Below are 72,089 nucleotides of genomic sequence, written 5' to 3'. Positions count from 1 at the left end.
CCCTGTTCACTGTCCATTGTGTTGATTTCAATGAAACCTAAGCGCATGCTTAGAATTAGGCTCTTCTTTGCTTGGTGCCCTCAGGAGAGAGAGTTTCCTCAAGTTGGGCCAAACATGTACTTTGTACAGGGCATCCCCTGACCCAGAAGGTCAATTGAATCTTCTGAGGGATTCTGAAGGGATATTTTTAATTGTTCTAAGTCTTGTTTTATTTTCAGGCTCTGCAAAATAATCTGAATATGTGTTTGTATAAAAGCATAAGGGAAAAGCTGGCAGAGAAAGAAGCTTGCTATTCATTGCGGTTCAAATCCTGTGACCGGGGTGTCAGACAGAGTTTTGCCATTGATTGCAGTGAGCACAGGGGCAACTCATCTGGCCCTTCAGAAGGAATAATTTTTTTCCCACATAGAGACAAAAGCAGCTAATGTAAAATTGAGAATTTTTTTGTTGATGAGATATATAACTTGTAAAATTATGGTGGGATTGCATAATGGTTTTAACCTCTGTGTGGAGAATAATTTCCGTGCTTCTAATTGAAATCCCATCTCAAGGAGGGAGGCACAGGTGAGACCCACCCAGATGCAGGATCACAGAAGCATCCTTAGTCTGGTAGGTTTGGCACTGCAGTTTTCACGTTAGCTATGTTCCACAACAAACTTCACGTTACTTGGTGCTTACTGTCCATGGGTAGGAATTACCCACTTCTGGTTGGTTAATTCTGCTCAGAAAAAAATCCACCACCTCACTGTGCTTACTTGCACTATTTGGGCTTCATAAATGTTCAGCGAGCATCAATGAATGTTAGTGGGTGCCAACGTAATAAAATAGGAGGCATTATTTTCAGAGCACCCTTCATTTTTTAACGTGATCAGATGTAGAGTTTTTGAAGAGGTGAAGTGTTGCTTCCTCACTTTACTCTTTTGCAGCAGCAGAAGTCCCATCCCAGCAGATTTCTAGGCTGATGCTCTGTAATTCTGTGTGTTTAAACCTAAGTGCATTAATGATGGTCTGGGGGCTGAAAATTCAGAGGATGTCTCTCTATTTCATTGCAGGAGGAAGTGTTTTTAGCCGCAGATCTAAGAAAGGACAGGCTGGCATGGAGGAAGAGGTAAGTGAAGGAAAAAAAAAAAAAAAACTGAAAAAAATAAAAAAAAAAAAAAAAAAAAAAGGAAAATTGAAAGGGCTATTCCTAACATTGCAATTTCATAATATTATTTGTAGTGTGATGGGAGGGAAGTCAGCAGACACGTAGGCTCCTTTATATCATTGACAAGTCAAGAGGATGATTAACGAGAGTACCAGACAATGTAATAGTAGGAGAAGGCCCACAGAAGTTAAACAAAAGTGCCTTCAGAATTTAGAGAATTCCCATGATCCATAGTAGGACCTCATTGTGCTTGTCTACTGTTTCTATTTTTGATTAGATTTATAAACACAGCACCACATATTTTCATGTGGCTCGTAGCCCCAGGGCAGAGCGAGATTGACTGCACTGAAACTGTGAGGCTTGTGAATTTCGGGCTGGGGATGGAGTGAAATAAGTAGTGTAATTGTTTTTGTGGAGTGACCGTGGGACCTCCTCTGTTCTGAATTACACATGGTTCAACCCTTTGACCTAACCAACCTCGGCAATGCCTGGTAGATCTCCTAAAGCTGTGCTGAAAGGTCCTATCAGTGACATGTTGGAACATTATCTGTCATGTGAGATGTGTGCCAACAACCATATTAAACTACATTAATTACTAGTGAGGCAATGTTTGTGACAATCTCAACTTCATTTAACCCATCATCGTGTTAGTTATTGTTTAAACAGGAAGTACAAGTGGGGACAATTTATGAAATCAAAATGCACCACCAGTGTTTTCTTTAATAAATTGTATGTTTTACTTTGTTTTATTTTCATCCTTTTTTTTTGTTCTTTTCGTCAGCTCCATAGACTGAGTTTTGGAGGGCTTTTCTATTTTAAGACTAACCAGGGAAATTACTGCTGCTTAATAGCTAAGCTCACGTGCCAATGTAATTGTTACTTCTTCCAGTGTAGTGGTAACTGATAGCACAGCTGACTGGGAACACAGGGCTTGGTTTTCTAGCAAGAAGCAAACATGCTGAGGTAGTTTTTATGTAAGACTGTAAGATCACATGTGGGTTATTTGCTTCATTTATACCTTCCCACCTTCACAGTCCAGCTAGTGCATCTCTGCACAGCAATGCTTGCGCACCTCTAGAACAGGAGCAAAGCACAGGCTTCAATGTTGCAATTCTTTGAGAGCACTTTTCTCATAGAGCTGAACCTCTGGGTACCTGAGCATGCTGTGGGTCCTCAAAAGGCAGCCTAGGATGTACAAACTCAGGACCTGTCATGCCTAGCTGTGTTCAGCATTATATTGGACCAGACACGGAAGGTTACATCTTCCAGCTCCACACCAAGCTGCTTTTCTTCAGCAGGCTTTTCCCTCCAGTCTCGTTTTCCAGCTAGCATGGACTGAAACGAAGCGGGTATTTATTTATTTCGTTTTTTAATTGCTGCAGAGTCAGCTAAAAAATATGTTTGACCCTACCAAGTGTCATCCTCATTAGCAATGAAGAGTTTGCTCTCTGCAAAATCTAATGTGGAGTGCTTAAAGCAGACAGGTGCAAATTACAAGCTGTTTCTCTTTGGCTGCCATCCCTTAAATAGACAAAAGTAATGGGCTGGGAGGAGGGAGAAGGTTCCAGCTCCAGCTGCATAAAGGAAAGCCTTAACAGGGACTTGCCAGCTGGTTTAAAGAATTAAATGCTGTAAATACCAACTCACGGGTTTGTGTGCTTGCAGAGGAATACATTTTTAGGAAGGCTCCATCCCTTTTTATGCAGGCACATTATTCTTTGAAAACTGCTCTGCATTATTTTAAGGCCAATGCTCTCACTGAAGTGAATAAGAACAGAAGCCAACATACCTGTTCCTGCTTACTGTCATTACACTCCTTAGAGCATTTCAGGCATTATTAGGTTCCTGGAGCCCTACCAGATTGACAGTATTTCCAGCTACTTCTTTGTTGGCTGTGTTCAAACAAGGCCCCAAAGGAAAAAAAAAAAACAGCAACCCACAACAAAAAACAACAAGAACAAAACCATGGATGAATCTGCTGAGCTAGTTTGCTGATGTTAGAAACAGTTGTTCATATTAAGAACACCTAATTTAATTTCATGAAAGAGACATAACATGCCAGTATGTGTATGAATCTAAGGTATGCATTTCCTAAAAGGAACTAAAACTCTGTCATTCCAAAGTTGCTCTTCTTTTTGACTTCCAGCTTGCATAGGGACTGCTGTCTGGAAGCAGTAACTTTAACTTTAACTCTAAGGCTGCTGATGAGGTCTGTCTGTGTGATCTTCGTAAGCAGATAAGGGTAGGGAGACAGCTCAGAGCAGAGCTTGTTTACAGCAGGACAGAAGAAAACAGCTAGACATAAATGAGGGCTGACGGTTTCATGAAGCACAATTGGTTGATCACAGATTCAATATGACTGCCCTGAACTGAGCGATGATCCGTACAGTATGCAAAATTCACTTTCTTGCTGGTCTGTGCCCACCAGCCTTCCAGCAGCTTTCCCAGAGCCCCTCAGCCACGGCTTTGAGTGGAACCAGAGCTGAACGCAGCATTGTTGTACCCAATTCCTTTTGACAACAATCACATTCTTTTAAAAACTTCATAGGTTTTAGTTGTCACTGGTTATAAATGAGGGTTTTTTTTTTTCTTTTTTTTTCTCTTTTTTTTTTTTTTTTCCCTTGCTGCTGCTGCTGTTGCGGTGCTCACTACTCTTGCACAGACCTGGGCTCCCCAGTTTCGGATACTCCTGTTTTTCTTTTGTTTAAATTGGTGTTGTTAAGCAGACTGCAGGCCTTAATGCCAACGGTGCAGGCGGTGGTGACTGCAAAAAGGCATACAAAGGTTCAGGTCTCTTTGAATTACATGCTGATTACTCTGTGTTGTGCTCAGCTACTTCCGTGTCCCCTCGCCTTTGTCACACTGCATGACACTCGAGTTAGAAAAAACTAATATACATTTTTAATAAAAAATAACAGGCATGACTTTGAATTCATCTTTGGACCCTGTTCTACAGCTAGAAGATGGTTTCTGGTCAGAAATGCATGCATGTGCATTCTTCTGGATATGGTCACACAACTGGATGTTGCCTGCAAGTTGTCACTGAGAGGGCTTTCTTCTGTTTGCTGCTGGAAATCTAAGTTTTGTAGATCCGTGAAATGATTAAAGGACAATCCCTTTAGACATGAATTTGCATAAATACATAAGTTAACGAGTAGTGACTAGCGATAAAATGAATATAGAATGCCACTGAGTAATTTTGTGCCTATTATCTGATAAGAAGACAAAGTATCTTAAGGAGGGGTGTTGGGGAAGGAAATAAAAAAAATAAAAGGATGTAATTTACAATACTTAGGGGTGCCCATATGTAAACAAGAAGGATGGAAGAATCAGGTGGAGATAGATATGAAAGGAGAACTCTCTTAATTTCCTCTGAAGCACAAAGTGACAAGAACATGTGTTGATTACACAAAGGCCACCAAACTGCTCTGTTATTTAGTTACTTGAAGAAGAATCCCTGGAAGGATTTCACCCTGCTGTAGAAAATCAGGTGTTGCTTTCATTCAAAAAATATGAACTCACTGAAAACGCCTTTTCAAAGCCTAATCAAGGGACAAGGGCATCGTTTCTCTCAAAGCTCTTTGTAAATAGGAGTCACAAGCATGCTGCATCAAAACTTAAAAAATATTCATCTGTGATTGTGTGAATGAAGTGCAGAAGAACATACATGGCTGTATCTCTGAAAAACAGTAATTGGTGCTAACTGTACTGAATATAAAGAAGCCAAATAACAGCAATAAAATCCTACAGTGTGTGTTTTGTAGGTCTGGAGGAAGAGAAATACTTTCTTCTTCCCATCCCCCCACCTCCCTCTCATTGTGAGGGAAGTGTCGTGTGTTTTACAGAATATAGCAATTCGAAGCTGACTGTGACAAATACAGCCTGCAATTGGTTTTGCAGGGAAATCTGACATGCAGAAAGAATACGTGTATGGATAGAAAGTAGTGCGGATCATCTTAATTCTGTCAAAGTTGCAGATGTATCTTGATGTATACCAGTTTAAAAATTTGTCCCAGAATTTTTGTCTGGGTGTTATTTTTTTTGCTGTTAACGTAAGGTTTAAAGCTTTGTTTGGTAATTATATACAATTTATTAAGAACAGTTAAGATACAGCATTTTTATAAATGCTGCTGGCATCTTTAAAACTAACTGAATTAAAATATTAGGAATGTAAGTAATGCATCAGTACATTAATTTTGAAAGAGTTATAGAATTCTAAAGGTGCTCAGTAAGCCAATGTGTATTTTAGAAAGATTTTTCAGTTGGGGAAAAAACATTGAAAGCAGTATGGTGACTTTCTGAACCTATTGAATTCTTGTCAAAATTATCATTAACTTCATTTGTGCTGCACACAGCTTGTAAGAATTAATTCTGTTGCTTTGGTACTTACTGTAGCTTCCAGAATGCATCTAGTTCATTTTTGCATGTTTACATTTTTGTAGGACAGTAGTCATCTTGATTTAGAAGAATTCTACTGTTGTCAGACTAACATTTACACATGTATGCATATATACATATATATTAAGTTATTAATATCTATATTAATCTGTCAGTACTATGGTTCTATTGTTTTTGACAGATTTATTGATCGTGTGCTGCAAGCATTGCTTTTTACTGGAAATTGGCACCCACAATCAAATGGGAAAGATGGATGCTCTAAAAATTGCAATTTTTCAATTATTCTTGTAATTAATCCTTTCGTATTGACAGTTTCCAGGAGCTATGTTGCCAGGAGTGGTCTTTGTCACTGGACAATTAAGCAACTGGCTTAAAAAAATTGTGCTCATTTCAGGAACTGCCATGCGAGATTTGAAAATAAATAGGTGTGAGCTGTTCTCTTGCTTTGATTTTGGCTTTGATTAATACTCCCAGATGTTCTTTGTTTTAGATAATCTTTGCCTGCTTTGATTCTTAGTGTCCATTACTGGGGTCTGTAGCTAGGCATGAGCTCATGTGAAGTTTTGCTAGTGTCGCACAAGGTTTTGTACCAATGTAGACTTCAGCACTTGGACCTTCCTGTTGGTACCAATATGGCCATGTTTATTCTGGACCTTGCATCTCCATAGGAATTAATTTGGGACTTGTCATGACCCAGTTCCTCCAGTAGCTATCATTATCTTGTTTTCACCGTAGCTGCTGTTGGTGCATACCTAATATTAAGTTAATTTTTCATTGTTGCAATGACTCCTCTCCCCTGGACCGTGATCTCTCTTTTGTAACCTCTCAATGTAAATTATTTGGGATTGTGTCCATTTCATCGTCTCATATGAAAGTGTGGAGCTCGTTCATTTCCAGCTGCCCTGTGATGAACAGCTACACTGGTTATGTAAGTGGACTTAGGAAATGCAGAAGGGGGGGGCGTCAGGGAAGCCTGTCTGTGGATAACATGAATGACCAAACTTTTCTAAACGAAGCACTGCTGTTCTGCAAGTGAAATAAAGCAGTCTTATTCTTTATTTGTTGAGGCTCCTTTGCATTAATTAAAATTGGTTAAGAAAAAAGACTAACAAAAAAAGAAAAAATCACAGTATTTTAATGTGACCTTCATTTGGCATTTGTTTTAACTTTTCTTCTCCTATTTTATTTAATTCTTCCACTGCTGTTGTTCAATTAGTGTTTGACCCCTTTAGCAGAGATGTAAATTAAATGACATTTCAATGCCATCCCATATTTAAAATACTGTGTTAGTTGTGGATCATAAAGGATGATCTTCGTTCTTTAGCTAATTTATTCATTTAACAATTTCCCTCCAGAAGTTCCAGCAGAAGGCTCTGAAGCAAACTAAGCAGAAGAAATCCAAGTCGGCTGAATTTCTGATGGGTGAGCCTTGCTTGATGAGTTATTGCTCATAATTTGTGTAAGGATTAATTAACTAATTACAGACAAATGGCTGTGGGCGAAATTTTGCTCTTGCTTGTCAGGGTGCAATTTGTAATTATTTTAATCATTTATTCTTTTTTTTTTTTTTTTTCCTGAGTTAATTTTAACCTAATTCTGTTTTGGCGACATTTGAGGACGATACACTTGAGTCTTTCAGCAAAGGAATTACTAGAAGGAATTTTCTGCTTGTCATTGAAATACACTTTGCTGTAATGTGCTCTTCTGACCTCCTTGTTTTCTGTAGTAAAAGAAGAGAGAGCAGCAACAGAAGGCATTGAAAATCCAGCTTTTAACATCAGCAGCGCAGATCTTTCAGCATATCAGACTTCAGAGGAGGACGTTATTAGACATGACAAGCTGCATAGCACCCTTGCAGCTCACCAACAAAAACTCAGGCTGCAAGCCCATGCTGAACCAAGAGGTGAGGCATCAAACCGGATTACCCTCAAACGGAGTGACAGCAGTTGCACTCCTCATCGAACCTGCACATTCCGCCGGGTGTTCCCATCCTGATGCATCCCAACATCCACCCCCAAAGCCCCAAACGCCTCTGAAAACATTGGGTGATTGCAGGTTTGGGGATCTGTGCTCCTTTTTTGTGTTCGACTTGCTCCCCTTACTGTGGATGCAGGTTGCATGGTGCTCCCCCCCGAGCAGATGGGAGTGCGGGGAGCCAGCTCTTCTTATGGTGAGTCCCCTTAATTTGTACCAGGTTGGATTTCGGAGGCACTGTAGCAGACAGATGCTGTTCCCTTGCTGGCTCCCGAGCATCGAGTGGCTTTAAACAGCTTACAGATCAGTGATTGATTGTTGTCCTCAGATCTCCCATATGCCCTCAGTCAATCGGCATCTTGCCTCTGCTTTATTATATTTTTTCAGCCACTTGTGCTCAGATATTTAGAGCAGAGACTCCTGTTTGCTTCGCTTTTCCAGGGAAGCGATCCTGTACAACCTGGTTTTTAAGCTCAGCTGTGGTGTGGCACCCAAAAAAGATCCTGTCTCATGAAGCAACGTTCATTATTTAGGGTAACGCAAACTATTAGGATCTTTGGTGACATCAGTTTTTTGTATTGCAGAGGTTTGGTATCTTTGAACCTATTGCTTAATTACTCCATTTTGAATTATTATTACCACTGAATGTTATGACTAATGGTTGTTTTTACTTAGTAATATAATGCGATTAAAGAATGGCTTGGATTGGAAGGGGACTTAAAGCCTATCCCATTCCAACCCTCTGCCATGGGCAGGATTGTTGCCCACCAGATCAGGCTGCCAGGGCTCCATCCAACCTGGGTTGGTGAGAAAATACAATGAGGAAAAAGGTGAGAAAAAGAATGTAGAGACATCTGATAGGTTATATGAGGAAAATCTTGGACTAAGTTCTAAAGTGAAAGCAATCGTTTCTGAAGTCAGACTAAAAATCTTCCATAAATATGTACTGAAAATATCATTGTATTGGAATGTGCAGTATCCTTATCTTCAAGTGGACTGTAATCAACCATGAATATGTGAATGTACGTACAAAGCCCAAAATCTCCCAAGGTACCAAAGCAAACAATACGACTTTAAGGTATCCAGCTCACCCAGTGCTTCCTATCAAACTCCCAGGCAGCGATGCCACTTGGCGAGCACCCTTGAGTACTCACAGACTTATTTAAATAAGTAAGTACAGGCTGTTGAGTCAAACTCCAGGTATTTGCTTTTAAAACCCTGGACCTTGTTGTGTTAATGTTTTATCCTCACAGGCCCAGAGAGCCCATGGCTCCTGATAGCCTCTCTCACAATTAGGTCTGGCTTTCCATTTAGCTTTCACGTGACTGCATAGTGCCACATGGAGCAGGAATTCTCTCTGCAGCCTGTCAGAACAGTGATTAAGCAGACAAAGAAATTGATTGTTTTTTAATGAAATAGACTATTTGGTAAAAATGAAGTTGAGCTCACTGGAGTCTGTCCATACTTTCAGTTGCTGCTTCAGAAATTTATGAATAGTCTCTTCAAGAAAAAAACACTTTTACAGACTAAAATGTGTTTTTAAACCCATTTTGGTGAATTCTTCATTCACAGTATCATTCAAAAAAACAACAAAAGCCAACAACAACCAACCAGACAAAATATAACACCAAAACCCTCTTTTTTTTTTTTTTTTTTTTTTTAAGCACGGAACAGAAACGAATTTTGCCTGGAATGAAACAGTTTGATTGACAAAGTGCTTTAATGGGAGATGAAGGCTTACTGAGAATTAAATATTTTGTTTCCCCAAACTCATTCTCCTTCACAATCTTTTGCCCATCTATTTAACCAGAAGACCAGTTATTCATATAGCTCTGCCTCTAATTCATGCAGCTGTTAAAAAAAAAAAAAAAAAATCATCCATTTATGCCATTATAAAAAAAAGAGTCTAGATTGGAAGAGGCCTTTAGAGATTACCTGGTCCAACCTTGCATTGAATTATTCTTAGTCTAACTTCTGTCAGGACTTGTTTGGCAGTCACAGAGGCCAGTTCAAACTGGCTGCTAACAAAACAACAGCTTCAAGCCTGACCAGAAACCTGGGAAAAATTGAACTACACCTTCTGGTACCTCCTGAGCTAATTTTCTCCACCCCCAAGTGTAATAGTACTTCATTAAAGAGGAAATGGAAAAAGCCAGCTACATAGAAAAGCATGGTATGGCATGATCGTAGTGAATGGTAGTATTTCATGGTCCTGTCCATGACCACGAGATTCTCTTCTAGCTCTCAGACCCCAGGCTGAATCTAGGTTACTTGATAGGGAGTAGCATTGGTCAACTCTAATTCTTGGTGTTAAACTACACAACCTAAAAGCAGTTATAACCTCAAGCACAATTATTTAATTGCAGTGTTTAGCAGATTACAGGTTTAGAACACTATGTAAATATCAGGCTGGATTTAATGCTATGCCCTTGGAGGCATGGTACTGAGATGGCATTGCCTTTCCATTGTCTTTCCACCTGTCACCTGTGTCCTCAATGGCAGCAAACAGTAGCTACAGGAGTGCTAGCATTTCCTCCATCCTACAGTAGTGTCACAGCCTGTTCCTCCTTCTGTGACTGCTGGAGGGAAGTATTCTCTAGAAAAACCTCCACCTGCTACTTTTGAGATGCCTTCTCACACACCTCTGTGCTGAGAATACTGAAAGGAGTGTATATAGTCAGCTTTGTGTTCAAGACAGCCTCAAAGTCTGTTCCTGGAATTTGACACACTGTGCAAAATACAGATTATTTAGGGACAAAATCGCCTGTGCAGAAGCCCATCACATTGCAGCTTGCTTTCAGCTGGCCCCTAACCACCTTAATTCGCAGGTATGATAGAGCTATATTGACTTTTCCATTCCCTTTCCTCAGATAACAGTACATCACCTGAAAATGAGTGTGTGAACTGAGTTTTGCCTTGAATAGCTGATGAAATATTTCCAGTTTAAACAATTCAAGTATTTTTTCAGAGAGGATTTAGTTCTGTGTAGAGCCAGGAGTTGCACTCGATGATCCTCGTGGGTCCCTTCCAGCTCAGGATATTCTATGATTCTATGCTCTCGTGACTCTGATACTCCATTTTTTCCATTTGTCAGGCCATTTTATTCCTTACACTGTCATATTTTCAGTGATGGACCATATTCCCAATGTTATCATCAACAGTAGACAATTATTCAGGAATAAGCTTTTGTGTAACTTTCTGCTGTCTGCTTCCATTACTGCCCTTATAGCAGTATAGCGACCTGGTGTTGCTGTTAAATGTTATAGTGATCCAAGGGAACTGGCTGTTTACTCAGATTTACCAATTATCAGGCACCTAAATGGTTACAGTGGGTTCTACCCTATTTTCTCTTCATGATACACTGACCTTTTGCTGATCGCTCCTAACCATCATGTTTGTTTCTTTCCCATATTTCTCATGAAATTAAGGTCATCTGGCAATTTTTGCAATTTATTTGTTCCTGAAAATTCTCAGTTTACTTGTGACTACATCCAACCAGCTCCTTCCTCCTTTCTTCACCTCAGCAAATATTCGATTTGCCAGAAATTTTCGCATTAGTCATCCCAGTGGGAGGTCAGATTGTCGATAAACAGACAATAGAAAAATATTTAGGGTCACATTACCCATAACTGGAGTAAAGGATGGACATTTCAGGTGCCCCTGAAATCAGGGTGAGCTCCCATTGCCTTTTTTCTTTTTTCCAGAGGTATTTAAATCCAAAACACTAGGGAGAGTTCCCAGGTGTTCAGGTGGGCTTGGTGAAGTCTGTGCCTAGCAAACTGCCTTGGCGGAAGCACCAAACCGCCAGGAAACTGCCTGCCCTCTTTGGCTGAAGGCAGAACACGAAGGCAGTTGCTCAACCTTGGATGAATGATGTATGTCACAAGAAATCCCTTAACAAAGGGCTATGTATTTAGTGTTTTATCATAGGCCTGCAAAGCAAACATTAATCTTTTCCAGCATTCAGATCCTCAGCTATTGTGAATAGTTAATTTGCTAGTGGCTTATAGCTGTTTGTACTGCTTGGTGCTCACCACAGCCACAGAACTATAAGGCTCTGGTCCAGCTAATCCTGAGAAGAGCTCTGTGGGATGGCACTGTTCACATTTCTACAAGATAGGTGAAATTTCTAGCCCAGGCATGCAGAGGGAATGTATGTCAGAACAAATTAGTCTGTGTTCTTTCTGGGATGCCAGTTACGCATGCAAGCTGCAGAATCCAGGCACAGGGCTATCCAAGCATCCTACCATTACATGATCCACCTTGCACCCGGCCTCTTCAGAGGCTGTGATAGTCTGTGGCTTTTGCATGAAAGATGAAAGGAAGGCTAATTGTCTTCTCCTGTATCATTCACAGTAGAACAAAGGCTAGAGGCAGTCTGACCCTAAATGTTGATGTTTCAGGTTGAATTGTCTCCAGATGATGAAGAGTGCTCATTTTTTTTTTCTATCATCCCCAATACACAAATCCTTTTTCAGAACTAGATTATCTCCTAAAATCAAAAGCCCTAATTAATTCTACCACTTCATCTGCAATAGGCTCTGTTAACATCTCATATCATGCTCCAATAAATTTGCCCACAGAGATTAACATTGTTTAAAAAGAAAAAGAGGGAAAAAAAGCTTCAATTGAAGACCAAATCTATTTTAATTAGCATTGGTATGGTATGGTATGGTATGGTATGGTATGGTATGGTATGGTATGGTATGGTATGGTATGGTATGGTATGGTATGGTATGGTATTAACATGGCTATACTGCTTCTGGCAGCAAATTAGCATCTCTATGTAGTCTCCTGCTGCACCACCTCCTAACTGCAGACTTGGGCTGGACATATCTAACATGGTGCTGCCTGCACCCTGTGAGGAGCATCCCACTGTGAAATAGAGCAATTCTGCCCCTCATCAAAAGCCAAAGTAAAGCCCTTAGCCTTTGCTAAGAGATGAGTTACTACTGAAGGTAGTTCAGCTGTGGCAGGACAAAATAGGCCTTTTTCTGCTCAAGCATGTAAGCGAACAAAAGCTTTGATCTGCAGTGTGCAGACAAAAAGGGCTTTGGGAAGGAGCCACCTGGGATAGCAACTTGATAATAAAAATACCAGCAAGAGCATCAGTAACACCAGTCTGTTAAGAGAGAACTGAGGATTTTTGAACAGTCTAGTTTCATTCTAAGGAGTTGTTAGATACCCACTGGAGAGACAGTAAGCATGGATGAAAAAAAAGCAGGCAACTGCTGGGAATTCATGTTTATGTTGCCTGCGAAGAAAATGGGGCCTGTGACATTGGCATTTGCATTGGACATAAAGATTTGCATAAAGTGTGGAGCTAGACATGTGAATCAAAATTGTATCTTTTTTTTCTTAAGCAACAAGAAAGTTTATATGTAATAACTCAAGTTGTGTGTCTGTGGTTCCATGCTTTCTGATTTCAACAGGGACTCGAAATGGAAATGCCAAACCCAGTATGCAGGGCATGATGGATCACCATGTATGCATAGGAATAAAAAGGGTTGTCATTGGAAGTAATTTTGCGTTGAATTACACAATGTGTAATCCAATTGAAATCAGCAGAACAGCACAAGGTGTAATGTAGTGTGCAAAACGTGTTCCATTGCATGCAATTTTGACAACAGGGATACCGTGCCACTCATCTAAGTAATGTGCTAAAATTGAGTCTGTGAAAGGTATGGGAAGAACTGTGAAGAATGGATGCTTTTAATAATTGGGAAATACCCTTTAAGAAGGGTATGTAAGATATGTTTTTAAGGCTAATTTATAGCACTTGGGAATTGTTTGCTTCATAGTAGTGCTGTTGAAAGTCTGAGCTTCTCACTGTTCCAGAAAGTTCCTTTGATGGGACTGCATTGCACAGGATCAGCTGAGCACACCAGCCTGGTAGCACTCAGTGTCCATTTTCCCCACTGACCTATGTGATGTTGTCTAACAGCGTTCCTAAATGAACTGCAACAACAGTAAATCTTTCTTCAAGTCTTCAGTCAGCAGCGTTTCCCCAGGAAAGCAGCAGGTCTCACACTGGTTTTCCTTAGCACAGGGCCCTCGGTTGCCTGTAGGAAAAGGAATTAATCCCATGCTGTACATCTGCACAGTGATAAACGTGGTGAGTCTTCCAGGAGTGGATTGGGGGAAAGGAAAGTGGGTGCAAAGAGTGTGGGCTAGGCACAGCATGCGCCATGCTGCTCAGGCACATGAGTGGCCCCTTCACCAGCATCTTGTCAAAGCTGACAAGTGAGTTTATTCAAGACTTGCAGTATAAACATCAGACACAGTTATGTGGTTTGCTCATTACCTATGGTCTCTGCTGAGGATAAGGAAAATGACATACGATACCTTTAGACTTTAAAAATCAAAAAGAAACTTGTTGATGGTAATATTTAACAAGCTGTGTTTTCAAGATAAAATCTGCTCTACCGGCTCTTGCTGCATGGCTCTAAGTTTGAAGATGCCATCAAAGCCTATTTTTTTCATTGAATTCTTCCTAGTCTTATTAAAATTTGAAGTTCCATGTGTAAAACAGCCCACTCCCTGATATATTTGATGATAGTCTGAAATAACTTCATGCTTCCCAGCAATCCTATTCTATGTCTGTATCTCGAACATATAAATAATATTTGTCTACACCTATATGTAACAATTTTAGATCTAAATCCAAAATAATAGTAATTTATCTTACTTAAAGCATTTAGCTTTTATATATAATGTAGATCAGCTTATATATATTACAGTGAAGGCATTTGTAATGGCCACAGTTGGAGGCAGATGTAACTGGTACTGTGCTTCAGTAATCATATCCAAAAATCCAGATTAAAATATAATTTCAGGTTAACTTGTAATAATTTTCTACTGATTTCTGGCAAAACAAGAACAGGAAATTACTGTTAATTTGTGGATTATATACCAAATCACTGTCTTATTTAGAATGAAAACTTTCTTTCTAACATTTTCATTAGATGTGTATATATCTAGCAACACAATTTTGGAATAAAAACTTAAAGCATTTGTTCTGAAAGTTTCTACCTTTCCTAAATTATTTTCCAGTTTTAAGTAATTTTTAAAAATCTCACCTGAAATCTCTTCTCTTCCCCTCGCAGTCCCAAGCCAAATTGAGATAGGCACCTCTCTTAGTGGATATTCAGGTTTGTCTCTGGGATGTTGCTTTGGTTCACGTGGTTGCATGTCATAATAAAGAAACCAGGAAAAAAACACAGAATCTTACAGTGGGCAGCCCAGAGAGCCATATCTGCAATGCTTCACTGCTGTGCTTCGAGAGCATTTTAGGTAAAATGCCATCTCAGACTAAAATCAGTCTTCCCTCTGGCTTATTCAGAAGACTTTCACGAGTTGCCTTATAAAGAACTCCAGCAATGTGATACTAAGTCATTGTTAGGAATACCTGCTGACCATGCTGCTACCTAAAATGGGAGGGCTCCTACTTACTAAGGGAAGCTGGCTCAGACCATGATCTGTGTATCCCATTTCATAACAAAAAATTTGCTTATTCAGCGATTTTTGCATTTGTCTCCAAGCATCATTTAAAAAAAAAAATGAATGCCTATTCAAGCAGCTAGTAATCAGCCACTTGGTTATTAGTAATTCCTTCATTTTTACACTGGTCAAGAGAAGCTCAACCCATCCAGTGAAGTTTTATTATTTAACTTTCATTAAACTCAAAACTTAAATCAGTAGTAAAATATAGGGGACAATGCAATAATTGCCTGTCATCACAAATTCTTGCTGTACCCATGACATGATATTGGTATGGGCTGTCTGATTTCTTTGTGGAGTAGATCTTGCAGAAATGCCCCCTACTTACACCATTTCTGTGGTATTCTCAGGACATGAACTGTATAATTGACTACAGACATCTTAACTTAAAAGCCATCTTAGAGTTTCATCCAGTCCTAGTAATGTGCATGGAATCCCATGGGCTGCGTTCAAGGATTATGCTAATTTTATTAGCAACTCCTCTTGATTTAATTAAACTATACAAATTCCCACCTGGTCACTATTGTGCCAACACCCTTCCTTCCATTTTTATTCGAACATATAGATAATTCTTGTTTTTGCTCTTCACTTCTGATATTCTGAATTATCCATTGTGTTTTCCACATGAAGTAGCACAATTTTGAAGGGAATGAATAGAGTTTCAAACTCAGTTGTTGGGTCTGAGTGATTCTCTGGTTCGAAGCAAATAGAACACGTTTCCAAAGTCAGTTAGCTCTTCACAGCAGCAGATATTCAAAATAACTTGCTTTTTGAAAGCACCAAGCTGTCTGCTGCTGTTTAAAATACCTGCGAGCAAGCTCTGTATTAACGTTTGCTTTACTGTGTTTATACCATGAAGCAGAGCAATGTGAATTCCTTAGTGGACTGTTAATTTACATGTTATACACTTTCAAATATTTCCAAAAGCAAACGTGAAATGATTAGTAATCCATTCACGTGCTCACAAAATGTTATTAGTAAAATGCCTTAGGCAGTAAGTTATGTTGACGAAAATTGATAATTTTTTATTTTAAATCTAAAGTAACCTTCCCTGCCTCCAACAAAACCAAGGACCAGAGTCCAGAGCTGCTGGTACTACCTGGAGCTGTGTTGTTCAATTCTCAGTGTACGTTGAACTGAAAGGAAAACATAAAAGTAAAATGAGATTAGAGCGAGCATCCGAGGTTTGCAGGGATTTCTTCTCTTCAGAAAGCCTCTCTGTAAGTTTTCTTATGTCCTGTACTTTAAAATAGCTCATTTTCTTTAAAGTCAGTGATTCTGACATTTAGCAGTCTTTCCATCTATATGGACTTTAAAGACTGAACATTGCTATGGAGAAATCAAGCCTTGTTCTGATTATTTCTGTATGACTTTGTGTCTGCAGTTGTGCGTTGTCCTGGCTGATCCAAAGCTCTTAATGAAATGCCTCATGCTCCACAGAAAATGGTTAGGGTTGTGCTTTTTCAAAGAGGACCAAAACCCAATTTCGTTAATAGTTTTGTGTGTGTATCTCTTTTTTGAATAATGGTTTCCATGCCTTGTAGACTCAAATACAACATGACACTTCCTCCTAAATGCCAATTATTCTGTCGTGAAGAGTTCTGCAAAAGTCTGCTCCTCAGAGCTTAGTCCCAAACCCAAGGGATAAAGAATATAGTGCATTAAAATTCAGTAGAATCTGTTGTGATATAAAGACCATGCAGAAACCCTATGCTATCTGACTATTGCTTGTATGTTTGCAACACATACTTTCCAGCCATTTGCATTTATGACTATGAAGTAACTGAATAGAGATGTATCGTCATTTTCTTCTTTAGCACATGGGTGAATTATTTTACTGACATGTGCAGGGGTGTTCATATAACATCGTGGTGCTTTGTGATAGAGAAAAACAATTACAGTGAATAAGGTAGAATGGCTCTGTTATTGCAGTACATAAGACTTTGATTACATACTGCCAAGATTCATACCAGTCTAGTAGTTGTTGACAGATAAAGTAACAAAAATGAAACTCATTTATTTTTTCTTTATTGCGACCTCAAGGTAAAGCAAATTTTCAGTTCTTGTACTTACTACACTGAAGGAACAGAGACTGACAGTCAAAATGTGCCGGTCTAGAAATATAAATTAAACCTAGTTTCATATCAAAGTTTCATTTAGTCTCTGAGAAGGAGTTGCTGTTTGGATTATTTTTGATCCTAAAACAAATATACTGCAGACTACTGTAGTGTATGTCGCATGAGTTAACACCCTCATGCATTTAGCTCTTACGTATTAGCCCTGTGCAAAGAATTTTACAATTTGTTATGGACTTCATTACTCTACATTTTTTCTCTATTTAGTCATAATTTACTGTTCTCGAAAACGAAGTGAATGTAAGGGTGATTTTAATAGAGCAACAATTTTCTTGAAGGAAAGACATATTTTAAGAGAAAGCTCATCCCTTTCCCTCTTGTGTAAAAAAGAATTGTTTTGGTTGATAGTACTGAGAGCTCCTCCAGGCAGCTAGATGCTGTGTTGGTCCTTGATAAGTCTAACAAATGACTTTTTTTGGTGTGTGAACTTGATTAGTTTCTAAAGGGCAGATACAACTAGCTGTTGAAATGGAAAGTGCTAAAATGAGTGTTTTTACCCCATCAAAACCTTGGATTAGCTACCTAGCCCAACTAAACATTATTGCTGTTCAGATTAATGAGGCAGTTTTCTAGTATCTCCTCTGTAATTAAACACTTCTGTGGTTGACTACAGTATTAAAGATGCACCAGACGTTGAAACCTCAGTGGTGAAATTTAAAACTGTTGAAATTGGAGGGGTCAGCTGTGAAACACAAATTCATCTGCAGTATGGGTAATTCACTTGCAAAATGAGTTTCAAGAATAATTTGGCTTACGTTGGAGATGTTGAATTTTTTTATCATTTTCTTATCATTCCATCATCTAAATTTGAGAATTTTTCTCATTAGTTCTCAAGTAAAAGTAACATAAAGTGCACTTGTTTCCAGAATTACCTTTTCTGACCTTTCACAAGATGATAATTGCAGTACTGGTAGACTTAGAAGACTTGTTAAAAAAATTAAGCTTATAAAGTAGCAAAAAATGCCCCTTTGCTTGCTGGTGTCGATTTCAAAATTAACATTTTGGTTCATGTGCTTCTAATAATCGCTGACCCTTACTTCGTGTGCTTTCCACAGGAAATGAGTACAGCAGAAATTACTTTGACCTACTGATGGATGAGGAAATAAACCCAAGGCAGTGTGGGATGGAGGTCAGTGAAGAAGGTGAGGCAGAATTAAGTATGTAATTTTGGTGTCAGAATATTCTTTTCCATTCATGAAAATGAGGTGACAAAGATCACGTATGCAGTTCCATTTAAATATTGAGGTTTACAATTTAATTTATAAGTCTTACCTGCTCTGAACATGATAGGCAGTATGCATAGTCTTTGATCAAGGACAGTGAGTTAATGGACAGGTAAAAGTGAGGCGGTGCTGTATTCACTCTCCCACCATAGCAATAATAATAAACACTCCAAGAAAACTGTCTACACCATGTTCTTTTTAATTAACATACTTAGTCTACAAGTGAATACTAAGCTGCAGGTTTTGCAACCCAAAGCCTTTGTTAGACAACAATTTTGTTAATAAGTTGAACATCTGTTTGCTTAACAGAAGAGAAACCCCAGTGTCCAGAGTTCCCAGCATAACAGGAGGCCTCTTTGGGTTTTCTTTTTACTAGTTTAGCCAAGATATTCACCTTTGTTGTCTGTTGGTGATAGCAAGGAGTGGGAGGGTGTGATTGCAGTGCTGGGAGAAGTTATGCATAGGTATGAGAGAGATTAACCAGGAGGTATTGTTTTTTTTTCCTGTGCACAGAGGAAATTCTCCTTCACTTTTAGATAAAAAAAGGGTGGGAACGGGCCTGCCTGAATTTGCGTGGGCTTAGGTAAGAACATCATCATGGTAATGAAGTGCTCAGCTGCAAACTGAATGCTTCGGCCCAGCTCCTGTAGTTAAGCCCAAACCTCCTAATAGCATGTGAGACTGATTTCTAAGTTTCTACCTCCCCAACTCTTCGTTTTGTCAAACTTTTTTTCTACTGCAGAAGCTCTCTAGAGACACAATTGTAGGCATATGTGGAAATAAATTGTGTAGGTATGAATATTTGTCTACTGCAGAGTCTCAAAATGAGTCACTTTGGAAATTTGTGGGAAAATTTTATTGGCATAGATACCAAGATTTAAATTTTCAGGCAACCACGTGTGACAGAAAAAAACCACACTGTAGTGCACATCAGTAACTTGGATTTCTGTGTACTGGTGAAAACAAGATGATTATTTTAGTTTTATTGAGGACAAATTACACCTAAACCTGTAATTTTCCTATCCTTTGTGTAGAACAGCAGTGATCTTTAGAAGTCAGCTTTTGGCTCAGAGTTGTCAAGTGAAAGATTTTTTTTGTCGATGCTGCCTTGGTTCATCTTATGAATAGGATTCATGAATCATGGTCTGCTTTGTACCCAGAGAATGAAAAGTGGATTAGATTTCTGTATCCTTGTGAATGTGCCTAAAAGCCAGCGCTGTAGAGTGCTGACACCAGGAATACGAGCTAGTACAGCTTTTGTTGGGAAAAAACTCTCTTTTGGCCATGTAAAAACTGCTGTACACATGTAATGTTTTTTTTTTTTTTTTTTTTTTTTTTTAATCTGTAAGAAAGCTTTAAGAAAGTCCAGACAAAAGTGTATCCTGCCAGACTTGAGATATATGTATGGCTGACCCTTGATGCTCTTCCTTTTTCTTCCCTGGCAAAAATCTCACTCAAATCTAGGGTAAGGCCTGCTTATTACAGACCTACTAGTGACAGTACTGGCCTCAAGTTGGTTGTGTTGGCATTTTCAGAGCAGTTAAAGTGCTCTATTGACCAAGCATCAATAGATGGCAGGTTGGATGTGGGTGCATTTATTTGAAATCAGTGATGCATAACTGCATGTCATGAATGCAAGCATTATAGAAATAAATAATTTTTTGCTCCTCTTCATCTCTAGTAAACTGTGGAGAAGAGAATTCCATTCTTTTATCTTACATTTTCTAGCTTACTTAGTTTTTTTTTTTTTTTATTTTTCATAGAGCCTTTTTGCTCTGCATGTTGAAGACAAAACACTGCAATTTTAGGTGAATTTTGAATTGCTTTCTTTTGTACAATCCACTGTGGAATCAGACAGAAAAACAAGAACAGCTCTTCAGTAACATAACAAAACTTCACGAAAATGTAACTACAGCCCCCAAATTCCTACTTATTTGAGTGGGACTGTAATATCTTTCTTTTCCTGGAATAATGTCATTTATAAAATGCTGGTTTTTCTACGTTATCCTCCTAAAATCTGTAGTATAATCAACTCAGAGCCAGTGAAATGTGACACGTGAATGCCATAATGTCAGTTTCACAGTCATTTGTACGTCTATGAATCTGTCCATCCCTTAGTTTGACAACAGACATCTCAACAACTCATTATCACACATACTCATGAAGAGGCTACTTCCTAGTTTCTTTTTTTCCTTGCAGAATAAAAGTTGTATAACTAGAACTGTATTTGTGTGTAGTAGATAGAATAAAAACGGGTCAGAACTGAAGTCTGGTCCAGGATGGTCATACTCATAACAGGAGATACATACAATTTCCTTCTCTTTCCATCCAGGAAAAAAGGAACATATGTGTCCAGGACCCTTGCTCTGTTTAAAAATCTGCAGATGTTACTGGGAATTTGAATGATTATCCTGTCCCAAGATGAAAATTCATAGTATATTGTAACATCTACTCGTGCTAGATAATGTGTTAGTATTATGGACAGTAAGGTAAAATTTTAATAAAGATCCAAAATCATATTACAGAAGAAATGAGGTGCTTTGATTTTTATTATGAGTAAAATAGAATTCACCTGGCAATTTGAATATATATAATCAGTTCAGCAAGTCTATTAGCAGAATTAGCCAGTTTCAGTGCGGACTAAGATATAACGTTGATCACCTTTGAAAAATGTGCAATTATGTATTTTTCATTTTAAAATGTCTTTCATAACTCAGAAGAAAATGACATCTCTGCTATGAAGCTCTACACTACAAAAAATAATGTGTTTCTTTTGTATTTCTTTAACTTTATACTTTAAAATAAAGTTATCTGAAATACTGCTGAAAGAAGCAAAGAAACATTAGATGTCTCACTGTTGTTTTGCTGTTGTTTGTTTTTGTTTTGAAAGATGCTGTGAAAATTGAGGAGCAAATCCTGTATGGTAAAATGATGAAGCTTCTGGATGAAGCAAGCAAGATAATGGACTCTCAAGGTAAATATATATATATATATGCATTAATATATATGCATAAGTGAAAACAAAATTCTCTTGAGACTGAATGAGAGGGGGAGAGTGGTAATCCATCCCTTTGAACTCAGAAGGAAAAAAAGGACAGTGAGACTGTAAGATCTCTTCCCCCAAATGCTGTTGTTTGAGTCCCATTTATGTGGTTTTAAGCATAACTTAGGTGGTGTGCTTTCTTTATGCTACTTCACTCTTGCTAAATTCCATAGGAATGAACACTGGAAAAGTCCTTGCTTACATCCTCAAAGCTAGAAATCTGAGTCTTTTTTTAAGCCCATAAATAAGCGAGCTGTTCTTTGGGCTGCATGGTACTTCCTGTAATATTTCTGTTATATCCAAAACATGCTTTGTCAGAGGAATAGAGCAGGCTGTTGCCTACAGCACTGGAGGTCCAGGAACTTGTTTCCTGACTAGATTGTGAGTCAGTTTATTCTAGAAGAGGCAAACTTTTCATTTGCCTGGGGTTGCAAAATCCCTTGATTTGCCATTAGTCAGATCAGTAATATATTTGAAACCCATTTTGTCTTATTTTAAATGTAAGGAAAATAAAATACAACCAGCATATTCATGCATGTAGCTTAAACTTTAATCTTTAACACATTATTAGGAAGTCCTGGACTGATGCATGTTAACTTCAAGTTCCACATTGCTGAGAAAGCTTATAGCAGTGCTGCAGGTTGTGTGTTGCTTTTGTCTTATAACAGCATGCATTAAAATAAAAAAAACATACTTGGCTGTGGTGAAGTCAATGTTAATTCTGTAGGAAAGATGGACACTGTCTTCTTCTACCAATATTTATGGCATTTCATCGTCTTCCATAGCCTTATCCTCCAAATATCCCTGTGTGATTTAGGAAAATGTCTTGATGTCATTTACAGGCCACCCCAGGTAAGGTCCAATACCCTTTCAATTAGCTTTCTGAAAGTTTGCTGCTGTGATTTCCCCTGAATTCATGGGAGAGGGTCAGAGAAGCTACTCTGGACAGCAGTTCATCTCACTTAACACGCGTGCTTCTCAATTGATCAGACTAATCACACCCTAGAAGCAATTCTTCCCTTGCATTTGCCTCTGGAAGGATCTTGGAACCACCTTCCCCTTGACCAAAGCCATCTGAATGTATGTGATGTGCACTGAGATGATGATCTCCCTGTAGGGCTCCTGTGAGGGTGGGTACATGGAGCTGCCAGTTTTAATTCCAGGGCAGGCAAATGCACTAACAGCAATGTCTTATGTTCCATGGGCATGCCAGAAACCTGTGCCTATGCAAGAACGGAGTGAATGTGGGAGCTGCAACAGCCTGCTGCCATCTTGTCTCAGCACTTCTATTTCATAAAAAGAACCATATAGACATCAGAAGTAGTGCTGTGGGAGAATGTTGCACCCTTTCCCACCTGAATTTATTAATGAGGCTCCTTATGGCTTTGGTGAATAAAATTCTGAGAAGAGCAGAATTTTCTTGAGTAAACGAGGCTTGTGCAGTCTCACCTCTGTGTATTTGTATGGAGATGTATTTATTTCTGCCTGTCTGTTTTTCACTTTAAATTTATCTGTTTTCCTCTTCCGAAACCTTTTTTTTTTTTTAACAGAGAACAAATCTCACAGGTCTGAGTTCCCTACCAGTTTTATGAAAATGGGCAGCTGAGCAAAACAGACAAATCTCCACTGAGGGAAAAGCTAATATGAGAATTTGACCCTAATTAGACATCTAAAAAATTGTAGAAAACTGGGTTTCATTTGATTCCACTTTTATAGAGAAGCTTCTTTTTTTCCATTTGACCACTGAACTGAAAAATCACGTAGTCATACAGTCCTAATTAATAGATGATCCCCAAAGGAAAAGAAAGAACATGGCTCTCAGAACTTATATCATTGCATATTTACAGCATTTTGTCTCTGTTGGTCAGTATTGTGGTACATGTTAAATCAAATTATAATCAACCTAAAATGTTGATTGTCTGCTTTTTAGAGAAGATGTGGACTGTACATTTTTTATCTAGGAATAAAATCTGTTAAACAGTATAAAATGGTGTTTCATGTATGTCTAAATGATGCCAGGTTCCACAGAATAGCAAACATTTTTATTACATTTTTCTTTGAAATCAACAGAAAAATCAAAGCAAAATGTTTTGTAGGAACTTAGATGTTTGATAAATGAGCCTTTGGTATGTTTTCTTTTTATTAAATAGTGTTCTGGAACCAAGCAGCCAAAATGAATTTTCCTTGTGGAGTTTATAGGTGCTTCATGCATTCAAACTTGCACTGAGTTGTAGTAAGCTGGTAAACCTGTCCTTTAAAGACCCAACTCAGAACACAAACCACTGCTATCCGATGAACAAATGTAGGAGTAAAGTAAGTTAAAAGCAGCCAAGCTAACACAGGATAGATTCTTTGAATTACATCATAGCATCGATAAATAAAGCCTTAATGAAAGAAGAGAAATGATTTACATTCTATTGAAGGTATGACTTGTGCCATTAAATACAATCAAGGCAATGAGAAGTTTGACACAGATGCTAACATCTCAAAGAATCCAGCTTTTAATTAGTTTATCGACCTATCAATGAACTTCATTTCAAATTTTCAGCCATTTCCTCCTGCACATATAAATCAGTAACATTTTTAGCAGTGGCTAATTCGGTCAGCAAGGAGGTGGAGACTTTCTTTTTTGTCAAGCTTTGGACAAAGGCAGCAGCTGGAGCCTTTATCAGCATGATGCTGGGTCAGTTCAGATCTGGAGCAACATATTGGTGACCAAGTTTCAGATGCTCTTTTGTAAAATAGCATAGAAGGAGCTACCAGCCACATTGTCTCCTTGTCTCCAGCTCAATTTTTCCAGTGGTGCTTAAATCATATGTGTCTTTCCATCAAGTAATTTTCAAATCTGAGCCATAATTTATGTTTGTATTTTTAGCAGTTATCTCTCTTGGAAAGGCTTTAGAAAATATTCTCTCTCTTCTTTAGTTCTTCTTCCACAAAACAGTCAATAATGAGCTCAGTGTCTTCCACCAAAGCCAAATCCACTTGATAGAGTTCCTCACAACAGTGATAAGCACCAAAAGAGGAAGGCTATGTTGATGAATCGCTGCATGGTTGCCTTTGCAGACTGAATGCTTTTCTTCCTTTTTTTGATATATAAAGACTTTCTCTATCTACACCCAGCAGATCTGAAATGGGAATGTATTGTCCTCCCAGGATGTAAACTTGCACTGCTCCTGTGAAAGCAGTAAGGCAACTGATTTATACCAGCTGAGCATATGGCCCGTTGTGTCAACACAGTATGGAACAGGCAATACTGCATCCTCTGCCGTTGGCAATGTTTTCATTTCCAGTGCTTCCTGGATTTTTTTCTGTGCTAGCCAAACCTTTAATGTTACAGTAAATTTAAATGTAAACATCATTTTGTTTTTGCAGTTAATAGTTGTAGGTCAAATCACTTTTCATTAGGCTTGTAAGATACTACATGAAGAGATTCTGTGTACCCTAAGGTAATGGTTTAGGTTGTTTATATCTACTGTACACTTCCCCCAACGTGATTTTGAATTTGTATCCTGTTGTAATTAAAAAAAAAAAAAAAAAAAACCCTACTTCCTGTGTGTTGGTGGCACTGAGGTGATTTAAGTGCTCAGAAGGCTCAACAATTAAAGTCATTAAACAATGAGTAGTGCACAAAACAGAAAATTTTAATAGCCTTAGTTTTATCTTTCCTTTTCTGGTCTTCATTAAAGAATGAGGGACATCAAAGCAGAGGGAGAAATAAGTCTTTTAACTGCTTTCATATCTTAGGGTAGGGAAAAAGGAAGGCAAATAACTAGATATGTCATTTTGTTGTCGAGAAAGGCAAGAAGAACTATAAAAACATGCACTTATACACAGAAATACGAAATCAGATGTGGACAACCTGATATCTGTCATATCTTAGTGATCCTGATATGGAGAAATGAGCAAAAATAATTGTCTTTATTATCTACGAGCCCAACTAATGTTTATACTGCAGCAGATATCAATGAGAAGATGTGCATTTTAAGTAGCATGTTGAATTGCAGTGAAAAAAAGGAAAGTTTGTCTCTAAGGTCAGCTTTCTGAATGAGATTTATTTTTTATGTACATGCAGCACTTACCCTTTGGTTCTGTATACGTCATAGCAGTGAAATCAATGGAATGATGTGGGTGAGAGGAGAACCGAACCCAATTAATTAGGTGGGAGCTGTGTGAACACACCTGGGGGAGGAATCTGATCCTTCAGAGTGAGTGGGAGGAAGATGAAATGCTTGGTGTGGTTCTGCTTAAGCCTCCCTTCCAATTGCAGTTATTCCTAATCTTCCCCAGGAATGAAAACCAAAGTCACTCCAAATCAAAATTCTTCTATGGGAGAGTGAAGTGACAGTGGATTTCCAGAGTATCCTTTTTGAGCTTCTTAAGGCACAAGCTGTGCCTTTATGCTGACTTTGCTCTTAAGGATAGTTTTCCTGGTAATGGTATTTGGAATCTGCCACCTGCTTTATATTTACTTATTTCTTTTAATTTTGTGGTATGAATTGTTGTCTTTCTATTTTGGCAGACCAAACATTGCAACCAAGAAGTACTAATTGATGTATGAAATCTCATTTGCTAAGAGAGATTCCACCACTTTTGTTTCAAGCAGCCCCTGTCACCAGTGAAGATTCTTCAGACTCCGTGGTGCCTGTCAGCTTCAGTAAGACACGTGACCTTCACAAGGAGCTTGAAGATGAAGTGATTCCTTCATATATCGAACAGTTTGAGAGAGATGTTCAGGATGACATAATTATGTTTGGCAGCTTTTCACTGGAACAGGTCAGACTTAAGAACTATGAGATAATTTTATCGCTGTCTTCATAGCCTGATGCTGGTTTGTTGACCTTGTACACCCCAATTCTATTTCACTGCCCAATGATACATATATTGAAAGAGAAAAAGATAACCCATTTTATCAGCTTGCTTCATGTCACTGGAACTCTGCTTAGCTAATAGCAGAGCCTTTGTCTTTGTCTCTATTTCAATGTGAATAAAACCAGATTGCTTTCATTGCTCCTTTACTTAATAGTAGGGTGTTCCTTACTGCTCTGTAGTAAGTATTGCAGTTGAGTTTCAATCAAGAGCCTAAGCTTAGGACATCTTTCTCTGACAAATTTAACAGAGGCTTATTCATCTATCAACAAGGAAGTTCAGATTGGAATCCAGGAAGGATTTATGTAGCAATATTTATTGTAGAGAGGCTACAATTATTCCCAGTTTATAAATCTGTTGTGTTTTTTCAGAGTGCCAAGGCTTCCTGTGGTTTTCTTTTTGTTATTTCATAGTTTGAAGAGACACGGTTGGGTTCATGTTGACAAAGACACAAGTTTTCAGGGCTGAAACGATACTTGTGGGCACCTAACTACCATTTGTCCCAATGAAAAATCTCATAGCAAGACTAGGGGACAGGAAGAGAGATTAATTGATGAATCTATCATTTTTAATTAGCAACATGAGAACAGCACACTGGCTCTGATGGGCTTAAAATAGGCTATCCAGTGACTAATGGTGATCTAAGCTTTCTTTTATTTTCAGAGAAAGTTTTTAGAATTTTTTCATTGCAGGACCAAGCCTCATCATTGCCTTGCTGATGTTTGTGGGGACAAACATCCTTCCCTCTAAACCCTAGTGTGTCTGTATTTCATTGTGGATTTCATTTTCATTGCATCATGCATGGAAGGTGATTTGGGAAAAGTTGTTCAGGAACATGAATAGGGAAAAAATATCACCTGCTTCATGGGGCTGATGTAGTGACAACCTGGGAACAGCTGAACTTTGTGTATAGCAATTTTCCAGAAGACTTTATATTATGTCACGAGTTTTCGTTTTGAGTTTGGGTTATTCAGATGCCCCCAAATATTTGTGAGTCTCTGTAGCATGTGAAAGAACAAAATAGATTTGTCAGTTCTGTATTTACCTTCCTTCTGAACATAGTTATTGGGAGGATCATTTAGACACACTTATTTCATTTTTACTTTATTTTGTTTGGAAAAAAAAAAAAAAAAAGGAAAATCCTCATTTAAAGTGATTGAGCTACTCTACCATCAGGATAAGTTCTGTAATTGCAGATGGGTACTCAGTGCTTTATACTGCATATAAAAGATTGTGAATGACTGTTTTCCATCCCTTATTCCCAAAAATCTCTGACTTCAGCTGTCTAAGTGCTATTCAGGAATTCAGTCATACTGGCGTGGTACAAGATGTCACATTCGCATTGCACAATGCTGAGTATTACAGGAGGATCACTATAAAATCTATATTGGCTTCTACCTCATTGGTTTATATACCCATCCTTATCTTGGAAGCACACAGAAATGGGACATTCAGTTGCTTTCAACAGGAAACACAAGATGACATTGGAAACTGAGGTTGCAAATATGCACGTCTTATATCATACTAGTATTCCAATGCACGTAACAAAAATGTGAGCACTCTCTGGTCTTTAATGTACCTTCTGTGCATGGTGTGTGGATCAACTTTTGTGGTATTGCAGCGCTGAGTACTTTCTCTAGCAGTTGCGAGATTGGTGTTGGAGTGCTGTCCTATTCTTTAGAATCTGCCACTGCTATCTTTGGGATAATTCCAATTTTTGCTGCTTGATTGTACATTTATTGGTTTGAAAAAGTATTTAATTCACCCTGTGGTATTTACTTTGTATTGAGGAAAAAAAAATCCTTCCCTTCCATCTGCAGGTTTAGTGAGTAACAGATGTACTTTAGCCAGCATAATTTATGATTAGTTAATTTAATCTGCCACAATGACATAAAGTGAGCCTGAAACAAGCTTCTATCAATTTTGCCGTTAGAGGTAACATAATATTTTCAAATGTCTACCAAACTGAGTAATTAACCCTCAGGCTGAGCGAAGGAGTCTAATAGACATCTCTCACATTCCTTTGCTTTGACAAAATGAAAACAAGAAGTGGGAGCCCAAGGGTTAAAAATAACGAATGATAGTTTACAGTGCATGAGAATGGTTTCATAACTGAGGTTCAGAAACACACCTGAGTTAACTCTGCTTCTTTTTAAGCTGCCAAAAATGTTCTCCAATAAGGCATTTAATTTGCACTTGAGCTTTGTCGGCAGCATTGGCACAAGAAGGACATCCAGGCATTAACTCTCTACCTTATGGTTCAGTACTCTTCTCCTCTGCTTTTAGCTTCATCATAAATGAGTGGCTTTTATTTAAATACATGCTCAGTGTGTGAGATCATCATGATTGAAAGTTTTTGAAACAGCTGATGCATTTTCTGTATGGGGATGAAAAAGGGCTTTGCAAGACTGTAGATCTGAAACTCTAAGCTGAATCTTTGTTTAATATTCTGTTTTGTGAATGTGAAAGCTGATAGCTGAGGTCAACAAGAAAAACATAAGGGGAGATCCAATAGTTTGTTGTAAAGAAACATTAAGCAGATATCAATATTTGATTAACAAACACATTGAAGTATAGTAAGTTTTGAATGCAGTTCTGTTTCCTGCGGCCTACACTGCAGCCTTAGAGATTTCAAGAAGTGATATTTGCTTTTAGTAAAGAAAAATGAACAGTATTAGAAGAAAATCGTAATTTTGGGACTGTGTTCCAGGTGCAACCAAAGCAGGCTATGCATTAACATGAGATAATGGAGAAATACATGCTTATGGGCAGAACTAGATTGTATGGAGTAGAATAATGTACAGAGGAGAGACCTGACATAATTCTGGCTTAATGTGTTTGATTAAAGTAAAGATGCTTTCAAAACATGTGAGACTGCTGAGAATGTAGCAAACACTGGAGACTGAGGTGAGACTGTACTTGGTGACAACACAATCTTGCCAATCCTTGGCTCAAATACCGTGGAAAAGTACCAGCTATAGGATTTTCAGCTGTTTCTGAGCAGAGACAATAAAAGTGACAACTCGAGCTTATGTGAGTTTTCTTAGAAGTTGAAGAGTGGTGCAATTTTAAGGACCAATACTTCCTCAGCCATCGAGGATATCTATTTCTGGTTGGCCATCATCTTCCTATGTCTTGCCCAGTGTCCTTGACTAAGTACGTTTTGTCCTCAACTTCTGTCTTTCTCTGTAGAATTCAGATGCTGCATTTAATCCTCTGTGCTGGCATAACGCCTTGCAGGACTTGACCATTACAGCCATATAATCACTTTTCATATATGTCTTCAATAGAAATTAATGAAGAATCTCTGGAAGCAAAGTACAAGTTTTACTCTTTGGTATCAGGAGCTGAATGGTAGGAAATGAGATATTTATTGCAGGTTGGATAATAGTGTGATGTTGCCTTTCATTGAGAGATTTACCTTTTGGTTAAACAGCAGTTAATGCCTCTGGGCCTTAGACCTAATATTCTTACAGGGCTAATGTCATCATCCTTGCCCTGTCAGAGAGATCAATTTATATGATGATGTGATTATTAGTTTTCCATTGATTAATGCTGGATAATGTGGGTAAATTTGGTACTGTGAAAGACAGCGATGTATCTTCCCTCTAACAAATTCAGTGGAATAAGGCCTCAGTCATATAAAATACAAACACACATCTACTTGCGTGTTCTACACCCTTGGATAATGCTGTCATTTTTATCCCAATGGTATCTACAGACCTCCCCCTCACTAAAGCTGTAGCCTGTTAAGTATTGTACCATCCTGTGTGATCATCTGTATGAATATGATGCATGTGTGAATATATGCACCTAAAAGCAATCTGACTTTTCTGCACTGAAACCCGGCTGCTCCTTTTTGACATTGCCAAGATTTTATTTGGCTATGATGTTCCAATTAGTTATTTATTTAGTTTTATTGAGAATTGTAGGTTAAAAATACAAAAGTTGATAATGTTTCTTTTACATCACACCTTAAAGGTGGGTTATTTTGCTGTAGCTAAGCTACTTATGTGCTACTGTCACCTGAATTTCAAAGCTTCTCCCTGGTCTGTTAAAATCATAGAATCATACAATGGCCTGGGCTGAAAAGGAACTCAAAGATTATCTCGTTTCAACCTCCTGCTATGTGTAGGGTCACCAACCATCAGACCAGGCTGCCCAGAGCCAATCCAGCCTGGCCTTGAATGCCTCCAGGGATGGGGCATCCACAACCTCCTTGGACAACCTGTTCCAGTGCATCACCACCCGCTGATGTAATGGTTTCCATTTCATTTATGTGAAGTAATAGGAAATATGTGCGTCTCCATTTTACTGAGGAAGAAGGGCACAGGTAGACTGAAATCTACACCCATCAGAAGTAGCACTTTGTCTTGGAGTGTATCATTAGGATACGCTCGTCAAGCTCATAATAGTCCTGCTAGGTAGACTGCTTTAGGACTGCAGGAATAGCACAGTGCTGAAATCCAAGCTTGAGGGGAAAAACACAAGGTGAACTTCTCAGAGCCTGGGATATCACGTTTATTACATTGGACTCTGTATTTTCTTACTGCCTTATGAGACTTTATGACCGTCAGGGAGTCTATGGCCACTCACAGGGCAGACTCAAAGCCAAACCATATATATAGCCATGGGACTTCTCCACAATGGCAATCTGACATTTCTAAATATCTTTTTTTCTGTCAGGCTTACTTCTGCTTCTTCAGTGGGAAGCCTGGGAGCATTCCAAAGTTCTAAGGCTCCTCTCTATTGCTTCTGAACACTCAGATTTTCAGATTTCTTCTTCTGGAGGCAGAGAAGAGAGAATGGAAGGGGAATGGTGGAAATGAATCTCAACAGAAGCAGAATTCCACAAAAGATGTTTTACGTGTTTGTCAAGGACCTGTCGCTGTGCTGTCAGGAAACCCGCAACATTGATATAGCTGCTCCTTTTAATTGCAATTCTCTTTTGATTGTTTTGTGCAGGAGTTATATGAAGTTTAAGTCAAGTAAATAATTACGTAGCAGTAATGAAAATATTTTATACTTCACTGAAAAGGGTTTCATTTATTTTTTACTGCTTTATTTCTTTTTTTTTTTTAAGATCAGAAGGGAAATTAAATAATTAAAACAATTCTTGATATTCTATTGAGCTGTAACAATGAACTGTACAGATACTGTAATTGATGATACTGCATTTGCTGCTGCTTAAGGTAATCTGACTGCTCAGCTCTCTGGCTCATTATCCTAATACAGACTCAAGTAAGGAAGTCCATTTCTATGGTTCAATAAACAGAGGCTACTGGACAGATTTGTCAAAGAGTATTGGTAACTGCCAAGTCCTACTGAAGTTACATCAAATGCCAACACCTGCTAAAAGAAGCAGAACTCACATTAATATGTAAAGGAATAAAATAGCGCTACTGATGCATAGAGGCATAAAGTGTGAAAAACTAAATATAATGAAAAAAAAATCACTTATGTATATTCAGATTCTTTTCCCAGAGAAGTTTTATTTATATTTTTAGAAAAAATAAATAACTAAAATTTTTTAAAAAATAAAATAATAAAAATATAAATCTGTATCCCCAGCTGTAGCTAAGAGAACTGTAGACTAGCTTTTATGCCCGGAGACTCCTTAGAAGAGCTGATAGACTATGCAAGTCTTACTGAACTGCAGATAATTAATTGGTCTAAATGTTGTACATTTTTCCTTTTATGGTCTTACATTAGAGTTGAATTTGCTGAAAGGAATATATTCTTATTTTAGAGTTGCATTCACTGAGAGAAATGTGTACTTTTGAGCTCTGCTTCATGGTATAGAATAATTTAGTAGTGGAAAGACCTATGTAGTAGACCCTTAGGATGGACATGGGTTTTGGAACTAACGATTAGAATGAGAACATATCGTTGAATGTATACATCTCAGTATGTTTCTTCATAGCATGACACTATGATATCATTGGTCATGTTAGTATTTGGGGAACAGGTCAGACCAACAAAGCCTACATTACAACTGGAAATTATGAGCTGACTGCACTTTTTACTTAAAGTAGAAAAGGAATGGAACAAGATAGGGGCTTGCAGGAACAGACCTGTTCTCTGTGGGGAAAAATTTCTAGACATTTCAACTAGTAATTTTCACTGTTGTATTTAAGTCACTTATACAGTAAAGTGTGCCTAAATTATCTCCCTTGCTGTACTTTTCATATACTAATGGTTGGTGAATGTTTCTTAATTACAAAGTGTTCAACTGTACTGGCATGCTTGAAATAGAAGATGACGTAAAAGCCAATATAAAAGGAAGTTATTGAGTAAAAATAAAGATTATTCTTATAGATTACAATTATGCAGACAAATTTGTGAGGCAGTGCTGTGTTGTCAGATGGAAAAAGGAACAGGACTGAGAAAGATGTGGACTGTAACCTCAGACCTAAACATCGGTTTTTATGGGGCTGTAACAAGCAAATTTGTTACTATGACTCAGTTTTGCCTATCTGCAAAACAGACCTAAAAATAGATACCAGCTTTAGGGAAAAATGAGAGAATTAAAGGAGTAAAATTTCATGAGGGACTTTGAAAAGTCTACAGAAATAATAAAAACATTCTGTGCTGAAATTAACAAACATTTTTAAATTAAGGAAGAATGGGGGGTGGGGGGAACCACAAAAAAGTCTCAGTATTTCCAATCAGTATTTCCTTTCAGTTTCTCCTTCAGTCATTCATGTCATAGTTTGCTGCTGGTATCCAGAAAATAGAGAAGTAGAACCTGGATTTGTTACTTAGATTATTTTCTTTCTTTCTTTTTTTTTTTTTTTTTTTTTTTCTTTCTTAACTTGAACTACCCATTTTAAATGTAAATTAATGAATTGACATAGTTCACTTGGTTTCCACTGTCTTTGCTTGTGCTAAATGAATTTGTACTGTAGAGTATATATTGCCTAACAGTGGTTATCATCTTCCACTATGTTATGATATTTTGACTAAGATCACCCAGATCTTCTTAGTAGCTGCTGATTTCTAGGCTCATCTGGACACATCTGAACTAGCAGAGCTTTCACAGGGTAGCACATTTATGCTTAAAGTCTCTTCGTCAATTGCAGGAGTCACTGCAGCACTGTACATTTTCAGTGCTCTGCTATGGTTGTCAGACACTCTGATAAATGGCCTTGCATACACTTGTGACACACTGTAGATTTTGATGAGGACATCAAAGCTTTATGACCTTGATGCTATGTCTTCTCAACTGTGAAATGAGAAGCATTTGAAGGAATATCTAGTGGTCATGGAGAAACTACAGGTGGCCTCTCTGTGTACGGCATGATAGAAATGAGAAGGGCAAGTCCTCCCTTGTGAGTCCAGAGAGGAAAAAATTTATTTTGCAGGAGCCAGGTAGCTCTGCAGCAGAGATCCCTCCAAGGTTTTCTTGGAGCATCTTAAGAGAAATAACTCAATTTTTTAAATTTCTTTGTATCGTTCCTCTTGGATCAAAAACCTGCATGAAAACATCTGAATTTTATGGAAATTCAGGAATTTGTTTAGCATATTTACTTTACAACCAGTGTTCAACTTTCTGTAGTTGTTCAAAATTAGTGTCTTGAATTTAATACTTATATTTTATAAGATGTCTAGCTCTGCAACCGTATACTGCCTTTCTGTGTTGATTGGTAGCTCAGTCTTCACTGCTGAAAGGTTATTAGAAATAATGCAGAGCTTTACAAATTTATTGAAAGGATCAGCCTATAATGTCACTAAATGTACCCATATTACTCAGCGTAAAAAGGCTGGAGCATGACTAAACTAAATCTCACTTTGTGTTCTGCAGGATCAATTCTGAAAGAGCACGAGGTTTTGTTTGTTTGTTTGTTTGTTTTTGTTTTCCCTAGCTGTTATAAATGTCACAGTTGTCTAAGTTTTAAATTTTATGCTCGTGAACAGTAAATTAGTTTAATTTTCTCTTTGGAGGGAAAGTCATGGCGAAGGGGATGCTTTTTCTTTTTCCTTTTTAGAAGCCTGACTGAGTGTTTCTGGCAAGTTTTTGGCAAAAAGCACCGTGAATAATGCTACCATGTACACAGGATTTTGACACAACTTTAAACGTGTTTTGTAGCCATCTCCCAAACAGGGTCAGTCAAATTCCAGTATGTGCAGCTCTCCAGGCAGGCATTATCCAGCTGCTAGACTCTGCTTTCAATGAAAAACAATTATGGCACTTATCTCTCAATACCTGTTTTCCTTGTGATCTCTTTGCTTTTTACATGGAGAAGATAAGTCTCTCAAAATCACACCTTGCACAAAAGTTAACATATTCTTTCTTGACCTCAAATGGTTCTGTGCTATGCAGTGCACTAGATCTTGAAAGTTCCTGTAAGTGAACTTCCTCACAGCAGTCAGAATGTGGAGGAGGAGGGCTGGGTGGCACTGGTGGGATGACTAGAGATGTGGTGTTTGTTTCTAGTCCTGACAGCTGTTTGCTAGGTGAGTGTGAACTTGCACCTCACTTCTTCCACATGTGAAAATGAGGAAGACAAGATTTCACTGCAAAATGTTTTGGGATGAGCAGATGAAAACCCTGAAAAACTTTTGTTTGGGTGTTTATGGGTGGAATGTCAGCCCTTTGGCCTTGTCTCTACCTGCGCTGTCGTACTGATAAGGGATTTCTGAAAGAGAGGAATGAAGGTGAAACACTGGGATTCCCTTTATGTGGAATACCTGTGGGCAGTGGGAGTTGCTGGAGATCCTACTTGGTAGTGTCGTCACACTTCCTCTGCTGTGCCCCTGTCTTGTGGGGAGGAAGGTGAACCCCCACAGCTCTTCTCACAAGGAATACTGTCTCATCAGGGCAAGGTTCCCACTGGCTGCTTCAAATTAAGACAAGGTAAATCGCTTAGCAGAAGCTTGCAATAGCAGTACTAAGTATGCACTGAAAAGGGAAGGGTGAATATTTTATGGCAAGACTTTGCTAAATGATAGAATACCAATCATGTTTTGCTTAAAAGTTTGTTGAATTTTGTGGAGTTTCTTTTCAGTGAAAAGGGTGTCTTTGGAAGGGATTTTTTGGATTTTTTTCCAAATTGAAAATTGCTACAGGAATCAAAATTTACTGTTTGTGAAATAGTTTCACAATGAAAATTGTCAGTCAGCACTGATTAATACCATTGAGTCAGGTTCTTGTTTTTGCCTACTGTAGGAACAATACTTACCATTGTTTGTCTCGATGCTGAGCCCGAACTGAAACACTTTGTTCTGTTACTGGTCTTGATCATGCTCTCTGAAATCAGTAGATGAGCCATTTACATAATTAAACCTCAAGATATCCAACGAGGAAACTGAGAAAGATGTATGAAGAAGGGGACTCCACAGCTAGACTGCTGCCTGGTATCAGGATGGGAAATAGGATAAAGCAGTGCTGTGATTGAGCCCTGCTGTCCTTGGGCAATGCCCCGCTTTCTCCATTACACCTCTTGTGAGCTCTGAAGGATATTCTTTGGTTCCCAGCTTTTAGCCACTTTCTGAAGGGGCCCCTTAATGTCTGCGTCGACATGAAGTGAAACCACATTTCATGCCTTCTCGTTGGGAACGCCCATTGCCAACAATGGGTCATTTTTACAGTCTAGACAATGCGGGTGTCATGATGAGAAACGGGCTTAGTTATGTGCGCGATGGTATACGCCATTGAGAAAAGGCTCTTGAGTTTATTCCTGTAAATCTCTGATTCAAGGGGTATTGCGGCAATGATTAAACCACATTAAAAAAAAAAAAAATACATGGGCTGCTCTGGTTTTGAAAACTTACACATTTTTTCCTCTATTAAATTGCTTCCTGGTGATGGAAATGTCTAGATTTTTTTTCTTCTACTGCATCTACTTTCCTTTAGCTTGCACACCCCTGAGGTAATTAGTGTAGGTTAAAATTTACATAACTGACTTTGGGGTTTAGGAATAGGAAAGATGTAAATTTATTCAAGGTGGTGAATAATTCATTTTAAAGCAAGTTTCCTGTTTTTTTTTTTTTTTTTTTTTTTTTTTAAAAAGCATGTTGAAGATGTATTACAGACTTTTAGAGGTTTTCTGAATAGGACCCTAAGCACTGAATTTTTGATATATTTTATTTCTTAGTGTAGGTAAAGAAATATTAACCATGACTCATTGCACTTTTCCTGTTCAATAAGATTTGAATAAACTTAACAAATTTATTAGGTAGATGATAGAGCTTTTTAGAAATTATCATGACACACTGTGACAAATATTTTACTAGGATCCAGAAGAAATAGTTTTAACTCATATTCCCACTGCCACTTCAGAGGCAGAGAGATGGAAAACAGTGTAGTTCATACAGAGAAACCCGATTAATATTTTCTTTTGAATATTCATTATTTAATTAAGATTAGAAAGATAAACAAGGGGATAGGATAGCTATGTGAATCTGTAATATAAGCATTTAAAAAAAAAAAAAGTCTATTCCTGCTCAGCATAAGCCGAGACTGGCATTGCCTGAAAGGTGTTGTACTCTTAGAGCTACTTGACATTTTAGGTTAAACAAGTTTTTTGTGTTTTCTTCTTTATCTAAATACCTACCTGATGAAAACATCTATCCCAGGCATTCCTAAGAGCTTTATCTAGGGGGTAAATTATGAATGAAACCTTTCTCTCATCTTCTTAACTTTTGTTTTAACTTCTTCAGTCCAAAACTTTAAACGCTCATCCCATCTGCCACCAAACTCTGATTGGAAACTTTTATCATTAACCATTCTTGAGGACATTGAGCGCTGTTGCTCGGTGCACTTTCAAATGCCCCAGCTGTGACAGCCCAGACTGCCCTTACCAGAAAGCTCCAAACTCTACCAAAGCAGAGATGGGACTGGAGCCAGCTCCCAGCCCTTCCTAAATGGCGTAGGTGGTGATTCACCAAGCTGCAGAAAAACTCAGTGCCAGCATTCGTGGGGGTGGGAGAAAACATGGGGCCTAGTCCCTGTTCTGGAGGCTTGTGATAAACTTCAGCCAGAAGTAGTCCAAGAGCTTCATGCCGGACAGCTGTAGTAGAAGTGCTGGGGGAGATGATGGCTTATCTAAGTTAGCCTCCCATTAGTTGCAACATCCAAAAATATCAGTCCCTCTTACCCAATAATGTAGTATATATATGAAAAAGTATATGAGAAAAAAAAAAAAAAAGAACATAATGGAATAAAGTAGTGATAGCTCAAATTCCTAACTGCTTCTGAAAAGCTTTGACCAGAAGACTTAATGCAAACCTTTGGAAAATTGTTTATTTATGGCTTTTACTTCCATGATTTTTCTTGGAAACAAACTGAATTATTGTTATTATTTGCTTGTAGGACTCAAAGCACAACAAAGAAGCCTCCCACCACAATAAAAAAAAATTGCAATCCAGGATTCACAAGCTCTTTCAAAGGTACGTTAGATAAGGGCTACTTTGTACTTCCATCCAATGTACCAAAGGTCTTTCAGTGCTTTATAGATATTAATGAATGGAACCTCTCCCATACAAAGGAACTCAGGCCTAGAAAAATTAAGCCTGATCTTCTGAAAGAAGCCTCTGTTTTGGTTACCTCCATTTTCAGATACCCTGCTTTGGTCTGCAATTATTAAGTGCTATATACAGTGCACTTCAAAAGGTGACCAAATGGCTTCTCCCGGTGCCCTTCATCCCTGCCTCTGAGTTACCCCCAGAGAGTGAAGGAAATATGAATTGGAGCAATGTTCTCAAGATCAAGCTATGCATGACCTTCAGATAAATACATGCGTCAAATTACCTGTAAAGAAGTGAATGGAGGAAATAAATAACCCTCATGGATATAGCTAAGTATAGCTAAGGAAGCTCTTTTTACTGTGACAGCTGATGAGCGTGCTGGAGAGCACAAAAGCAGTCTAACTTGACTAAATTATGCTCTTGAATCTAATACCCAGTGAAAAGGGAGAAAGGAGGAAAACGGTACAACCCAAAAAGAGATCAAATGCGGTTATTTAAATGTTTGATGTTCAGTAATGGAAACTGTTTACCTTCATAATTGTGTATTAGCAGCTAATAAAGGCAATAGATACAGTAGTTTAAAAGTAATAAAATCAACAACAAAGTGTATTTAATTTTAAATTGAATTGCAAGCAAATGGGCATCCTAATGAACCTCTGTGTCAATGCAGCTCTAACCAAATTAAATGAAATAATTTCCATCGTGAGAAGCTAAATAAGTACAAAGTTACAAACAGATGATTCTTCCTGAGGAGAAAAGTTAACTTCTCAGATATTTCAGCTCTAGGAATTAGCTAATCACATTCAAGGAGCATCTTCTGCTCCTTCCCTTAAGGAAAACTTAACCCAAGTCTACTTGAATGCAGCTCAAGAAGAAAACTTTTAAAGATGATTGACCATGCATTTCTTGTATTCAATCCTGAGCATCATGGTTTCTTGTCCTTTCTTTTCATCAGTCCTGGCTTAGCCAAAATTACCAGCTGTATTATTGGCACAAACGTCTATGCAGGCCTTCCAGCTAATTCAGCTGTTGCCTGTGCATTTACGTGATTCAGTTCTGGTAGGGAAATGTGGAAAGCAATTTAGCTTTTACTGATGAAAATGGATATCTATGTTTCTAAAATAATAATTTTTAAAAGGAGTAGAGAAAGTCTGAGTAGAAAATGGGTGGAAGCAATGGATCAAGAACTTAGAGAAAGAAGTATCAGCTTTGGAAGAGTGGAATTCAAACTAAGTCGCATATGTACACAAGACTGGGATGTTTAGCATGATTGCCAAATCACTGCAAATAGTTTTCTTAGTAAAGAACCATGTTAATCTTTCTTCTAACATCATCATCTAGCCTGCAAAAGTGGGAACAAGAATATAGATGCTGGAGTTGAATTTTCCAAAAGCCAGACAGAAAATACTGAATGGGAATAGTCCAGAAGTGCAGCCAGGCAAAATTTTGTTGTTTGTGATATTTTTTGCCTTCATGAACAGCAGCTTTCACCTTTTTCTTCTGATGGTGATTAGAAACTTAGATGATACATGGGTTGGCAGCCCGAAAGGGTTTGTCCCCTGGTTTTCTGTGTTGTCTGTATGTCCAAGCTAATCCTGAATTCCAGTTGTACCTACAGTGTACAGTGATTTCTCCCTGCCTTTGCAAGACTTCCCTTGCCATTTTGCAGGCAGCTCCTGTTACTGGCCCTGGGCCACAAATTGCCAGCTTCTGAGAGCTTAGGGCCATTCCTGTTTAGATACAAGTGCAGAGTAGGGACAGAGGAATTGCTCCTGGTTCTGTGTCTGTTGAGAAATTGAACGGGATTGCCAAATCACAAAGTTTTGTAGGGCTTATTGTAAATGACTCAGTTATGTGTTTGCTCCTGCTGTGCACTAGAAAACAGGGCTTTTCTCGTAGGTTACAATACCTTTCTTGCATGCTGTGCATTAAGTAATGTAGTGCTGGGGTGTCTGGTGTAGGTCTGTACTTATGCTATTTCCTGGAGTTCTGTATTGATACAGGAACAATTCCTAAACAAGAATTCTTTGTGGAGGTATAATTATCCCAAAAATTACTTTAACAAAATGTTAACACGTGAATGACAAGGAAGGTTTAATGGTTCACCTACAGCTGAAAACCTGTGCATGCATATGTATATATAATACACATACATATATGTATATATACACATATATTAGTTACATACATAATACTGATTTAAATTAGATTTTATTGGTTACATACATAATACTAATTTAAATTAGATTTATTAAAAATATAAGACAAATCTAAAAATACAAGACAGTGTCAGAACAAAAGTAATGTGTAAAATTGATGAAGGCAAGCCCTTTCCCAAAGCATTGATGATTCTCAAAAACATGTTCCAAAGATGTCCATCAGTCCTGAAAAGTGTCAACAGAGGTAATGGGTTCCCACTTCAACATAGTTAATTTAGAATCTGAGCCCAGAAGTTCCTTTATGTCAGCCTGTGGCACAGACTGACAAGTAATGTGCATAGTACTAAAGCTGTGACCGCTTTTCTCCTATGCTGCTTCTTGAAGCCTAGCCGTTTCTCCATGTAGCACACTGTTGTTTCCCCTGGGTGCCCTGCAGGGCTTGTGATACATTCAAGGAAAACATCAAACTGCAATATAGTTCCAATGGCAAGTGTTTCTCATGTCTGCATTGTAGCTGATTCCTTTTCAGTTCTTCTTCCCTCTTTCCTTTGTAACTGCTTCAGAGAGGGAAGCCAGCCGTTGGCAGCAGAGGTGAATGGATGTGGAGAAGTTCCAGGCAGCTCTGGTAACCTTGCAGGCATGAGTACTGGATTAAAAGGAGCAGCAGAACTTTGTGCAAAGGTGAGGTCCTCCATGAATACTCTTTCACTGATGCAAACTGCTAAAAGACTGGATTGATCGTATTGCATTTGTCTATACATTTTTTTTTCCTTTCATAGTTTAAGAGGATAGAATTTAGCAGGTTTGAAAATATGCTTTCCAGCAGTGGTAACTATACGCTTAAAGAGAATGTCTAAAGCTATTAATGATGAATCATTTGGGCATGGCAAGAGTTCTTCAAAACAGTTTGTCAGCGCTGGCCAAGCAAAGTCTTTCAGCAGGAGATGAGACAGCTATGCCACCATGCAAATGAGACAGGCTTGAAATATGATGAATCTTCTATCTCCTTTTCCTACTCGACTGACACTCGCTTTGAGGAAGGTTGTAAATGCAAGAGAGATTGTGGTATAATTCCTCAGACTGGCGTTTCTGCCCCCCAGTCACTATTCGATTATCTTCCAAATTGCTGTGTTTCAGAGAGATAAAGATTTTTTATGGCTTGCTGACTTGAAACAACCAGAAGAGCCAGAAAAGAGATGGCTAACCGGCCATGCATAGTAATTCCATTGGTAAATGACAAAATCTTTGTTTGTATGACATTTCCAAAATTACTACAGAAGATGAATCTAAAATACAAAATGTCACATTTGGCATGCAAGACTATCACAATATATTTCAGTATAAAATTCATAGAGGCGTTTAATTTAGAATGTGTTTAATAACGAAGTCTGCCTGCATCAGTAATCCTGCCTTGAGGTTTAAAAAGATTGTCTTATTTATTCACATAATGTTAATTTTTTTATATATGATTTAGAAACCAAAAATATTAAGGTTAAATCTTCATTGTTAATTAAGATTTTCTAATTAAGCTGAAAATAATTGTCATTCAGATTAGTGGTTAAGTATGGTTTGTGTTGAAAAACAAAAGAAGTTTAACAAATTCATCTGTTTATTTAACTGCTTCATTTAATTCCAGAAGCTTTCTATCTATATGGAAATATGGTATCTCTCCCAAAATAAATCCAAAGCAGGATTAAGGAAGAGATTATTATTTAAACTGTAGGTTTAAATTGCAAGACTACTAAACCCAGTAGTTAAGGTAGCCATTTGATTCTAAAATGTGGCACGGGTTCTTGTATCACATTACATAAGAAGGAGATGACTCTTGTACTAACATTTTCTCAAAATAATGAGAGGAATGGATATCTCACTGGGGAAAAATCACTGCTGATTTGAAGCACTAGATAGATAGTTACTGTAGAAGCCACTGAATTTGCTGAAGTCAACAAAGGAGCCAAAATGGAACTCCCTAATTACACTTGGCTTGACCCTGCAGCGCTGGGCAGCTGGGCAGCGCTGATGTGTCTTCTGTCATAGTGGGACGAACCCTACACCTTCACACGGGTGAACCATGCAGGCATTATACTGCTGTGCTTGCTTTCCTCTGTCAGCCTCCACACTACAAGCTGAGTGTACAAGAAAAGCACCAAAAAGTCATTTCAGATATGCAACACGTTTATTCCATACTAAATATTCTGTAACTTAGACAACATCTTGTCAATAGCAAGCAGCTGTTGGATTCTTTGTATGGTGTTGGATAAATGTACCTGTAGGGAGTGGTTATTACACTCTACATGCATTGCACTTTGATTATTATTTGTAAGAGAATCTGATTATATGATAATCAGAAGGCGAAAGGATACTCTGCTTATTGCACAGCACTAATAGCCTTGGCAATGCTAATAATTAGTGCAAGAACATGGCCTGCCTTGTCTCTCCATGCTTGCAGCCTGCTCATCGGATCATGTTTTGTGCTTGTCTTACAAGGCGTAATGTATATTTGAAGATGTTGTTTTCCAGTGAATTCTGCCTTACAGTTGTAGACTAATTGTTTCTGGTGCCATACTTTAACAGCTCCGCCTTCCCCTTAAGGACACTGCTCATTTTATTAGCAGTATTTCTATTATTTTTTTTAATCTGTCATCTCTGTGACTTTTGCCCTCACTAATTGCGAATCCTATGTTAGCAGTAGGTAATTGCAGGCTGAACAAGAAGCATACTTATGGTAGTTGTTTGCTTGAAGAAATTTGTTCTGGCTAATTGTACGGTTAACATCAACCCAACCCAGGTCAGTAACTCAGAGCTTTCTCCTTAGGTTGACTGCTCCAAGACACCGCAGCCGATAGAAGTTCACATCAAGTGCCTGAGGGGAGTCAAAGATAAGGTCCCCAAAGGCCATTATACCCTGAAACTTTCAGTTCTCACCTGCCTTGGTGGTGACTTGCTACAGTGGCCCAAGCAGCAGGAGGAGCCTTCGGCCAGATCCACTTTACCTGTTAGTCACGATGGAAACTTCTACAATGCTGAAATGTACTTTGGACAAAGTATCCAGGCGGTAAGCAATACTTCTTAAATATGCTGTCTTTGCTTTGAAAGTTAAAACACATCCTCTCATTCGTTCTCCTTCAGGCTCAGATATTTAATGCATTCCATCATGTTCATAATTTATTTAATAATTTAAGGTGCAATTTAGGAAGGTGCAATTTTTTTTCCCCTAGGTTAACCCTCATCACTCACTCTAAAAGTGCCAAATATACAGTACATCATGTAGTATTGTCAGCTAATTTTAAATTTTACTTTTATTCTCTCTTATCTATGCAGCTTGTCAGCTATGTAATTTGATTTCAGTAAAGTAGCTTTAGAATAATAAATGAACGAGTGGGTATATATAAACACATGAATGCCCAAATCCTTCTGCGAGTTTTTAGCTCCATTGACCCCTATTTGCCAAAAAAGCAGCATTTGGATTATTTTGGAAGGAACCCAAATACTTGAGGCTCTATTCTGTCTTTCGCGACTGAGGCACACATATTTTCCTGCCTAAGCATGCTGTGCATGGCAGGATTGTTGTGTGTCAGTTGCTCACTCTTGTAGCTAATGCCTAGTGCTGGTTGAAACATTGGTCTCAGTTAAACTCTCTGGCACAAAAAAGCTTCTTTACAATTTGGAAAACAACCCTGATTTCTCCCAATGTCTTTTTTTTTTTTTTTTGTTACGAGACATTGGTAGAATGGAAAGGACAGCTTTTCCATTTTCAATTACTGTTCATTTTACTGGACAACATGACTGGCAGATATCTTTCCTTCATACCTTCCATTCTGTTAAGCACTGTGTAGATACAGAATAGAAAGACAATCCCTATACCTTTCAGATAAGCAATTTTCATGTGCAGTGATGATGCTTTGAGTTATTTGTCGATATGTCATTTCATCTATTGGGTTTGTGATATATAAACTGCTACTAACTCACTATTTCTGCTTCTTAATTGTTGATCATTTGTAATAGAGAACGCTGCGTCTATAAATACAGCTGTTGACATGAAAATAATTACTTGTATAAAGAAAGAAATTGTGCATGTGACTCTTACGTGATGTTAAAACAAACACATATGTCTGTCAGGGAAATCAGTGATGCCAAGTTGAGATTCCTCTCTAATTGAGATATTCACAGCCTTGAACAAAAAGTGTCTTCTCAGATTTCACTGGAAAGAGAAGACTAAAGGCAGTACTACAAATTGACTAGGGCATGCCTCACCTTTTGCAATCAGCATTGTGCTTCTGCTGCTTTGCTCCCCTGTGAGAAATGTCCCTTATTCAAAACTACATGGCTCTGTTCTCACAACTAAGTGAGAGCTTTCGTCCAGCAACTCCTTAGTGCAAAAGAATGCCTTGACATGGTTTTTTGAAGAGTGTGTGCACAGTCTTCATACTTGGCTTTCTGTGAGTCTCTGATGGGTTTTGTGGACTCCTCACAAACTGCTTACAGGTGCGTACTTCAGCCAAAGGTCTGGGAGAAATGTTTGGTAGTTCTAGCAGTTTTTCCACAGTTTTTTCTTTGAATCTCACGCAGGACATTTAATTACATTCTTCAGCAAACTTCATTTTTAGGCTAGTAAATCAGGGTGCAGGTCTCAAGGAAGTCCAATTAAAATGCAGGACCAGTTGATCCGCTGTTGATTTCCTGTCTTCGTTACTGTATAACGGACAGGAAGAGATTAATGTACTTTTAGAGAACCTGTTTCATCTGCTTGTTCTGAAGGTGTGGGCACTGTATCCCGAACACTTCTACCTTTCTGCTTTTCTGCTATTGCCACACAATCCTGAGGTATGTTTCAAAAGAAACCTTTAAGATCTGTGCTGAGATGAGGGAAATTTCAGGCTGCAGACAATTAATATCTACTACAAAAACTTAGTGCAAGTAGTGAGGTCTCATTGGTGAAATCCAGCTGAGTATCTGGGCTTGATTGCAACCATGTATACAGCACTGCTTCCCTGGGACATATTAGGGGGGAAATGGGGAAATGCAGGAGCTCACACATGAAGAATAAGCTTTTGTTTTCATTCGCTGGAATAATGATAGGAGTTCAGTGTAAACATGGTGAAAAGGAAGACATGCATGCTTGATATTGAAGGAAAAGCACAGTTTTAACTAATATATTAGAGAAATTGTTCCAGAACACTACATCCTTCCAAAAATAATAACCCTGTCATGTCGGCAAAGTTGGTGTCAGCATGGGTTACCTGCTGCGTACAGAAAGTGCTGGTCATGTAAGTTAGATCTGCCTCAGGGCTAGTCTGACTTGCGCACCCGACCTTTCAAGAATGTTTTTTGTTCATTAATCAATGTTCTTTGCTCCAGCTTGCCAGCTCCCTTTCCTTCACTGTCCTCCTTTCTAGTTTGTCAACCTACCTCCCTCAATAACCTCTGCCTGCATACTAGACAGTGGCTCCTAATAGTTCCAGTTGAATTTTATTTGATTTTCAGTAAGGCCAGATGGTCACATGAGTTTTGTTTTTTGTTTTTTGTTTTTTTTCCTCCCAGTTAAATTATGCTATACGAAACGTATATGAACACTTTGGATGGGGATGAAGTGTTACTGCTGTTTCAAATGGCTCCACCATTTCAGGAATAGCAGCAAACAGCATGATCTGAAGGGGATTTGTTTTAGACCCATCATTTCAAAGACATTTTCACTTCTTTAATTTATGCAAAGCGACTGTAAACTTACTTTTTGTGAGTTAATGCTGACTGGTTTAGATGAAGCAGGAGAAGAGGAGACTCTGGCTAGACCTAATAGCAGCCTTTCAGTATCTAAAGGTAGCTATAAGAAGCGGACAGGCTCTTTAGCAGACTGTGTTGTGATAGGACAAAGGAAAATGGTTTTAAAGTAAAAGAGGGGAGATTTAGATTGAATATATGGAAAATGTTTTTTACAGTGGAGGTAGTGAGGCACTGGAACAGGCTGCCCAGAGAGGTGGTGGATGCCCTGTCCCTGGAGACATTCAAGGTCAGGCTGGACAGAGCACTGAGAAACCTGATGCAGCTGTAGCTGTGTCCCTGTTCATTGCAGGGGATTTGGACTAGATGACATTTAAGGGTAAGTTTCTCCTACTATGAGAAGTGAATTTTAAGGCAGGTGTCTCTACTTTAAATATTTGCGTATTTTTTAAACTAAATTATAAACGGTTCAGGAAGCCTTTCCCACGAAAATACTGCAAGTTAGAAAATCATTTTTTTGTGCAGGAGGGGAAGTTCAGGTAGGGACCTCTGGAGGGCATCTGGTTTGTTCCCAGCTCAAGCAGAGCCACGTAGAAGCATGTGCGTGTAGCAGCAAGGCCAGCTGAATTGGTGCTAGGCTCCCCAGCCTGCCTTTTGGCACCAGCTCCATTGCATCTGTGTGGCAGAGGCCCTTCTTTTGTGCCAACCTTCCAGATTTGGTTTGTCGACAAAAAAATGTGAGCTCCTGGAGTGTGTCAGTACTGGAGCAAAATGTTTTCCCCCATGTACCTGGAACTGAAGATGGCACTAAATCAGCTCATATACATATTGAACCAGAGTTTGTGACAGAACAATTCAGAGATCTGTAGATTTTTAAGTATATCAGCCAGTTAATATTTATGTACCAGTGTGGCAAGGTACTAGCAATATTATAACAGTAGCTGGGTACCATTTTGTTTTACTTGAGGGAAATTCAGTATGAATAAAACAGCAACTTTTCAGACATGACATTTAATCCACACATGTAAATCACACCAGGAGATCTATTATTCATTATTAAAAGGGCACCATATTTTTATTACGCTGAAAATGAAACACAAATGCTGTGAAAAATTTAGTGCCTTTTCCTGAAGTTTCAAGACACTTATCATGCAGTCATCTAGCAGGGGCTGACACTGATTTTAAAATATAGCTACAAAATTAATAAATTTGAACTCTTTGGCTTGGAAAAAGAGGATGTTCCATTTCACTAAACGAGGTGAATTTATTTTTTATTTAAGGCTTCTCAGATACTTAAGATGGCAAAGTACTTTGGTAATGTTCAGAATAATATATATAACAAGTAAAGTTCATATCTTTGTTGTTATAAGTCATTTCCAGCATTTTCTACCCTGAAGTGCATTTGAAAACTACATATATCAGAAACTGATTAACATGACCTAAGGTATTCATTCTTAAAATATGATGAAACAAACAGTTTCAAGGACCTTATTTTCTGTGTCAGCAGCTGTCTAAGGACTGTGATGCTTTTAGTAATTACAAATAAGGAATTATCATTAGGAAAAGTAGAGCACAAACTTTTTTTTTTTCTTCCTTATTTTGTTCCTGAGCTAAACACTGGCACAGATGAAGAACATTTAGCTCTAGGATACTTTATGGGACATAACATAAGAGTCTGATACAGTATGAGAAAAGATAGGAAGTAATAATGCACAATTATGCCAGAGGACTTTTGAAATGAGAGCCACTTAAATTTTCACTGGATGCAATTATTTGCAGTTGGAATGATAAGGTACTACATGAACCTTTTGGTAAATGCAAGAAGTAAGCTTAGACAGACACTCCTGTATTCAAAGACTGCAGTTCTGATGTTTTTTAATATAATAGGCACAGTTATTACCGTTTCTATTTTGTTTATCCAAGTTTGCTTGGGATTTTGATCCTTGGGTGCTATTTGCTAAACGTCTTTTTGTAAAAGCTCCTGAAGTGGTGTGCTTTTGGAGCAATTCTGCACAGGTTGTGTCAGCTCTCTGAGGACAGACCTTCATGGTGTGCTCCTTCCACATGAGGCTACCACTCCATGCTGCTCAGGCTGGTGCTCATCCTTCAGTGGTTCTCCACTCTAAAAACTGCTTGTGAGCCTTTCTCTCAGCAGAAAGTGCCATGGGATCCTTCTTTGCCCAGTGCTGTGTAGAGAACTAATTCTCTTCCAGACATGGGCTGCAGCTGGCTCATTTCCCAGCAAGGCGCTGGGGCCTTTTGCTGCCCATAGATGGACTTTCCCAACATGGAAAGCTCAATTTCCAGCACTATGTGAAGACTTGAAGGGATTCATTAAGTCTGGTGTGCTGGCATTATAAAGCCATTGCATAACAGAATCTATTGCATCTACTGTATTTAGTGTTATGCAATTGATTTACATATGGAAAAGGTTACTGCTTATACCAGTTTTTGTTTTCAGTAATTAATTGGACTTATGTTGTATGCTGTTGTCTAGTCATTGTGCTCCTGTGGGGTTCCTGGATTGTACTGTATGTGCTCTTACAGCTTAGGCCAAAGCACACTACCCAAACTCTTTAGAAATGTGGCCTACATTAAAATACATCATATCTAGTTTAGGATTAGATACAAGGTCAGTGTTGGAAATAGCTAGCAGGCACATGTTAAAAATCAAGAGTGTCTTGGGACAGGCTTTTACTTAGCACTGCTCTGTGGCCTCTTTCTTAACTAATGGGAAATTGTAAGAGAGCTTGATGTGAGCCATTGGGTGCAATATTTGAGTGCAATATATTACCTGAGACAGATCAGTTGAAACACAGAATGCAGCATCCCCTGCCTGTATCCTTACATCTGCGTGTACTGTGGACAACAGGGAACCAAGAGAAAAATAATATCTGCCACAACAAAAATTGTGCTGGGAATGGAATAATGGAGCAATTCCATGATTTGGCCAAGAAGGACAATGGCATCCTGGCTTGTATCAGAAATAGTGTAGCCAGCAGGAGCACGGAGGTGATCTTCCCACTGCACTTGTTTAGTTTGGAGAAGAGGAGGGTCAGGGGAGACCTTATTACTCTCTGTATCTACTCTCTACTCTCTGAAAGGAGATTGTGGTGAGGTAGGAGTTGACCTCCAAATCTTTTCCAGCCTTAATGATTCTGTGATTCTATGATCAGGAAAGAGATCAGAAAAAGAACAGTGGAACAAAAAGATGGGGAAAGCTGGCCATTACTGTGCTGGGGGCATAGGAAGTGTCAGGCAGAGTGAGCATGGTGAGTGTACTGACACTGTGTGCTGAATGGACCACGTCCTTGTTGGACTCTTGGCTCCCAGTGGGTTCAGAACAAGGAACATGTTCTCTTGAATTACAGAAGAACTAAACTGCTGTTTGATGAGAAAGCCTACCATATCATGGGAAATTGTTGCTCTGACTACACTGGAATGAATCTCAGGAATAAGTAAGTGATGCTGGAGTGGCAAAAGAAACACGAGTTCCTGTGTTTGGCTTACGAAGGCAGTTTCTCCTTTTACGTGGTGAGGTCAGGATCCACCCAAGACAGTGGTATGTCACCCAAAGCTCTCAGGGAAGCTAGTGCTGGCTGTACCATATATTACTACTCCCTGCTGGTCAAAGAACAGAGAAGAATTAGCAGCAGATGTGCCAGAACAATTAGCAACAGATGCAGAGGCTAAAGCTCACAGAGTGCAAACATTATTTCCTGGTATTTGGAAAGATAAAAGGCCACATTCTGGTCCTCTAGAGTAAGGGAATAGAGCTGCATGTGATGGTACCAGTGCTGGCTGTTCCCTGAGTTACCTCCTGAAAGATCAGATGGGGAACTGTCACTGTTGGATGGCACGGAAAGGGCAGATGCTGTTCCCATATAGGCAGTATGGCTCTGGGGAGGCATAGGGGTGCCTTGGCCAGAGAATGCACTTCTCCAGAATGTCAGGCAGTGCTGAAACTGCAGGCACTGTGACACAGCTACTTCTGACCCACACAGCCCTGTAGTCAGTGGATTTGGGTGCTGGATCACAGAGAATGTTGTGCACCAACAATGAAAGAGACCTACATGTGGCAGTAAGAGGAGTTATTTGATTGAGCTATGTCAGACTTCTAAGGTCTTTCTGAGAAAATACATTTTAAAAAATGCACGTATTGTATAGGGAAATGAATGATGGTGCATCTGCATAGAGCTTCTTTGATTTGTGTGCTATTCTGTATTCAGATACCTGTAATCAGGCAGGAAACAACGGCACGTTAGGTGAGTTTCCAGCTACTCTAGGACACTGCAATGATAAATGGGACTTTTGGAAAACCCTAATAACCTGATATTTTATTTTTACCTCAGTCCATGTTTCTATTCCCTCCCCTCTGGCCTTTTATAAATTACGAAGTTACATAAACACTTCCCAGGAATGTCCTCCCCTTTTTTCTGTGTGCTTGCCTTGCGTAAATAGTGTAAATAGTGCCTGATATTCTGGTTGTAAAAACTCCACCTTATTGTGACATTAACAGCCTCATCGCCAGCATTTTGCATTTTATGTAGTGAAATTTTTGTTTGTTTATCAATAGAATGGTTTGATTATGGGAACTGTCTCCTATTTAAAAGGTTTTCTACCCATGTTTTATTCCAGTAAAGTTCATTTGTCAGAGTTTTCATGATCAGAAATGATGAGCCATTAATTTATATGCTGTTTTGCAAGATGTTTTTATATAGTAAGTAAACACTGAATAGCCCCTGCGTCTCCTAATTTAACTTAATCCATTTGAGTACTGGATGTTTAGTGGCCAAATTTTTGTGTTAAGTGAATTAGGTAAAGGCATTTTTGTTCTTTTTCTTCTAAATTGAAAGCATTTGAAGGTGCAAGGAGGCTGGCGGACGTTTCTTTCTTCTCTGACAAGGTTAAAGCCCAAGAGAAAGTCAGACAAAAGCCCCAAATCCTTACCCTGGATCTGTTTATTGAAATATTCAAATAGAATCCATTCTCTCTCTAGAGTAAACGATTTCTTTCTTGAAATTATGGTGGCATATGGGGAAGTAAGATGTATTACAATAAAACCGATATAAAACAGTTGAATTCAGAAATAGTGGCAAGAGATAATTTTAGTTCACTATGATTTAATTCAATTAAATGCAACAGTGTTAACTGCAGACTATGAAGAATTACTTGTGTGTGTGCAGGCACACACAAGCATTATTTATTCTCTGCTGCATCGTGCTCTGCAGAAGAAATTATGCTATGGAATGTGGGCATAGGATGCTTTCATGTACCATGTAAAAGTCTACACGTCTCATGGATCAGAGTGGAAATTTTACCTAAGCCACACAATACCATGAGCAAACATATCAGAGATCAGATCCATGAAAACCCAGGAAACTAGATTTAAATATTATGCTCTTTTTGAATATCAAAAGTGATGGTACAAGCCTGTGAAGTAACTGACCAAATGGAGCCTCAAAAGAGTGCTACCTGCAGCAAAAATATAGCTACCCAGGTTCTTATTCAGGAGCAAAGTATTTCATTAAGACGTGGATTATATAATCATAGAATGGCTTGGATTGAAAACAACCTTAAAGATCATCCAGGAGGGCACAGTTGCTGCCCTCAAAATTAGGCTATCCAGAGCCCCATCCAACCTGGCCTTGAAAACCTCCAGGGATGGGGCATCCACAGCTTCTCTAGGCATTCTATACCAGTACTTCACTGCCCTCTGAGTAAAATATTTCCTTCTAATATCTAATCTAAATTTCCTCTCTTTTAGTTTAGTCCCCATAAACACTGGAAGGCTGCAGTGAGGTTTCCCTGGAGCCTCTTGTTCTCCAGACTGAACAAGCCCAGCTCCTTCAACCTTTCTTCATAGAGATACTCCAGCCCATTGATTGTCACTGTGGTTATCCTCTGGACCTGCTCCAACAGCTTGACATGCTTCTTGTTCTGAGGGCCCCAGACTTGGACACAATATTCTATATAGGGCCTCACAAGGGAGGGAGACTATCACCTCCCTCTCTCAGCTGGCCACCACTTTTTTGATGCAGCCTAGAATACTGTTGGCTCTCTGGGCTGCAAACACACACTGCTGGCTCATGTCTAGCTTTTCATCCACCAGAATCCCCAAGTCCTTTTCTGCAGAGTGGTTCTCAATGTGTTCTTCTTCCAGTTTGTACACATATGTAGGATAGCTGCAACTCAAATGCAACACCTCGCACTTGGCCTTGTTAAACCTCATTATCCCCCGTTATCAAGTCTGTCCAGGTCCCTTTGGATGGGGTCCCTCCCTTCTGTTTTATCAACTGTACCACTCAGCTTGGTGTCATCTGTAAACTTGCTGAATGTGCTCTCAACACCACTATCTAGGTCATTGATAAAGATATTGAAGGGCAGTGATCCCAGGACGGACTGGTGGGGAGCACCACTCATCACTGGTCTTCACCTGGACATACAGCTCTTGACCACAATCAATTCTTTATCCACTGATTAGTCTGCTCTTCAAATCTATCTCTCTCCAATTCAGAGATAAAGATGTGGTGTGGGACTATGTCAAAGGCTTTGCACAAGTTCAAGTAGACAACATCAGTTGCCCTTCTTTTGTCTACTGGTGCTATCATTCTATCATAGAAGGCCACCAGATTGGTCAGGCACAATCTGCCCTTGGCTGTCTTGGAGCACCTTCTCTTGCCTCACGTCTCTTCCAGGAGGATCTCTTTCTTCATCTTCCCAGTAGTGGACATGAGGGTCACCGGCCTGTAGTTTCCCAGGTCTTCATTTCTCCCTTTCTTAAAAATATGAGTGATATTTCCCTTTTTCCAGTCACTGTTGACTTCACCTGACAGCCATGACTTTTTGAATATGATAAAGAGTGACTTGACAACCACATCAGCCCATTCTTTCAGGACCTGGAGAGGCATACCACTTAGTCCCACATACTTGAACGCATTCAGTTTCATCATGTAGGAGGGTTTCTTACAGAGGGAAGAATTTTGCTGCCCCAACCGTCACTGAGTGGTTCAGAAATGCCCATCCCAGGCATTGCTCTGAGCCAAGCAGGGGTGTCTGCAGACGCATTTTTCCCCGTAGCTCCAAAAAGCATGCCTACTTCTTTCTTTCCAAGACTTTCGGTTTCGTAGGAGAGAGAACAATTTTCTGATTACCCTTCTCTTACCATCTGTATTGTACCCTGCTCTATACCTGCAAATGAGGACCCCCATCCTCAGCAGCTGTGGATATTCACAGACCATGGATGTTAATAGGAACTATGCATGCAAATGTATGCATGCCTTTGAGTCATGCTGGCCATGCCTTAATCCTGGATGCACTGCCTGAGAGGAGTCTGATGATGGGCAGGTAACAGAGCCCTGAGATCTGCAGGACTGTGGGCTGTGATGGAGATATGTGTTCAGAAAGGCAATGGGACTGAGATTTGCAAGGGGATGTTGAAGGGTCCCAACTCCTTGTCAAAACTCTCATTTCAACCTGGCTGTCATTTCCTAACCAGCAATTCCCCTGTATAAATCATGCTCCAGGTGGCCATCAGGATGGAGATGAAAGCCCCCAGGTGCCAAGTGAGTGCCAAGGATTTGTGTGGAGTAACTGCCAAGGATTTGACCGGGAATTTTGTATAGATTCAACAAGAAGAAATTGCTTATTTGCTAGATATGCTTCATTAGATTGTGTATGCTGAAAATTATGACACTGTCTTGCCTTGGACAAACACTTGGTGGTCAGGCACAAGGACTCCCAGAATGAATCTTACAGTCTTGTTTTGTAGCATGCAGGCGTGTGATCAAACTCCTACTTTTGTCATTCTATGGCTGGATGATGGAATGGCATAAACATCCATTTCCTGTAACTCTGAGGAAAAGGATGCTTTCCATTGCAAGGAGTAGGTTGCAGTCTAAGTTTAGGATGAGGTAGCTTAAAGAAAATTAAGAATAAGTGAGCAAGAAACAAAATAAATTAAATTTTAATGGTCAGTTTGATTACTCTTACACCAGCAGCCTGACCACTGTATGTGCAAGAAGCTGGCAGAATAAAGTGTATTGTTGAGTTGACCTTAAAAAAAAAAAGAAAAAGAAAAAAAGAAAAAATGAGTAAAAACTGAGGGAGAAACTGAAAGGGATGCTATGATATGGTAGCATTTGCAGCTGCTTGTGCTTTGGGATTGTTCAATAACACAGGTAATTGTCTTTGATCATAGCCTTGTAACCACCACCTTTAATTTGTAGCACAGAGGTTACTATCTAGCACCCAGCTAGCCAAATGAAATGTATGGCTTGATTAAGGATCTCTTTTGTCAGTAATTTGTGCCTAATGTTTTTAGCTTTCCCACGGGCTGTTATAGAAAATGGTAAATCTGGTTTAAATGAAACCTGATACTGTTAATGGTTTAATAGCAGCTGCCACAGGGTTATGGCATTTTTCAACAGATGCTTCTGTTTCGTTTTAAGCCTACACTAAGTCTTAGAATATATTTACATAATTAATATAAAATACACCTACATAATAATGACAATATTTATAGTTTTAAAAGATTTCCTTAAATGACTTCCTCTCTCTTGCCTTTATCTATTATCAATATTTAACTTGGAACAGGAAGGTATTTTGTAAATAATAATTTATATTCAACTCTTTGAAAATACACATGGAACACAGCACATCTATGAACACAGTAGCAGCATCTTCTAACATAGTAGTTATTGACATAGGTAAATCCCTTAATTGCTTCAGAAAAAGACAGAAGAAAACCTTGGTTGCACCTGATTTACCTGAGTTTAATTTTTATCTTGCCCAGAGCTGGAAAAATAAAAGTTTGGATTTAAAGATATCAGTCAAAGAGCATTATGAGAAAGTGCTGAGCATGCATCCTTCAAGACACTTAGAAGTTTAGTACCCAAATCAGCCTTGAATGTTGTGGTCGGTCCCAAGTACGTGATGATTCGAAGGGAGGAGAGAGGAGCAAAGATTCCCCTTTCCCTGCCTTCACTGTAAGGCAAGGTAAGGTTGAGTGGGAGTCACTGTAAGGAAAATATATCAAGGCAGAAACAGCTAAGTATTTTAAGGACCAAAATAGGAACAATAAAAGGTGGAAAAAGTTTAAACAGAACAACAAAGCCTCTCTTTGAGAAACATTCGAGATAGTTTGAGAGATTAGGCACAGCTCTAATTATCAGAAATGCAGAAGAATGTTCAGGAGCAGGGGAGAAGAGGTTTTATAAGTAAGTAAGCAAGCAGTAAGGACTTGGATCAGCCCCTGTGTTAATTAAAGAACACAGGTAAAATTGTGGCATAAGATCAGATTCCTTTGTTTTTGCCTGGCTTTCTCCTCTACTTTTTTCTTCATGACCATGAATTTATTCACATAGCAAACCTTACAGAGGGATTTACATAACGTCTTTACTTCAGGGCGTTTCTTCACTCCTGATTTTCAAGTCTTTGTCATGGGAATGAAATTGCTGCAGGGCCCCAAGGCATTGGTAACACTCTTCCACAGCTTCAAGCTGCAGAGAAAAGCTCTGGCTATCTTAGGAAAAGTGTAAACAGTATTTGCCTGTCTTTGTTATGTTGGGAGTTTTCCACCTCAAATCCTTTTTTGACCCCACCTTAACGTTTACATACTTTGTGAGAAGGACTTCCCTGCTTTAATTTGAAGGAGATGGCTATCGTGTACCCATACCATTCCCAGAATTGGGTGGAGAAGAATTTATGACCCAGTGGGGAGTTCTCATTGATTACCAGAGAAAAGACTGAGTGAATGAACTCTCCAAGGCTGCGGCAAGAACCCCAGTGTTGAATCTGAATGAGATCGCACAGGAAATCTCATATGCCAGTGTCGGATTCAGTGACACACTTTCGTTTTATTCACTCTTCCATTTTAGACTCAATTCTGTCAGACTGCCCCTCCGCTGCCATCTGTCACATGGCAACAAAATGTAATGGAATATTAGTGGAAATATTCAACCTCTACTGTCATCTCATCAACATCTGCCTCTCATGTCATAGGCCAACAAAATAAAACAGGAGGCATTACTTTCAGATCAGCCTTGTAGTTCAAAGATATGATGTTTATAGAGTGTTATGTGATGAAAGAAAGCTGGATCTCTCGTGATGTTTTTAAAGCAAATCTCATTTTCCTCCTTTGCCAGGTTCTACCACCTAGAAAGGCTGTGAAGCCAGGCATGGTGGTACTCTTTGAACTCTTCCTTCTTCGTGGCACGTGTACATGGATTGACCGAGAAGTGGGATGGGGAGCTTTTCCCTTATGTGACAACAATTTTAATACTTTGGAGGGAAAGTTTAAATGTCCTTTCCTCAGAGGCCATTACAATTCTAAAGTTGACCGATTCAAAAAAATAGAAAATTTAATTTCTCAAGATTTGGACCATTGGTTGTGCAATCTCTACTTTCAGGTTTGTACGGAAAAATTTGCCCTATTGGTTTAATAACTTCCACTGAATGGAATTCATGGTTTTTGTTTTGTTTTGTTTTGTTTTCTGTCATGCTTAAGGCTGTCTAAAAAACAGTTTATCAAAACACCTTCCAGGCATATAAAGAAAAGGAGCGTGGCATACATCTCCAACTCTCACCTGAAATTAGTGATTTTTGTAAAGTCAGATTTTAGTATTATTTGAAATGTTGCTGAGTAATTGGATCAAAGTGGGATCTAAAGTTGAAGTTCTAAGTCTGAGCCCATCACCAAGAGATACGAATTGCCACCACAGTTTTAGTGAATCTCAGAGGGGTTTTTGCATTTAGACATGGTACAAAATAAAAGTGTTCTTTATGATTTCATTGGTTTTGTATGCCAGGGATCCCTTAATAGCAAACAAAGCTCTGATATAATAGAAACCTTACTTTTAAATAGATTTTAGACATATCTCAGATGTGAATTTTTTTTTTTTTATGTCTTTGGTTAAAATGGACCTGAATTAAGTGTTCCTTTTCAGTGGACGCTTAATTTCTCATCTTGCAAATTAAGAGTGCTATTTGTAATTAAAATGCATTCCCACATTTAGAATTGTAATGATACTTCAAACATATACTTCTTTTATAGTTGTGCCTGGATGAGGAAAAAATTTGCCGAAAGAGATGAATTTTGAACACATTCTAACATATGGGTTACTTAAAATAAAGTGCAATTATTCATTTTTTAATTTCTTGTAATGGTGGCTTTTAGACAATCTTCATTTTTAGGTCTATTGAGAGTAAAAGGAAGTGAAAATATGTTCAGAATCGTGCAGAGAAATAAGAATTTAAACATATAGCATACCTCAGATAAGCTAGGAAGAGGCCATAGAAGAGTCAAGGTAGTGGAAATAGGGAAAAAGGACCCCAAAGCTGTGAGAAATAATCTTTCAACCCAATGCACAAACATCATAGCTGGGATGATTTACAGATCCAGAGAATCTATACTTTCGCAGATGATTCAGAGTTTAGATCATGAGTCATTTACTGGGGTGTCCACTTTAGCCTGTAAGCATGGGGAGGATGCAAGTGAGAAAATGATAGGGGAAAAAAGTGCAGTAAATTGAGTATGGAGAAGCAAGAAAGTCCTAAAATGCTTATGACCAGCTTCTTGGACTTTTAAAGTTCAGAAATAGTGTATGTTTTGGTTTGTGGAGTGCTGAACTGCTGATGTTAATGTATTTTTTTTTTTCTTAGTAGATAATTAAACTGCCACCAGATTCAGATAATCAAAATGAGCGTGATATGCATCTTCATCTCCTACCAGAATTTCTCATGTATTCAAGCACTGCTGAAAAGAATGGAGCTTCAGAGAAGGTTAAACATCCTGGACCACGAGGTGATGATTTCAAACTTTCATGTCTATATTCAGGCTTTTATTGGAGCAACACATGGCTTCATTTCAGTGCTAGCTAGTCATTACTGTTCTTGTCAAGCCAGATTTTCCTCATTTGCATATTGGTCCAGCATGCATTATAGCAGGAATACAGTGATTCTTTTTTATTAAGATTGCTTAACTTTATTTTCTGTTGTGAGCAATTTAAACCAACCTCATTGCTGAAGATGAAACTTTCCATGCTGGCGTCTGCTTGAGGCTGAATAATGCTTGGAAAGTCACAGTAGTAACAGTTGATATTTTTTGTCTAATTAATTTTGGAAGAACTCTAGCACCTCCCTAGGCTAGAACAGGGACTTCAAATTTGGCAAGGAGATAGTTCTGGCATCAGAGTCATGCCTTATGCTACTCCTATGAAATTCCATTAAGATTCAATCAAGTGGTAACCCATAGGAAAGACAAATTATCATTTGCTTATGCGCAGCAGACCTCCCTGGAAGCTTTCTTACAAAATTGCTGAATGTTCCATTTAGACTGAGCATCCTCTCTGGCCTCTATGAGTCTTCTGAGGTAGCTAAATAGAAGACATAATTGATCATATTGCAACGGTCCCTCCCAAATTAGTTATCCCCTTCCCTTAGAAATACAGAACTGGGAAGAATGACAGGCAGGACATTATTATTGGATTTTCACTTTCAGTATGTGGAATCTGACTGCAAGGGACAATAATCACTCTTTTCTGGGTTGTAGACATGCCTGTACTCCCACTTGCTTAATGAACTGAAGGTTGCAGCCAGCCCACTGGTTGTAGGTTGTCTGTGAATATTATGTGCAGATCTGAAAGAGAATTTAGTTCTTAAGGATAGAGAGATTCCCCTGAGAACTCTCTCAGACTTCTGATATCATCAGCAGTAATGCATGATAGAAGACATGGGAAGAGAAAGTGGAGGACGTTGGAAGAAAAGGAGGAGATCAGGTAAGCAATAATCATTCAGTTTGGTAAATGAGCAACTCAGGTTGGAGGTATGACATGAAAAAGGCCAGCAGGTGTATATTCAGAGAGTGAGTGATGATTTTAGGAGAGAAAGATAATGAGGTTTGTCCTGAAACACTTCTAAGCTAAGCAGCAACTACACTGTAATCAAAAGGGTTTTATGTACCTGGTAGGAGAACAACAGAGATGTAAATACACATTGTCCTGAGGAGTAGGGACCTTTCTGCCACCATGTATCTTCTACATGTTTGTTAAGGAGCTTCTTTCTCTAGTTTCAGGACTAACTCATGAGCATCAGATCCAAAAGATGGAGTTACAGCCAATTTTTCTCAACAGTGAAAAAAGCTATGGACAAGCTTTTAACATATCAAACTCATCCTTATAATTTTATCCTACCGTCAGTCTTTATACACACGTAGGCATGCACAGGGAGGCTGCAACAAAATAGGTCACAGTTTTGGAAATAACTAAAAATGTGGGATACTCAGGTTGATACTCAAGTCCAAGAAGATGCATTTCTAAGAACTGAAGAACATTAGTATGTGTTCTATTTGACATTCAGACCTCTGAAGTGCACTGATAAGCTGATTGTGGAAGATCTGCAATTTCCATGCCACAGATTTACAATAACAAAGTTTCTCAGCGTAATTTCTGGTATTGTTTGTATTTATTTATTTTTCTTGGAGCCTTCTTTAAAGATATTATTAGCTGCTAATATCCCCCATGGGTTTGTTTTTTAATGTATCTGTGCGGTGCTACAGTATGCTGTTTCTGCTGGTGATATGTTGCTAAGAGATTTAATAATGGGTAAACAAACACAACATGTGGTAATCCATTTCAAATTAAAAGTTTATTAAACGCTAGCTTGATGACTTTCTGGCTATTTACAATTAAAGGAACAAACCTTAGGGAACTGGGGATCACGTGGTGAAAAATCACGACTTCAACATTTCCAACAGAAAAATGTGTTTATGATCTGTGGCAAGCTGTCGCACATTGATATGCACTATAAATACTGTATTATATCTGTTAAGCCACCAAATGCAGGGGAAAAAAAGAGCTCTGTTAAAGTGACATTGAAATTGAGACAAAAACCAGAAGAAGTAAGAACAGTCTAAATGAAGACTGGTGCTCTCTAACTCACCCTACTGCAGTAGTCTAAATAGTGAGTAATCTTACATATCAATACCATATGTGGTGTTGCAACATATAAGCAAAATAAAGCAGGTTAGGATATGGTTTTAACCTTTACTGCAAATTTGTCTTGGTTTTGAAGTTTAAGACAGGACCTTCATATTATTTCCATTAACTCCTGGCTACATTATTCTTTTCAACTGTAGACCCATGTTGAGTGAAGTATGGCTCTTCCTTGATGTTTAGGATCTCTTTTCCAATGTACTATGCAGGGGAAGGCCACCTAATGCTTTCTGCATCTCCCACTGTACCTTCTTTGTCGGTTAGAAATGCACATTATGAGACCTAGTGTATCTCTTAATCCAAACCATACCTATTGTCCATACTTAGGAATCATTATTCTATGTGAGATTCATGGATGAGGTTGGCTTCCGTTGCCATGACCAGCCTCCTCTTCGTTTTTTTAAGAAAAGTTTGTGTTGTTGTTGGACTGTTGCCTCATTACAGGATCATCAGGCTCTGTCAATAACTTTATGACTGTTTGTCACTGGAATCCTTTATTGTGTGTTTGGAAGATGGTAACAACTCCAGTAGATAGAAAAATTTGATGCAGGTGCCAGAAACATTGCCTTCATAGGCACATTGATTTAAGTAACCCAGTCTTCTAAATTCTTCTAAACGAAATCTTATTTAGAATTTATAGTCGATCTCCATATGAAACATTAAACATGCAAATACTTCAAGAAACTGCTCTTTATCAATGTGAAATCAACGGCGAGATCCCTATGGACTTTAGCACCTGTAGAAGAAGGGATTCACATGTGCAAAGGGACAGTGTAGCTCAACACTGTAAGTCACATTTGGAAGAGTGCTAGCTCTTCCAATCTCAGCAGGTAGCTGGACAGAACTCTCATACTTGTTCTCTAGTTCAAATCCATTTAGAAACTTTTACTCTATGCCTGTTGAGAACATGCTTCCAAATGCTTGCTTTTCATTTGTGCTCTTCCTCTGGCTTGGGATAAAAGCACCCATTTGTGCCCATCAGAATTGGTGATAATGACAACTGTTGCATTTGCTTTACAAGCAGTCTGTGCATCTCTCATTCCTGCCTGCTCTACTACACTATGGGAGACTAAAGAAAAAAGGAACTCGTCTTCAAGAATGGTTATAAGAAAACATATTTTCTGTAGTTTATAATGAACAAGCAGCTCATTTTTTTCATTAAGTTTATTTTTCCTCCCCTTACAAAGATTGCTGTCTTGCTGCTGGCTCATGTGCCACTTGGATCAAGCAGAAGAAAAATAAAAGCAGCTGATTTTATATGTTTTTTCCCCAATTCTCAAACAACGACCTTATAATGGAAATAAACATTATATAAAAGAATCATTTTCATGTACAATTTATCCATTTAAAATAGAAGTTAGAGCATTTTTTCTCTCTTCCTTCTGTCTGCCTTCCTGGCTGTTAAAATAGCATTGGTTTGTACCGCTTGGTTTCAGCAGTCCCTGAAACTCGATGGAGTTGCAAAGCTTTAAACAGTTGCACAGGTCTTTTATTGTAAATTAGTCTTGACAGAGCTGCTAGGCAGAGGCCTGGCCCATCCCGTCATGATGCTAGCCGACAGCCCCTTACTGCTCCTGGAGCAAGAAAACATGTGGAAGGAATTGTTCTTTTACATTTCGCAGCTTGTCATTTCCTCTGCAGGGCAACCTCTGACCTCCACGAAAGATCCTGACACCCATAAGGGAAGTATTCCCACTGTTGTAAAGGAAGTGGAAAAACAGTTTAATACTGCAAAAGGAGGAGCTGAGTGTGTGCCAGAAGAAGCTGGGAGGAAAAGAGAAGAGCTTAAAATGCTTCCAGCAGGTTAGGACTTTTATTGCATCATTTAATTTACTCAAAGTTTGCGAATAGATCTGCTTGGCATGTGTGTAAATGCCCTCGTTTCCCTTCCCCCTTGGCCTGCGATATCATCTCGTAATTATTTCACTAGGCAAAGGAAGCAGTGGAAGAGTTTAAATCAATTGTGAGGGATCAAAAGCAGCTTAGGTGAGAAGGTACAGAAGTGGTGGGCTCCTCTGTCTAAAATGTATTAGTAGGCCAAATGTGTTAGCAATTACAAGGTGTGTGTGGAGTGCACTGACAACATTAGATTAGGGCTGGTGTTTCTGTGACGTTTTTACATCCTTTCATTTTATTTGGTCATTTATATCCACAGATCACAACGTGTTGTTAGACACTTGGGAAGTATTTTTTTCTTCCTGCACCGTATTAATAGCACTATCGTTTATTAATTGTGCGGAAGTGAATTAAGTAAGAGTGCCTGTCTGTATTAATATCAGATAACATTTGTTTCTGGGATGTGGGATTACTTTTAAAAAGGAAAGACCTTCCAAGTCACACTGTTATTTATTTTTTTTATCCCAGGTAAAATGTGTATTTTAGAATAGGGTGGTACAACCCCTCCACCCTATGCTGAACTCAGATGCTAGCGTGATGGCCAGATTCACCAGGTGGGCCCCCACAACTGAGGGCTGCAGTTGTACCCACCTCTCACTGCTCTGCCACCCACTACAGACAAGGCAAGGGGCACTTTTCATTTTAGGGAAAGGATGATCCTCACACTCTTGGAATGTAAAGAGCTGAAATTGCAGTAATTCTTAGTCTTTTTCAAATCTTTAGTCTCCCTGCAATTAGGTAGCAGAATTTTGGATGCTGATGTTGAGGCAACTGACATGGCAGCTTTCTTGTTAGAGCAACCCATGAAACATAGTTCAAAAATAATTTCTTTGGAGGTATTTGTTGACTGCCCAAGAATTTTAGGACTACGTGTTTGCTATTATAAGTACATGCATTGAATAGTTCATTTTAAGTGAGTACAAGCAGTGGTAGGAAATAGTATGGTATTACTTAGTAGGGATTTATAAACATTGAATATTGATGTAGACTATCGTAGATGCATAACAAGGAGAATACAGAGCTGGTGACAATTTATATTAAATGGTGACAACAGGTTAACCAAGTTACAGAAAAACACAGCAAACATTTCAGTACACTTTCTAATAAGAGCAACAGTTTGTTAGCATGTCTTTAACTAGCATGTCTTTTCTAGATGTTGATTCTTCCAAGAATGTGGATAGCTTACATATTTTGTAGCTTATGTAGCTTATACATATTTTTCCATTTTTTACTATAGTCAGTTATATAATTGACTTCGAAGTTCATTTTGTTCATTTGCACATTAGTTGTACAAAGCTGCTTAGAATATTCATTTTTTAAATGAGAGTAACCTGCATGTACAGAATTGTATTAAATAATATCTAATTGTATTTTGACATTTGTTTTCTGGTTCCTTTCAGTTTTTTTTTTGTCCTTGCCAGCATTTGGATGATTCCACATTTAGAGTGGATGTGTCAAAAAGCATATTAGCTGTGCAAATAGACAGCTATTCCTACTGCTATCTTCCTCCTATTCCCATGGCCAATGTTTATCTAGGTCAAAAATCACCATGTTGAAATTTTATTTAAATTAGTTGTATGGAATTTAGCTAAATAAAGCATTTTTGGGACCACATTTTCAATTCAAGAGGGTCTCTCACAAATACCCTGAAGCAATGTAGTTAAAGAACTGGTCTGATTATGAAAGGTAATAAATTGCTACAACTTTGATTGAAGTAAGGTTAGATACAAAGGAAATTATTTTGCATAATCAAAGGATCTGGTCCAGTACTTTATGAGAAGAAATAGTGCTGTTACTTACTGAGAATTTTAAGAGCCGGTCTGGTATAATTGGAAGTCTACCTGAACTATTAGTAGTCCTCCAAAAGCATCCCTGAATTTGAATTAGGCAAAAAAATTTTTTTGCTTATTTTTATTCACAAGTCAACACTTGATGAGTTCGATTTCTGATATTCGCTGTATCTGTTACATCTTCATTTAATGCAAAACTTTGGTTTCAAAAGGTAGCTTTTTATGGTGGAGGATTGTCAGTAATATAACTACCAGACTCTGACTCTGTACTCAGAACTAGAGAGGAGGAAATACTTCATTTTGAAATCCCCAGATAATTTCTGCGGAACCACATATAAACTACTTTATGCTCTAACTTACATTTAATTTGGAGTGTCAACAGTGTCAACATTTTCCTTCCCACCAACACTGCCATTCGTAACTCCCCTGCCTTCCTCTCATATGAAGCCTGATCTCTTTTTTCAAAACCCCCAGTTAACACATGTACCACAGTACAAACCCTGGAAACATGTAAAATATTTTTCATACATACTGTTAGTCAACTTGTTACAAAAAGGTTGCATTCTGTAAATTTCTGGACGTTGACTTCAAATCTGTTGTTCCTTCATAGAATCACAGAATGGCTTGGGCTGGAAGGAACCTCAAAGTCCACACAATTTCAACCTTCTTCCCAGGGCTCCATCCAGCTTGGCCTTGAATGCCTTCAGAGATGGGGCATCCACGGCTTCTCTGGGCAGTCTTTGCCGGGGTCTATTCAGTCACTGGGTTAAGAATTTCTTCCCATATGCCTCATAAATCTTCGCTGCTTTAGTTTAAAACTGTTCTCCCTTTTCCTATCACTATTGGTCTATTTAAAAAGAATCTCATTCAACCCCATACTCTACCACCTTTCTGTAGTATACCCAGGACAAGTTTTAGATTTCCAGACCTTCCAGTTCAGAAGAATTATTCTGGTTAATGTGCAAGTTAACCAAATATTGTCTGAGCATATTTATAAACTTTAATTTGGAACTATCTCCACATCTGTGGAAAAACATTGCAAGTGGACTGTGTCCTTTCATGACATCAAAAAAGTTTGTCTGAACGAAGCTTTAGAATAACACCTAATAAAGAGTGCATTCAAAGTAAACTAGGAGTCAGTACACTTGCAGGTAATGTTCAGGGTATTCAGAACATATTATGATGTCCCCTCCATAGAAAAATAGACAACAACATCAGCAAAACAAACAATCAGGCAGAGACAGCTTCATTCTACTTATATTGCGTTGTTTGGAAAGAGTTTATTTGTTAAAACATACTTGTGTAGTTGAGAAATGATTCTGTTGAGAGGATTGTATTTATGCTTACAGCCACTTCTAAGACAATTTTGTGAAATCCAGTGAGTCTTCCTTGTAATATTTCTCATTATACTGCAGTGTTTCTTGTCCTTTTAACATGCTGTTTGCTTATACATAAGCATTGTATGCAGATGCAAAGTAATTGCTTAAAACAAAAACCCCAAAACTTATTTTCATTGGTAGTTCCTCATGGGTGGCACTTTAAAGGGAAAAAAAATGTGTTTTAAAATCAGAGTTACTTATGTTTCATTTTTTTTTGTGCAAGAAGAGTCTCAAACGTCTGAACCTTCTCTTTCTCTACTGGGCTTATTCTCCTCTGAGCTGGACTGTGTAAAAGATTGGGGTGATTCTTGCAGATAGGATCAAATTCAGCTCCTCTCATGGTTGTGCAATCCATGTAATCCACATTCTTCCCTTTTTCCAACGCTAACCACATCGTTTGATTTCCCACAGGACAGGGTGTAACTGGGGAGAGAGTCCAGATTGGATTTTCATGTTATTTTCTATTTCCCTCTGTAATTTAACCAAGCTGGAGTTTTCTGTGTCTACTATCCCACTTCTGGATGGCACCACTGTAAAATTCTTTCCCCCTGACTGAAGCAGCTGTAGCTCTCAGACAGAAGTGTCCTTCATCCTTGTCTATATTGCCTCAGAATAAGTAAAAAATATTTTGAATCAGACCAATATAAGATAACTTCCTAGTTTGTGAATGTCCTGTTTCTTTTCATTCGCTTTTTGTCCCCCAAAACTGAGATGCTCCATTTCATGGTGATAATAATTTCAGGAAAAAAAGAACTGAATATCTAACCTTTCTGTACCAATGTTCAAACAGAATAGGGAGACTAAAATACAAATTTCTGACGTGGTTACTTCAGCTTTGACTACTGCAGGTCCCTTCCCACCCCTGGAATATATCAAAGTTTCACAGTAAATTCTATGTATGCAGCCTCTACTTTCACAGCACAGATAACCTGTTTCCCACTCTACTGAAATTCCTGTTTGCATTGACTATACCTACACTTACACTTAAGTTTTTAGAGCATTTTTGAAGCAAATAGGCTTCCATGCTTGCTGCTCTTTGGTTCACATCGCAGAGTGATCTCAGGATCACAAGAACTGGACTCCATAGTGTGAAGCTAAGCAACAAGGTACTCTTTGGTTGTGCTCATTGGGAACTATTGCTCCATCATTTCCTAGGACCAGATGGGAGCAAGCCTGAGAGTAACTCTTCAACACATTCTGGGATCCCCAATGCTTATTAGAGTGCTCTAAATTTCTGGAGTTTTACTCCACAGACTCACTCTATTACATCACAGTACTTTTTACAGAAGACATAATAAAAAAAGATAACTTACACCTTTTACACCTGATATGTAGCAACTAAACTCTCTTGGAGACTTTGTACTACCAAGAAATAAGGCTGCCTTTAGCACTGTCAAGGTCTGGAAACAAAATTCATCTCACCAGTCCTTATCAAATCCAGGTGTTATACTGTGCCCATTCCACCATGATGGATAAAAATGACATCTAATTTTTCCTGTTTGTTTTATACAAATGTGTAGTATTAAGCATTATGGTTGTATTAAGGTTTTTATTGTCTTTGCCAGGCCCTGGTATAATCACACTGTTTGATTCTTATGCATACGTTTATTGACTTCCAAATAAACCTATTATCCTGCTCTTGGACCTTCATCATAGGTATGGTATCTATCCTTGATCATTCTTAGTTAGTGCTATTTTCTTTTCTTCTGATTGTTCATAGCATTATGTTCTCTTGTCAGAGAACAAAATGTGTTTTAAGTCAATTTACTAAAATGGTCACTGCTAAGTGCTATATCTGGACAAAGTTGACACCTTTGACATTTTCTCAAACGGCAAAAAAAGTGTATTTAAGGTATGATTTATGGGTACTGCATGTCAAAGGAATTCCTATGTTAGTACAGTTCCTGATGCAGCCACTGTGACTGCTTCAATGAACGAATTGCTGATAGCATAGCTAGTTAATGATTTATTAGTTTTCTGTGGTCAATTATAACAAGTTATTAAAAAAAAAAAAAAGGAAAATGCAATTTAATAATGAAGAATTGTGTGAATCTTGTTTCTTTCTCAGGACTGCTTCATTTTGTGAATGCAAAATCAACAATTTCTACACAGCTCAGTTTTATAAGGCACATTTCCTACACACTAAGAGCAACTCCTATGATTAAAAAGTAGACTGGAGTCTTTAGATGTCTTTCTGATTGCTGGCTTCTATTAAAAACTTCTTAAAATAATAGATAGGTTTAATTCCTCAAGCCAAAGAAAAATTATATCATCTTAAGTATTATCCATATTTATTATATTGATGAGACTTGGCTGCGGAGAAAAAAAAGGGAAGCAAAATCTCTTGTATTGCAAGTTTTAAATGTACCAGGCTAAGGTTTACTTAATTAGAACCTCCAGGCAATAAAGGAGCCCTTTTTTAAATTCTGTGAATCTTAATATGCTAAATAATGCAAAGCTTCAACTCTTCAAGCATGAGACACACATCTGGCAGCTTAACATTTAAATTACAGAAAAAAAAACCACTTCAGTAGTAATTTTCATGAAGAAAAGAATGGGAAATGTATTACAACTAAATTTAATTTCTTTTTAGATTTTTCATCCTGTCTAATTGCAAGCATTTGCCATCTTCTCCTTTATATATTTATTTTCATACAGATTTTTTTTTTCTGTACTTTTTATTGATCTTTAATTTGAACAGCTTCTTACTGTTACAGCCGTTGAAGAATTACATTGTGTTTTTACTTAGCAAAAATTGTTCAGAGAAATCTATGAGGAATTAAAGTAATGAGCTCACTGGTATAGCAAGAGAACAACATCCAGAGCCTTACAAATAAAATACAAAAAGAGCGTGTAATGATTAAGTAACAAACTGGAGTTCCTTCTCCCTCCCATTTCTTAAATTTGGGCTATTATTGTTTTCTTTTCAACCAAGCTCTTGTGCTATTCTTTTGACCAAGGTAATTATTTCTTTTTTCATTTGTCTGCAAAAACATTGTCAAAGTCTTCATTATTTCAGCAAAGCTGTTTGGAAACGATTTCAGTGTGCCAAAAAAAAAAAAAACAAAAAAAAAACACAACACAACACAAAACCCCAAACGAAAAAAAACCAACAAATGCACAACAAAGAAAACCACAGTAGTCATCTTTTCAAAGGTATGCTTATATTTTAATATGTGTTTGTGGCTTCGTACACCAGCATATTATGGATACGTGGAAAAGAATCCAATTATTTATACCACATGTGACTTATCCAGTAGCTGTAATTTATCCAGTTTCGCTGATTTCTGTAGACTCAGATGATGTAAATACTTGTGATTATCTCATCTACTATTGATGCATTTATATACATCACTATCCATTAGTCTCTACACAAACCGTAACATTGCATATGCTTATATTGTATGTCTACAGCTAAAATAATTAAGAGCAGATCTTCTCTATTCCATTTTTAAGTACTCTTGACTGCATTTTGTTTAGGGAGAAGTGGAACTAACTGGGAAAAAAAAAAAGGTGAAATAATCATTAAGTATTTTTTGGCTTATCTTCTATGTGCCATATATTAAGAAATTAGATGCAGAGCTTTATTTCCTTCTCACCACTTCTTGCTCTGATACAGGAGCATATTTTTATTTGCACTGCAGGTCACTGCTTTTCTGAAGTTCAACGAACACACTGCCTTAGCAAATAATGCTTAAAAACATGAGCATTTCTGATCTCTGTGCCTTATTCAGTGGGATTCTTGATGCACAGTCATGTCCATGAGAACAAACTTTTTTCACTTTACAGATGAACACATTTGGGAGTGTTTAAAATATCCTGCACTATTGTTCTTTCTGTGTCTGCTATTTCTTTCTCTATTTATTTTTTCCCCCATAGTCTTCATACAATCAGTATTTCCTGCACCACTGTATTTGAAATCTTCTCTGCATCTATCTTCCTAACACTTCTGGAAGGTAGGAGAGAACAAACAACCTATTTATAACTAGCACAGAGGGGAAAAAATGACCTGCCTGGAGTCACTCACGATTGCGGTGGGAGAGGGAATAAAAACCAGCTCCTTCCTTTGCAGAACTTTGTCTTACATCCCAATATGAAAAGACTTTTTTTTTTTTTTTTTTTTTTCTCTCCCCAGAGAATGATTTTTACCAGGATTGCTGTGCTTATACAGATGAGCAGTGTGGCTTGTTTCAGCTGAAGGATGACCAAGGAGTGCACCACAAGGTATCAGGTTTGTTCTGAGCATCACCATCTCTCATTCACTGTACAGTGAAGTCATTGGAGCTTCCCCTGGTGACATTTGGGAATAATCTATGTGCACTGCAGTTGCTGGCTTTCTTTACCACTGTGGATTTAATTATGGCTACCATAGGTTTTTATACGGTCAGCAGTATTTCAGTCTTCTGTGTTGATCAAAAAAAAGAGCTAATCTCTCAGCAAAACCAAACCAAAACCAACTAACCATTGAAACAAGCAAACAAAAAAGAAGAAATAATCTTCGAAAGTGGATGAGGAAAGATCGTTTGATAATCAGAAAACAGCAGGTTGATCAATGCTGCACTGCAAGTTGATAATATTTCAACAATCATAGAGTCACAGAATGGGCTGGGTTGAAAAGGATCTCAAAGACCACCTAGTTTCAACCCCCTGCTATGTGCAGGGTTGCCAACCACCAGACCAGGCTGCCCAGAGCCACATCCAGCCTGGCCTTGAATGCCTCCAGGGATGGGGGTATCCACAAGGAGGTCCATGGGCAACCTGTTCCAGTGCGTCACCACTCTCTGTGTGAAAAACTTCCTCCTAATATCTAACCTAAAACTCCCCTGTCTCAGTTTAAAACCATTCCCTCCTATGTATCTATAACCTTCCAGCCCACATCTCTTTGAGCAGAAGATCCTTACCACTGGATCGTTTTTCGTATTCTTATTCGTAGTAACTTGGTCAAGTACATAATTAATGCATTGTGGATCTAAGGTATTTTCTAAGGGAGGATGCCGATTTTCTCTGTAACTGTTGCTCCACAGTAACTATGTATGAATTATGGCTTCAAATATTAATATTCAAAATAACAGTTCTGGCAATTCATCTCTCCCTCATTCTAGGTCTACTCTGAAACATTTTAAACAATTTTAGTTGTCCTTGGAATAAAGTCATCATGGTTAAACACTGCTCAGAGTACTTACAATCTTGCTTAACATGTGCATATTAAATATATATAATAAATACCCAATAGCTGGAAATTATTGTTGCAGCTTTGATTTTACATAATTGATGATGATGTGCACATACATATTCATGGACTAAACCTGATTGGTTAACAGGAAATTCCCTGCATTTCAAATGGCTAAGATTTCATGTTGTTTCTTTGGTGAGGTAAGGAAAATTTGGAGAAATCAGAGTTGTATATAAACGTCTGCAGACTGATGTGCACATGTGTGTGTAGTCCTATATCTATAGGAAGACCAATTTAAGTACTGATGGAGTGGGTGTAATAGGCAACGCAACCCAACCCATGGGAGTGTCAGAGTGAAATTCATTTCCTACAATCCCATAATAGCACATTGCCTTTGAACAAAATGCCATGCTCCTATAGGAACCTCAGCCATGGCTAACTCTGAAAGCCACATTAAAGTGACCTGGTTTCAGCAAGGTGTGTTAGCTCAAGGGTGATTCAGCACTGTCTAACCCCTTTGGACACTGTGAAATGACTCACAAGCTTTCAGTTATTGACATGTTTAAATAGATTTCTGAACAGCGTGTCCTGTGAGAATTGTTCTGCACAAAAGAAACGTGAGCACATGAAATCTAATTTCAAAGGTTTTAAGAGCCCCTCTCTTTTAATGGGGTGACTGAATGCTAATGTTGAAAGAGATCCATGTATTATCATGTTCAGGATTTAAACACTTGATCTGAATTATGTCATTTGAGTTTATTTTCTATATCCAGAACTGAAACTGTCTTCTAAAATAATTTTACTCAACAATCATAAATTGGATGCAATTGCAAACTAAAGTAATTTAGGGCAGATGTAAGGGGAAAGACAGCAATTTGTGTAGGGGATTATTCCCCTTAGCTTTCCCTTTTCCTTCTGTAAGTAGACTTTTATTAAAAAAAAACAACCACAACACACCAACCACAAATATTGGACCTTGGGGGTCTCACTTTTTTGGGAAAGGTAGAATATACCTGCAAAAACAGAGGTGTTCCTCCTGCTTCCCCGAATCTTCTGTGCTACAGAGGTGTGTAGTCTCCCACTGAGTATCTTCCAAGTGGTGGTCATTAGTGACAACTTAGTGTCATGTGAAATAAGCATGCACACATATGCATGTATTTAAGATATAAAATGATGGCTGCGAAGTGCTGCTGGTCAGTGAACACAGTGCTGCTGGTCAGTGAAATCCATGAGAAGTAAAATACATTTCTGAGACTTTAGACTCATTCTCATGCATGTAAGTGAGCTCCTGCTGTTGTTCTTTAAACAACATCAAAAAGTCTCATAGAATTGCAGTCATAATATTTTCCAACACCTTTGACATTTATGTCTTAAATAATGTTTTCATATGTATTTTGCACAAGGGCCAGTTGCATGGAGACCATGTCAGTGCAAGCAAAGTACTTTGCACACACTATCGAGAATGAATCCTTGACTTTTTCCTAGGGTATTAGTTCAGTCGTGGCTAGGTGAAAGTGCAATGCTATCTATAGCTGCCTGGTGTTAATATTTAAAAACAGCTTTGAGCATGCTACTCACTTCTAGTCTGCCTTAAATATTCATATTTACACAGAATAACTTTTTGGCTATATATTCCATTCCTTGTGGCAGCTTTTCCAGTGACTGCTGAAAATATGATTGTATCGTATTTACTGATAACCATGATTAGCATTATGTAGGTATGGATATGAACCTCTCTCTGTTATATCTATAAGCCTTAAATTAAAATTCAAAATAGCTGTAGTCTATGTAATCCCAGTTTCAGAATACAAATATGCCTTTTAGAGCAAAATGTTTAACTCTGTAAAAAAAAAATAATAATTTTTTTAGGTAGTTTTCATAATCAACAAAATATATAGTGAAATGACTACCTCTAATGCTAAAGCTGTGTTCCCTGGAAACTTAGATTTTTGAGATCTGCAGAATAAACTTGGATATTTTGTTCATTGCGGGGTCATAAATGCTAAGATCAGGAGGGACCTTAAGTCATTTAGCTTGTCTTCTAGGATGTGTAGTTTACACAGAGTTATCTAGTTTGGATCATTAAGACATCAAACACCTAGCAGACCCTTCACAGGCTTTGCTGTTGTTCCTAGGAGGATATTAATATATAGCTTTGTTGTCTCCTGCTGATGTCCATTTGGTAAATTATGACCTTATATTATCTCTTGGTGGAAGTGATGCTG

The sequence above is a fragment of the Centrocercus urophasianus genome, unplaced genomic scaffold, assembly GCF_019232065.1.
Source record: "Centrocercus urophasianus isolate 14NV4802_14NV808 unplaced genomic scaffold, USGS_Curo_1.0 seq_11, whole genome shotgun sequence".
In the NCBI taxonomy this organism is placed as follows: Eukaryota; Metazoa; Chordata; class Aves; order Galliformes; family Phasianidae; genus Centrocercus; species Centrocercus urophasianus.
This window is presented reverse-complemented; position numbering follows the sequence as displayed.